The sequence below is a fragment of the Carex rostrata genome, chromosome 6 (assembly GCF_964058835.1).
Source record: "Carex rostrata chromosome 6, lpCarRost1.2, whole genome shotgun sequence".
Lineage (NCBI taxonomy): Eukaryota > Viridiplantae > Streptophyta > Magnoliopsida > Poales > Cyperaceae > Carex > Carex rostrata.
The window spans coordinates 13,691,529-13,754,890 of record NC_135923.1 but is presented as its reverse complement, the minus strand read 5'-3'; the positions used below and the strand labels follow the sequence as shown (position 1 = coordinate 13,754,890).

Here is a 63,362-nt window from a genome sequence, read left to right as displayed (position 1 = left end):
TAACCATTAAACGTTCTAGAAATTCAAGATCAAAAGGTAATCCTACCGATTACAAGTCTAATCCGTTGGATTAAACAAATCAATTCACGATTATGCCCGATTTCAGTTTTGTCACGAAACCCTAGAAATCAAAATCCACAAATCGGAAGGAAATTGAGAAAAAGATTGACAAATAAACAAGCAAGGAGTGTAGATGAACTAGTCCACGAGCAATTCGAACACAAATCTCGGGTTTAAAATGAAAACCCGAGAATTCGAGAAAATTCGAGGTTTCGAAAGAGAGAAGGAGAGAAGGAGAGAAAGGAATACCGAATCAGAGAGTTAGGAGAGATCCACGGTCGCTTGCTCGGTTCCAACTTCGATTTCTCGCAACAATCGGGGCTTGAGCAGGAAAGGAAGCTCTCACGCTCGTTTTCTTCTCTCTTGGGCGAAAATCACATAAAAATGGGGAAAGTGGGCTGTGGGGAGAGAGAGAAGGTTCGATTTGAGTTTTAGGGTTAAAAATATCCTGAGTGCGGACGCACTCAATTCAGTGCGGGTCGGTCACCCGCACTCAGCACTTGGAACATATTTTCAGCAGTTGAAAATATACAGAAATATACACGAGTGCGGACGCACTCATTTTCAGTGCGGGTCGATCACCCGCACTCAATACTTAGCAGAATTTCGGCAGCTTGAAAACACAGAAAAGAATACTCCAGTGCGGACGCACTCAGTACTTAGTCAAATTTTCATGAAAACGGCACTGAACAAGGGAAATGTCTGAGCGTAATGCAGACGCACTCAATTTCAGTGCGGGTCGGTCACCCGCACTCAGTACTTAGACGGATTTTGGAAAGAAATTCAATCAACACAGAAGAATACTCCAGTGAGGACGCACTCAGTAGTTAGTCACATTCTGGAAAATCCAGTCAATACAGAATTTCTCAGTGCGGACGCACTCAACCTCAGTGCGAACGCACTAAGAAGAAATTCAGAAAACAACTCAAGGAAAACAGAATCCAGTGCGGGTCAGTCACCCGCACTCACCACCAATGCGGACGCACTGGACCTATAAAGGTTCAGAACTTTGAAATTCCGACGCGGTTTCGATTCATACTTAATTTACTCATTTAGAGGAACCTTAATTAAGGTTTAAATGTCTATTTTATTAGCACAATTTTTTACTCTTGCTTTTAAGATATTCAGAATTTAATTGTTAAAGTTTCGTAACGTAACACTTATCCTAATTACAAATCCGAATTTAAGGAATTAATTTTAATTTTAATCCTAAATTTAACCCAAATTACATATCAGAATTTTAGAGGGGGGCAAAAAATTTCAGGGAGGGGCAAAGTTGGTACGAGCCTATATTCAAAATCCAGGGTGGGGCTCCACTTGGGTCCGCCCCCAGGCAATGTGCACAAAAAATAACATTTTTTTACTCAAATTTCTAAATGAGGGTTCAAATGCCTCCATTTTTTGTGCCTCCATCATGCCTCCATTTTTAAAAACTTAAATAACTCAAAGTTTAAAACTTAAACGTCAAAATAAAACCGTTAGATGTAATCTATGTTATTTTCTCTATGTGCCCATAAAAAATTATCACATTTTGATTTTGCTTTTATATGAATCAATAAGTTGAAAAATCAACGTCTAGAAATTATCCACATTTATATACATTTTTACAAGGTCAAGATGACAATCAAAACAAAGTTGAAATGCCATAATTTTTTACATGTGCATAGATAAAATGATATAGTTCATATCTAACGGTTTTTTTTTTAATTTTAAGATTTAAATTTTGAGTTATTAAAATTTTTAAAAATTGAGGCATGATGGAGGCACAAAAAATTGGGGCATTTGAACCCTCCTCTTTCTAAATTTACTATTTTACTGGTAAGTAGGTTAGGTTAAATTATATATTTTCTTTTCCATGATTCTGTTCTATCACAAGGAAACAAACACTGCCACTGATGATGTGCATGGTTTGTAGTTCTTTACATATTTGTATGCAAAAGGTTCGATAGTTCCTCTATTATATTTTTCTTTTGTCTGCTTTTTCTCGAACAGTGATGCTTCTTTTTTAGCTGGCCATCAAATTCTTCCCAGCTCCTTTCGTTCAGAATCATGTTCTTCTTTTTATTGGATCTCAGAAAGATATACAGTCAGGAATTTATCCTTTGAATACCATCTCTGTTAAAATTTCTTGGCTCAGAGTCTACCTTCATCCATCGGAATAATGTGGGGCAAAGCCACAAAGAGAGAATAATATCCGGGATGAAGACAAACAATATGGCAGGTCAGATGTTCCATTTATTTGTTATTACTCTCTTTAGCGATTTCTAGATCATAGAGGTGCTAATTACATGTTTGATTTCAGCCTAGTTGGCCTAGGTTCAACTCGTAGGTCTGGATCAGCTTCGGGTTTGATTTGAGCCTTGTTAGCCTAGTCAGGTTTTGGATTGTTTTTTTACTTCTTTGTTTTTAAAATATGTCAGGTTTGAAAAAAAAAAATCAAATGTCGAGTTTGGCTCAGTAATCAGGGAGAATAAGATTCTCTTTTCATCTATTGGGATGTAGGGACCCATTTTCAGTATTTTCCATTTTAAGGGTACAGTGGTTCGCTACACATTTGTCTTGAAATTAACAGGAGAAGGAAAATTAAAAAAAAAACAAAAAGTGCATTGCTTTTTTTTTTTCCATCTTTAGAAACAAGATAGAGCGCAGAACTGGTATTCTCATGCTTTAGTATTCATTTTTTGGATTGAGAGGAATTATGTAATGGAACCCTCTAGATAGAGCTCTTTTATCTGTTTTAGGTAAATGGACACTGAGTTTTAACAGAAAGTACAGTAATTTCAGTATTGCTACCTATACCAACTGGTATATACTTAAACAGTTAAACATCACTCACTCCATGATTAATGGTAACCAAAAAGAACAAAAAGGAGCATGATATAGGGTTATTAAGTGGTATGTAGCTAAGAGTCACTCTTAACTTTCTAATTTTTTATTTGTAAAAGTTTGGAAAATTGAAAATAAAGGTAGGAAAGGGTAGGCTTCAGAATAAGAAAACATGATTCCTTTTTCTTCTCAATGGCAGAATTCATTATTGCAGTTAGTTTAGAGAATGTTTTGATGAGAAAAGATCTATCACTTGAACTCAGCAATTTAGTTTCTGTTTTATGGACACACGGGCATGAGAGAGAGAGAGAGATTCTAAAGTAAACCCTGGTTGAAGATTAGATGCTAGTAGCAAAAGTAAAGGCAAGCCATCTCTTTCATTGCTTCTCTTTAGTATCCATGATTGATAAGAGGATCCATCACCTCTTGTTAAAGTACCACCCCAATGTGACCTTCAGTGGGCTTTGATACTCAGTTAAGCTCATGGTAAACCCTCCAAGCATGATTAGAATGACTAATGTATTCAATTGGAGTTTGGTATCAGTATTATTCTGAGTTCTTGTATGATTAATGTAACAATATTTCTTATGAGTTAAGACATTCAGAAAAATTACATGAAACAAATTTGTCATGTAAAAATGGAAATAGGTTATTAATTGAGGAGAAAGCTACTTGTTGACGAGATAATTTTGCAGGAATAAACTAAATATACTTTGGCCAATTTTGGCCTGGAGCTTAATGAAAGAAAAATTCAATCTGATAATTGACGGTGAAGATTCACTCACTTGAGAAATTATAAAAGGAACTAAAAAGGAGGGCACAAACAAAGGTAACATCGAACTCTCAGTTCTCTTTTATTTTTATTCTCTGGATCATCCTCTTTTAATAATTTGATTCTTTCAAAATCTCCATCTTTGCTGCTAGAGTTTTGTCCTGAAATTCTATCACCTCAGTAAATAAATAAATAAACAAATAAAATAAAATAACATAACATAAAAAATAAAAATAAAAAATTAGAACAAAAGCATAACAGAAGGAGAACAACAGAATGGATCTTGCAACATCTGATTAGATTCAGTTATCCATTAATTTATTTGAACCCTCCAATTCTAACACTAAATTTAAACAAGAAAAAAGGACAATGTTACACAAGTTAATACTCAAATTTGTCAACAGATATTTTAAAGCCAGTGGCTAGTTGCCATTATAGGCTAGTGATAGCATCCATCTCGGGACAAACCACTTTACATTGATAACCTTAATTGACTAATTAATTATCTCAAATCTGAAGGTCTCTCTCATTCTTTTTCATCATTAATACCATGGTACAGTCTCATAACTCTGTGGTCCGACAAAGCACTCTGAGCAAACATCTGATCAACCTCAAGCTCCAAATCTGACCTCTTCGCAAACCGGCCTTTTATTCGGGGCCTTGCCTCAGCAAATGCCTTCCTTGAAGCATATCTTAGGATCTTTTCGAATTTACGTGTCTTTCTCTTTTCCTTATATCTCATGACTCGCGCTTCTCGGTCAACTGCACTGAGATCGAGATTCATCAGATGTGCGTGGCCTGATACAAGGTCGAGGGTTCCACTCGAGGCAAGGAGATGGGAGTTCGAGATGTCAGTGATGGTCGTGTCAGGTACAACACTCGCCTCCAATGAGGAGAAAGATACCTGAGAAATGCTCAGTAAATGGTCACTGAAGAATTTGAGCAGTATGTCTAAATAGAAATTACAATGTACATACATGTGTGTTCTTTTGGTGTGCTTTTAAATTTTGGTGTTTAACAACTGTACCATAATCATGTTCTTTTGATAAAGCGGGGATGCCACCTGTTTCCATTGCTTTTTGGAAACATAACTATGTACTTCATCTCAAAAATATTATACGCTTGCTAATTAAACTAAGTCCTACTACTTGAAAGGTAATATTGGTACCAGTCAGCAAAAGAGAGAGTTCTGAACTAAAACAGTAGAAACATCACTAAATATTATATGGTCAATAAAAATCTGAAAGTTTAAACTTAGTAACATGCCTATAAATGTATTTGATTAATTTCTGATAACTATAGTAGATATGTCAAATTGACAGTTAATGTAGCAGAAAAAAATGCTTCTTTCTGAAATATAGTGGGTAATTGAGATTCTCTGTGGAAATTCCAAATGGGGATATGTTTAAATTGAGGTCTCAATTTTACTTGGAGAAAATTAGAAGGAAGTATCATTTACTGAGAAATTGGACAGGCACTTCACCGGTATGGTATTATACCAATTGAAACAAGACATTGTGTGTGTTTCCTTCTTTATATTTTACAACTTGAATGATCCCTTATAAATTTCTTGAGGGTAAAATACCAAAATCCGAAAGCTAATCCGTGCTTGTCACAAACTATAGTTTGCACATACAAACTTAATTCTCTATTAGCACTAATTGAGTAGAAAATAGTGGCTCACGCTGTGACCCATTGATGTGGTGTAGCTATATCCCACAGTAGATACTTCCCCAGTCGATGATGTTGCGTTTGCCATTACATGCGACGGCATCGCCATCCCCTCATGATTTGCATCCCCAAAATGCTCATAACAAGAATCCAACTCTGCCAGATCGAAGTATTCATCCAGCTTTTTCTCATTGAAGATCTCACTATCCTGCTCGTTGTTCTCCTTTACAACATTTATTATACCTGAAGATAACATTACAAAAAAAAGGGGAAAATTTCAGTCCATTGAACTAATTGAAGTTGCCCAACAATTAATTTCCAGCAAATTAGTGATTGGAGTATGGATGATATATCGATCCTCAGATAATAATTTGCCTATGTGAAGAATTGATTCCTCTAATTCCTTCTAGTTTGAAATACCATTGTTTGTATTTTCGGGGAAGAAAGAAGGGAGGGGGAGGATTGGGATACGTTGGTGGCGTCCAGCTAGTTTGTTGGCCGAGTGCACTGACACATCACAAGCAGCACATAGAGCTGCTGCATCAGCCCGGCAGGCTAGCGCTGCGGGGGCCAGCTCACATGCCTCACACACCGGCACCCGTTCATGGCGGGAAGCCACGCGGTTGGCCGCATGCACTTGTGCATCGCATGTGGTGCAGAGATATGCTGCATCAGCCCGGCAGTATACTGAGCCTGCAGCTGCCCCACATGAGTCGCACGGCTTCACCCAATTTAGCAGATTGGTGTTTCCGGTTCCGGTGGTACCTCCACTGCCACCACCACCGGCATCCCCATATATGGTGGGGTAAGTATTATTGTAGTTCAATAAAGGATTGGTGGTGCGAACTGGGGTTGTGCTACTAGTAAATATGTTAGGTAGCATGTGGTGGTTTTCTTTCTTTTATAACTAAGTTTTCAGTTGCTTGTATACAGAATAGAATAGGGGAAGCTAGCGGAGATGGAGAGTGCACAAAGTGTTTACACAGTCTTTCTATTCTATTTCTATTTCTATTTCTATGTGTATAGGTAGGTACTAGGTAGGGGAAATATAAGTTAGTAATTGAGGAAATGAGACGGTGACACGTGGCAGGATTTGAGTGGTCCGTACAAGAGCTGTTCGAGATGTGTAAAAACTTGTCTGTTCTATTGCGGAGATTTAAATTAAGTCTGAAATCTAATTAAATTAATCCTTGGCCCTTGGGAAATATTAATTAGATCATCAGAGTTGAGTTTAGTCGGAATCGATCTCATTCTCATAGCATGCACATGAAGTACGTATTTATAATGACATGAGAAGACATGCTTAATTAGAAGGGTCCAATCAGGTCGATCGGGTCACTTTCTAATGCCCACTTGTTCGGTTCTGGTCATATCGGCTATATATATATATTGCTCATAACGAATTGTCCTGGCAACATAATATATATAATATATAATATAGTTTAGGACTTAAGGAGGTGATTGGCGCGCTCAGTATACATAGTTTGCGAACAATTAATTTTATGTGGTCAGAATAATAAAGACCGTATTAATTATTTTAGCAGAAATTAATATTTGACAAATGGGAAGACACGATCAGTTCTTTACAAGTTCAAAATTAATTTTTTATCCTGAGAGGGATAATCTGACATTTATTTATTTTCAATTTTTTTTATAATTATAAAAATAAAGATTTAATTTGAAATATAATGCTGTAGGGATAATTCATATGGATTAATTATTTAATATTTGTTCTCAGAATATAAGGTAATTAAAACGTTCTCTCAATCCCCTCCTACCCTTAATTAGATTGTCAGAGATCAAGCAGAAAATATTTCAGATATATATATATATATACTTTCGTATTATTATAGACTCAATACAGAATGATCCTGAAAAGACGATGATGATTTCGACAATTTTTTCCAATAGCTTGTTACACTCACACTCGGAAAATATGACAAAACAGGTAGATCTGAAGAGGGGTTATGATGGATGAACCTGATATATATAACTAAACACTCAATTGGAAATATATACATATATATTTTTGCTATTTGGCGAATGGAGAAGATTAATGAGGTATAAGGAAGTGCCCATGAACTCTCTCCTAAAGCTCTCAAGGGACAAGGCCAAAAATGAGTTAGTTCCAACAAGACAATTGTGAGATATATAATACAAATTCATTTTACTTTTTTAGAAAATCATGCAACTGATAAGACATAACCTCCTGAATTTGATCGAAAGATACTTATTATTTTTGACTGTGGCAAATTCTTTATATATTTGTGATAATTCAAAAAAATTAACATATTACTTGGCATCTTCAATCAAATTAATAACAGCACCCGATACACCTACGGCTTTCTCCTAAAAAAAAATAACAGCACCCGATTTTTCTTATTTAAAAAGAAAAAGAAAAATCCATATAATTAGTTGGAAGAAAGAAAAATGGAAATTGAGACATAAGTTTTCTGACAATACTTATTTAAGAATATTTTTTATTAGATCTATCTATATTTATATTTAGAAAAATGGAAATTGATACGCCGACCTCAAGTTTGAATCAACGAATGGAGTGCCTAGATTAGATTGTATTTGTGAAACAAGTACAAAAGTATTTGTTAAAACACAATAATAAAATAATAATTAATAATTAATAGTAAACACAATAATAAATTAATAATTAATAGTCTTAAGTACAATAGAATAACTAAGGTTATGGATTGAATTGAATTGATCAATTAGAGTAGAGTATATGGTAATAAAAACGATTAAACAGAGGCTATAATTATATACCTACTCTTGTTAAAATTTGTATGAATTATTGGTGTTACCCGGAGCAAAGAACAGCCTGGGCAGTACGGGCAGTACGGGCAATGATCAGGGCAGCGGGCAGCTCTTTCTTCTTCCATAGGTCAGTTATTCCCTCTTTGAACTGATCTAGTTCTCCGAATAAAATGAGAGAAGGTGGTGCGCCAACGAACAAGGGTGTCAAACAGAGCACCAGTCGAGTCAGTGAGTGCAGATTGATCGGACCATGTCAGAGAACACGTACGGATCGGGCCAATCGTGATGCTTGCTGGGTGCGAGTTGCTTGAAACAGAGGAAAATTCCTCCTCTGAAACAGATGAGGCTAGAGTTTCTGATCTGTCTCTGATATACACCAACACCATGTAATGTGAGGAAAACTAGGAAATTGAATTGAGAAATGGGTTTCTCATTCACTGGTACAAGATTTTTATGGGTGTCGTTGGCATGGAGCTCTCTTTTTGGAAACTTTTGTGAGGTGGAAAAGGTAGATTCGCTTGAAAAGCACAAAAGTGCACTGCCACGTCACTAGATAGTTTTTGCAAGATTTGTGTGCCCTGTATTAATTGGACCTCTAATATCTCTACTGATGTACACGTGACAAGCATGTCAAATTGTCAATATCGTGTTATTAATTTGTTGAAACATTTTTAGGTATTAAATTGAAAGAAATTAAGAGATTCGGCGTAGCATTTAGTTAGAATTTTTTTTGTGTAATAAAATTAAGTCAAGGTTACAATTATCTGTGTTAAATTCCACCGGTGATTGGAGGATAAATTCATAGTTAAAATGAAATTCAGGTTAAGGATAGAATTTGTTAATGCCCATGCAGACAATATTATGTCAATAAAAAATTTGTATTGTTAATATCATAACTCATTTTTCTAATATTCATATATATATATATATCCTCTTGCGTTTACCAATGAGGAACATGTTTGGCTATTTAGTATTTTATTGATAAGAACGTCAATAAATTAATGTATTGATAAAAAAAAAAAAAATTGTTTACCCAATTAATGGCTTTAGTTTTATATCTAATTAATTAGAAGTTCATAATAGAATAACTCAGTTTTCTCAAAGCGTGATCATTAATTCATTGACAGATCTCAGATCTCAAGTGTTGTATCATTGATCAAATGATATGCTATTCTGTACATGTTTGTTAGAGAAAAGTTGTATATATGTTCCACTCACGTCACAGGGTGTCAGGGTCCAGATTTTAATTTGCTGCTCAAATTAATTATATAATTTATATTCCAGCGTGCTCTTTCATCTTGTTGTAGGCTTGTAGCATATATGTGCAGCCTTTTTTTTGCCAAATGTTTACAATACTTCTCTACCACCCTCCTCTATCGAAACATTGTGATAAGCCAGGAGTTCCCTTCATAATCTCTATATACGTAAAGTGCATTCCCACGTGATATGATCACGTGTTTCTGTCAAAGCGGCCACGCAAAGGTGATAACGAGAGAAGGAGATATCTGACATGCCATGACGTGATAAACATGCTGTGATTTGTTCAAATTAGTTACGTCAAACTTTTTTATATATTTAAATTTAAATTGTTAAAATTTCAGAAAAAAAAATATATAATATATGAAAAATTCTAAAAAAGTATATAATGTTGCAAAAAAAAAAAAATCTTTTTTAAGGAAATACTATTGGATATCTGATATTACTTTAAAATTTTAAATTTCAAATATTCATTAGACTATACTAGAGAAAATGAATAAAACATGGATATTCTATATGAGTACGACCAGTATCACACTACTACAAAGAAAACCTTTCCCATCGGTTGAAATCGCACATTACCATATGTTTTTGATCCGATGCATATCGCTCCGTTAGGAAATGTATGTACATATACCATCGGTTTCAACCGATGGTATTGGTACTTTTCCCATCGGTTAAAGGTTTTTCAACCGATGGTGTTAATATTTTTCCCATGGTTTTCAGTACCTTTTAACCATTTGTTTTGACAATGAACCGATGGTGTTTGATTATTTTTTTTTCTTTTTTTTAATATATTTTTAGAATGCTTATATTTTTAATATTTCCCTCAAAGATGTTTCTAGCCTCCAATTTTGCTAGCAAATAATATTCAATAATCACAAATAACATTCAACAATCACGATTTCAACAATTAATCAAATTATATCAACCATGTCACTAAACAACAAAAAAGTTGAATACTCTATGTTTCATATCGTGGCATGATGTAATGTGATGTGTAATTTTCGCTCGAATACAATCACGTCACGCAAACGCAAATCATATCACATAATCAACACACGTGACATTTCGTGACATAACTAATCACAGTGTGACTAATTTTCTTCTCTAATGACAAACCAATTGCACCGGAGCTATTTACTAGTTTTATTTATCGAGAGATTTGTTAACTATCGCCGAAAGATTTGGCTCGTTTCGAGGTTTCGCAATAATATCTGTTTCAAATTCTCACCCATTACATTATTCATATTCACTACTTTGTTTAATTTCAGCATTATAATCATTGCTCTTTAAAGAAAGCTTACTTCAGACTAGATAAGTTTACTACAAACTGAAGTTGTTTTGAAGGAATTTTATGTATACTCTTCAAAAATTTCGAAATTATATATTTTTCTTCTAAGATTCATAATATTATTTAACAAATGAGGATTGAGATCCTCATTTTTCATAAAAAAAAAAGATTCATAATATTAATTTATTCTTACAATACAAATGTATCCAATTTATTGCATTTTCTATTATAAGTTGTTTTAAATTTATAAAATATTCATTTTAATTAATTTTATTCTTAATTTAAAATATATATAACTTGTGTAGAATAAATATTTAATTTTCTAATTGATTGGTTTGTGTGAGAAAATAGTCGTACACGAATCGGCATACACTTGAGTGTGCGTTCCAAGTTGAAAAATGAATCGTTTGATCTCACAAACTGGTCAAGTAGAAGACCAAACATCTTGTACATGTGCTTAATATTATTTATTTTTAATAAACGAATAAAATGAGAACTTTATAAATTTAAAATGAGTTTTAAGACAATAATTTAGATAAATTTAAGAGTTTTTAAAATTTAGAAAGATAAATATAATATTATGAATTTTAGAAGAAATAAAATATTATTTAGAGAATTTTGAAGGATATTCAAGATTTTTTTTATTGGAATTATTTTGGGCAATTTTTATTAATACCCAAAAAAAAAAGTTAATTTTAAAAATGCCCCCGTGTTTAATTTTTTTTTTTTTAAAATGTCCTGACCGCTAGGCCCACGGGCGGCCCAAAAAAACCAGCAGACCGCTCCCTGCAGAGGCGGGCCAAACCCCTTCCAGACCGCCCCCTGCAGGGGTGAGCCACACCTCTAGCAGACCACCCGAGCCAGGAGCGGTCCACTAGGTGTTGGGTTATGGGGAACGGTTCAAACCCATTTAATTAGCTTAAGCTGCGGAAAGAGTAAAACAAAAATTTTACATCTAACTTAAGCTACGGATTAAATGAATCAAGAAGATTCGTTTAATCCTATTTACAGATCTACTCCATAATTGATTTCCTAAAGCATTAAATCTATTTACAAATTAAATAGATTAATATAACAATTTATACCTTGATTCCAAATCTCAGTTGGAATGCAGACCGAGCAAGTAGAGCCTCACCAGGGATGGAATCTGATATTGCTATATCTGACCTATTGTTTTGACCAATTTCGGTACCAAAACATGAATCTTGAGCCATTAAATAACATCTATTATAATGATTATGCGTAGAATTGGTACTGCTGTGCTTTCATTCTTATCTTGCAGGAAAATTGATGAAATCAAGCAAATTACTGAAGTTAAGAGACCTTGATGCGACCCTCATCAGGATTGACGCGAGGCGCATCAACCACTCAGAGCCGCACCAGCAGGTCGCAGCACCACTGCATGCGAGGCGCATTCATCACACTCTGATGCGGGTCGCTTCAGTGGTGATGCGGGTCGCATCGCGAGCTTCCAGAGCAGACAGCAAAGGCCCAATAAGGGCCCAGAATTGAAGCAAATGTTTTGAAAAGTCTATAAATAGCCCGCCTCGGTCACCAGAGAGGGGGTTCCGAAATTTGAAGATTCAAAGCCTCAAGAATTGGAGTGTTGATCAAGAAAGAGAGAAAGGAGGGAAGATCCTTGCAAGATTGCTTTAATTGGTTCTATCATGATCCTATCTCTTCTCTCTTCTTTTATGATGTTGTTTGAGTAGATCCTTCTTTGTTTCTAGGGTTGATGTAGTCTAAAGCTTTGATTGTGTGTATTTCACTTGAATTTGAGTTGTTCTTGTGATCAATTGATTGTGTATCTTCCTTTTAAAGCTTGATTGAGATTGTGTGATTGCATTTTGTTGACTATTGTTGAATGAATCTTTCATCTCTTCTAATATCTTGATCTAGATCTTTCTTGCAATTTAATCAAGCACTTGAGGTAGATTAGAAATCTGAAAAGATAGATCAATTGAACCGAAAGGTGAGATTTCCATTTATTGAGAGATAGTGGATACCTTTAGCAAACCGATCAATTGACTTAGATTGAATACAAATAAACGAGAGTTGAAAGTTGTAGATCTAAGAAGGTGAAATTGCAATTCCCTACTAGGTTACTGGTGCTAATAAACGAGAGTTGAGGCTCAGGAATCGTGGGTAGGGTCAGTAGAACCTTGCACAATCGAATAACTCAGAAACAGGTGAAATGCTGCATTCACTCGATGGCCATGCGAGTCGCATGGGAGACCATGCGGGTCGCATCACTAGGGTCGCATCAGAGATGATGCGAGTCGAGTGAAGGTCCAGAGAGGCAAAGCTGAGGATGAAATCTGAAACCCTGGAAACATCCTTTTAAACTTGACTGAAACAAACATTTACTTTCTTTAGCAATCTTTTGTTATTGAATTGAGAAATTGAAACGAATTCAAACCAAACCTTTCACACTTCTAGTACTTAACTCGGATTTGTAGAAATTTAGAATCGAATTAAACCGTCCCTGAGGATCGATACCTTATTATGCTATACGGATAGGGTTGTGCACTTGCAACCTTAGACGAGAGTAGATTCAAGGTTTAAACTGGTACAACTTGTTGTACCTGAGACTTTGTAGCATACCTTTGTAAGCGAACAAGTTTTTGGCGCCGTTGCCGGGGACGGCTATCAATTCCTTTCTAGATTTTTGCTTTTCTTAGTTAATCTAGATTTTAATTTGTATCTTTTCTTTTTCTTTACTTCCTTATCACTAAAAACTGGCTTTCATTCCCCCTCCTGCAGGTAAATACAAGTTGACTTACCAACTGAGGAGCAGAGGACCGCTTTTTGACGACACTCCTCCTGACGACACTGTTCCTGCTCAGTTATCAGCTGACGCGACCAGCATCGAAGTTGACGCGACCCGAGTCACATCCGACGCGACCCGCATCACTTCTGAAGCGACTCGCGTCACAGAAACAATGTCAGAACATCCGAGCAGGGAGGACAGGGATGCAGAAGCCAGAAACAGAGAAAGAGAAGACCTGACCGATCAGTCTGACGACGACATGGATGTCTTCATGCCAAGGACCTTGCGTGAGTTCAACGTACCAAGAGCCGGAGATGTCCGAGGCGCGATCAGACTACTAAGGATTCCCGGTCAACAACCGAACTTCAATCCGGGGGTAGTCAACATGGTGCAACAGAACACCTTCCATGGACTCGACCACGAAGACCCGCACTCCCATCTCCAAACATTCCTCGAGTGCATCACGACCATCAAAACTAACGGTGAGAATGCTGATTACACCAAGCTTGCTCTATTTCCTCTCACTCTCAGGGACAAGGCAAAGAAATGGTTAGGATCTTTACCTAGGGACTCAATTCTGACTTGGAGGGAATTATCCAAACTGTTTCTGACCAGATTTTTCCCTCATAAACGAACTGCCAAGGTAAGACATGACCTGACCAGCTTTAGTCAAATTTTTGATGAACCCCTGAATGAGGCATGGGAAAGGTTTAGAGAACTGCAGTACTCTTGTCCACACCATGGTATACCGGACTGGCTCTTGATCCAAACGTTTTATGACGGCTTGAACGAGAGCACTCGTGCTTACGTCGACGCTGTTGCGGGAGGCGCGCTGATGTCAAGGGAGCCTTTAGAGGCTATGAACTTGATAGACAGCATGGCGCAGAACCAGCAGTGGTCCGGCCGTGACAACTCGCGACGAAGAGGAGGCCAAGGTGGTAGCCAAGGAGGTGGCAAGTACGAGGTGGATCACATCACGGCTCTCACCGCCAAGATGGACGCCATGCAGAGAGCGATGGACAAGCTGAGCGTGAAGGCAGTCGAACAGCAGCCGCAAGCATGTGTCATGTGCGGTGATGAGAGACACGCTTACGAGCAATGTCCATTGGTGCAGGCTGATGATGAGATCGAGCAGGTCAACTCCATCAACAACAAACCTTCCTTCTTCCCAAAACCTCCCTTCAACCGATCCTATTCCAAGGATCCAATGGAACAACAAAATTGGAATAGGAATCAAAACAATCCTGCACCATTCCACAATCCTCCCAGACCACCCTTCAACAACCCTTCATCTAGCAACAACTGGAACAATTCTTCTGGAGGGAGCAACAACAGAAACTTCTACCAAAACGCTTCATTCCCCAATCAGAACAGCCGAGCATCTCAAGCTGGTCCTTCCAAACCTTATGTGCCTCCCTATACGACCAACTTCACACACGAGCAAGGAAAAATGAACCAAATTATGTGGGAACAAATGCAGTCCATGTCGACTCAAATAGCCACTCAGAACAAATTGCTTGAGCAGTTGAGTCACATAGTCGCCTCGAGCCAACCCCAACCTGGGAAGCTACCTGCACAACCAGAACCAAACCCCAGATGAGAGGCGAAGGCAATTACTTTGCGAAGTGGAACCCAGTACAAGGAACCAGTCAACCCAACAGAGCAAACTTCATCTGATGCGACCCGCATCCCAGTCGTGCGACCCGCATCCAGCTCTGAAGACCCTCCTGTTCATGAAGGAGCTAGTCGACCCGCAATGCCAAGTGAAGAGACTTTGGATGCGACCCGCATCCCAGACGCGCGACCCGCATCAGACAAGCCTGAGGCTCAGAACAAAGGAAAAGCCGAGAAGCCACCTCCGTACAGACCACCTGTACCCTTCCCTCGAAGATTGGCTGAGACCAAATTGAATGCACAGTTCGCTAACTTCGTTGAGGTTATCAAAGGATTGCACATCACAATTCCATTCACCGAAGCCCTAACCCAGATGCCCACTTACGCCAAGTTTTTGAAGGATATTCTATCCAACAAACGAAGCTTGGGGGGGGCCGAAACGGTGAAACTGACGGAGCAGTGCAGTGCCATTTTGAACAGCGAGCTTCCTCCCAAACTGGATGACCCAGGTAAGTTCTCTATTCCTTGGATTATAGGGAAAGCGACAATCAAGAGAGCTCTTTGTGATTTGGGAGCGAGTGTGAGCCTCATGCCTCGCACGATCTTTGAGAAATTGGGAGTGGGGGAGCTTAAACCAACTCGGATGTCACTTCAGCTGGCTGACTCCTCAGTAAGACTTCCACTTGGCATAATTGAAGATGTGTCAGTTCAGGTCGGCAAGTACTACGTGCCTGTTGACTTTGTAGTCATGGAAATGGAAGAGGATAAGGAAGTCCCGATCATTCTTGGACGACCTTTCCTTCGAACCGCAGGTGCAATCATTGACGTGTTCCAAGGAACGCTGACCTTGAACTTTGGAGGAGAGAAGGTGCGATTCCAGATTGACCGAGCAATGAAGTACCCGTCCACCGCCGAGTCCTGTTTCCGCATCGATGCGACCGAAGAATGTCTAACGGACTTGGCAGAATGATACTTCATTGAACAAATTCAGGAGGGAATGCAAGCACACGCTGATTTCTTGTCTGAGATACAAGTTGAAACTGCTCAATTGGGAGAGATGTTTGAAGCAGATGTGAAAACAGCTGAACTGAAAGAAGCAGGATGCGACCCGCAAGGACCTCAACGCGAGCCGCAGGGAGATGATGCGACCCGCATCAACACGCAGACAGAAGAAAAGGTCCCTGAGCTTAAGCCTCTTCCAGCCAATCTCAGATATGAATTCTTAGGCTCAGATCGATCCTTTCCAGTCATTGTGAACGCAGAGTTGAACCTTGATCAGACCTCCAAACTCTTGGAGAAACTGAAGCTTCACAAAGGGGCAATCGGGTATTCCATCAATGATCTGAAGGGAATCAGTCCATCCATTTGCTCGCACAGAATTTTCCTCGAAGACGATCACAAACCCTCAATTGAACACCAGAGACGGCTCAACCCAAACCTTCGAGAGGTGGTGAAGAAAGAGATTTTCAAGCTTCCCGACGCAGGTATCATTTACCCAATTTCCGACAGCCAATGGGTGAGTCCTGTCCATGTGGTGCCGAAGAAAGGTGGTACAACAGTGGTGAGGAACGAGAAGAACGAGTTAATCCAAACACGTGTGGTGAACGGTTATCGCATGTGTATTGATTACAGAAAACTCAATGCTGCCACCCGCAAGGATCACTTTCCTTTGCCATTTGTTGATCAACTCTTGGAAAGGCTTGCAAATCATTCATATTTTTGTTATCTGGACGGATACTCCGGGTTCTTCCAGATACCCATTCACCCACAGGACCAAGAAAAGACCACTTTCACTTGTCCCTATGGTATGTACGCGTACCGTAGGATGCCTTTCGGTCTGTGCAATGCGCCTACAACCTTTCAGAGAGAAATGATGGCCATCTTTTCTGATTTCATTGAGCACGAGGTGGAGATTTTCATGGACGACTTCTCCGTGTACGGTTCAAGTTTTGAGTCTTGTTTGACGAACCTTTACAAGATTCTCCAGAGATGCGAGGAGGTCCATTTGATTTTAAACTGGGAGAAATGCCACTTCATGGTCCAAACTGGAGTTGTTCTGGGACATGTAGTGACCTCCAGGGGAATCGAGGTGGATAAGGCGAAGATAGAGGTGATCGAGAAACTGGAGATTCCAACAAATGTCAAGGGCATACGGAGCTTTCTCGGGCATGCAGGATTCTACCGTCGCTTCATCAAGGACTTTTCCAAAATCGCGAAACCTTTGACCAATCTACTCGTTAAGGATTCTGACTTTGTTTTCACGGACGATTGTGTCAAGTCTTTCAGCAGATTGAAAGAAGCCCTTATCTCAGCGCCCATTTTGCAACCTCCTGATTGGTCTCTCCCCTTTGAGATCATGTGTGACGCTAGTGACTACGCCGTCGGAGCAGTTCTGGGGCAGAGGAAAGACAAGAAGCCGTGTGTGATTTACTATGCCAGCAAAGTGCTAGACCCAGCTCAGATGAATTACACGACCACCGAGAAAGAACTCCTGGCGATTGTCTTCGCTCTCGACAAGTTTCGGTCGTATTTGGTGGGATCCAAAATCATCGTCTACACAGATCATGCCGCACTCAGGTATTTGTTGAGCAAACAGGATGCTAAACCGCGCTTGATCAGGTGGATTCTTCTTCTGCAGGAATTTGATATTGAAATCAGGGATAAGAAGGGCATCGAAAACACGGTGGCAGACCATCTCTCTAGACTTCGTTTGGATGGAGGAAGCTCTGCTCATCTACCAATCAGCGATTCTTTCCCTGACGAACAACTTTTGTCCATCTCTGCACTGAACACCATCAATGCGACCAGCATCCAGGGTCATGCGACCCGCTTCACTCCTCATGCGACCCACACAAGCCTTCAATCAGACCCTTGGTATGCAGACATTGCCAACTTCTTAGCTTCTGAGATCACCCCTGCCACCATGACGTACCAGCAACGAAAGAAGCTCAAATCAGATTCAAGGCACTACTTTTGGGATGAGCCTTTTCTTTTTAAGGTAGGAATTGATGGTATACTCAGGCGTTGCGTACCAAATGAAGAGACACGTTCTATCCTTGAGCACTGCCACTCGTCAGCATACGGAGGTCATGCTTCATTCTCCAAGACAGCTGCCAAGGTCCTGCAATCTGGTTTCTATTGGCCTACTCTTTTCAGAGACGCGCGGACCTTAGTTGCAGCTTGTGACAAGTGCCAAAGGACAGGGAACATTTCCAAACGCAACGAGATGCCTCTCAATTCCATCCTAGAGGTAGAGCTCTTCGACGTATGGGGGATTGATTTCATGGGACCGTTTCCACCATCTCACGGTTATGAGTACATTTTGGTTGTGGTGGATTACGTGTCCAAGTGGGTCGAAGCAATTCCATGTCGACATGCTGACTCAAATGCAGTGAAACGCATGTTCACCGACATCATTTTTCCACGCTTTGGAGTCCCACGCGCTGTGATCAGTGATGGTGGCAAGCATTTCGTCAACCGCCAATTCGACAAACTCCTGCGTCGACACGGGGTGACACACAAGGTCACCACTTCCTATCACCCCCAGTCCAACGGTCAAGCTGAAATCTCCAACAGGGAAATCAAGTCTATCCTGGAGAAGACCGTAGCGAGGACACGGAAGGATTGGTCTCTGAAACTGAGTGATGCACTGTGGGCGTACAGAACTGCCTTCAAAACACCGATTGGGATGAGCCCTTTCAAGTTGGTGTACGGCAAGTCATGTCATCTTCCTGTGGAAATTGAACACAAAGCGTTCTGGGCTACAAGGGCCATCAACATGGACATGCTGGAAGCTGGAGAGAAGCGCATTCTTGACTTACACGAGTTGGACGAGATACGCTTACACTCCTACGAGAATGCAAGGATCTACAAGGAAAAGACGAAGCTTCTCCATGACAAGCATATCATGCCTCGCGAATTCCAAGAAGGTGATCTTGTCATTCTTTTTAATTCTCGTTTGCGACTCTTTCCAGGGAAATTGAAGTCTAGATGGTCCGGTCCGTTTGAGGTTAAAAAGGTGTACCAATTTGGTGCAGTTGAGATTGGAAATGATGCGTGTGGAACCTTCAAGGTCAATGGACAACGTCTCAAGCACTACATTGCGAGTCACCCTCGTCCGGGACGATTGGTTCATGATCTCTCCGATCCTATCTCAACCGAAACCTAGCGGACGACGGTCAGGCTCGAGACCTAAAACAAGCGCTCTTGGGAGGCAGCCCAAACATTCTTTTTACTTTTTGCATAACCTTCATTCCTTTTGTATGTTTGTTTCTAGTTATCCTGCATTTAGATAATTTAAGTTTTAGTGTTTCCTGCGACTCGACTCACTCTGATGCGACCCGCATGAGTCATGATGCGACCCGCATCGCAACACCGACAGCATTAATGAGACCAGTAGCCCAAGCGACCCGACTCCTCCCTCTTAACCCTCCCCCTCTTCTTTCTTCCTTCACCGTACCTACAGAGAGCAAGAGAGCGAAAGAGAGAGAGACCGAGCGAAAGGGAGAGAGACACCGTGAGAGGGAGAAAGAAACCGAGAGAGAGATCGAGAGAGACAGAGTGATAGAGAGAGATTGACCGAAAGGGAGAGACAGAGAAAGCGCGAGGGAAGCACAACCGAGAGAGAAGGAGACGAAGGGGCGGTTGCCCTTCCGCCATTGCTGCGCCCGGAGCTTCTCCAGTGCGACCCGCTTCTAGGTAGACGCGACCCGCTTCAACCCCAACGCGACCCGCTTCAACCCTAACGCGACCCGCATCATGGATGATCCAGAACAAGCAATGTGCAGAGAGCTCCGATCCAAGCGCAACCACGCGCGCCATCAAGCAGAGCTCCGCCGTCAGAGAGACCTTCGTCTCCAACAGGGGATACCAGACCCCACTCCTTCTCCTTCTGAGTCTTCGGAGTCGGTTGACTGGTCTCAGCAAGGCTCGGGTTCGTCTGGTAATACGGGTAACCCTTCTCCCTCTTCTTCTCCTCATTCTTCCTATCACCCTTCTCCCTCTTCTCATTATGCAGCAGGGACACCTGTTGACTATGTCTCCGAGGATTCTGATGCCATCTCTGCTCAGACCACTCCTCGTGCTGAGCACTACCCTGACCCTCCCTTCTCTTTCACGGATCGGGGTATGTTTGAGCGGTTCGAGCTCTTGCAGCAGCGCAAGTTCGCGAACACGCGCCGTCCCGATTTTGACGCACTCCGCGCTTTCGGAGTTTCTGACGATTTCCGCCGCCTTACTGAGCGAGTAGGGTTCCTGCCGGCATTCTGGGAGATTGAGAGACCATGCTTCGATGAGCTTACACTTGAGTTCCTCTCCTCGCTCAAGCTCAGGTATGATAACTCTGACTAGCCCTACATCAAATTTCAGATGCGTAGTGAGGTTCGGCGCGTGCGTGTCTCCAGGCTCCGCGAGTGGTTCGGGTTTGCCCCAAACCCCACCACTGACTCTCTCGACTTTCGCGTGGGCTTTGACAAGGATCATTTCTGGCGCCTGATTACTGGTATGCAGACAGCCACAAGCAACCAGTACAGAGGTCTCGCCATCCCACACCCTGTTCTTCGCTGCATTCAGCGTGCCCTAGCCAACACCATCTTCGCACGAGGCGAGACGGTGGCTAGGGCCAATGAGGAGGATCTCCAGTTGCTGGACCACATGCTACGACGCGATGTGGAGTTAGAGCCTACGTCACTCTCATCGCTGACAGGTTAGGTGTCTCGACCGCGGGTTTTACCCAGTCTAGAGGTCGGATTGACATGGATGCCGTAGCCTACCAGTCAGCGACCTTTATCAAGATCGTGCGCGGGCCAGCCGGTCACAGTGACCATTACTTTTGGCGCCTGCAGCATGGTGCTCAGTTTCAGCTGCCGCTTCGAGCACCGATCTCTTTTGAGGATGAGAGTACCTGGCTTTTCACTGGACCTCAGCCTGAGAGAGTCCCATCTCCACCTCCTCATACCTCATTCCATACATCATCTCCACTCGAGCGAGCTTCTTCTCCTATTGCTCCATTTCATCCTTCTTCTCCTAATATCTCATTTCATCCTTCTTCATCCCCTATAGCTCCATTTCCTTCTTCTTATCCCTCCGAGGATGTTGTCATGACTGATGTACCCAGCTCGTCTCACCAGCCCCCCCACCTCTACTCCTACAGCTGTCCCCTCTCACCAGGCTCACGCCTCTACTTCTACAGTTGTTCCATCTCACCCATCTGACCCTACCATCGGAGACCTGTATCGCATTATCATGGACATGCAGGCTACTCAGATCTCTATCCGTACCACTCAGCAGGAGATCCAGTCCACTCTGATTGACCAGGGTGACACTCTTAGCAGCATCCAGATGGATTTATCAGCTCATGATACACGACTCGAGAGGCTTGAGATTCACATGGAGGACTGGCGTTTTTATGAGGACCATGGATATTGGCCAGATCATCCTCCTCCTCACCACTGATCAGGTTCGCTTTCTTTACTCCCCTCTTTACTTTATCTTTCAGTCTTGAAGCATTGAGGACAATGCTCAGACTAAGCTTGGGGGGGTACACTACACCTTTATCTTTTTCGTTTTTAGACCATGTTTACCCTTTTAGATCATGTTTACTTTTCTTGCATGACTTGTTTGATTCGGGAATTTTGTGAACTATTGTGGTAATAACTAGTCTGATCTTGAATTGCTTATGTCTAACCCCATGGTTGACCACTTAACCGACTTGAATGAGATAGTTTTGTGAAATTGAAAAGATGAGATCTTAAATTTTATCGAGAAACGTTTGAAATCTGAATTATGCCTTTTAAAACAAGAAAACGAGATTTAAAAAAAAAAAATAAAGAAAGATTGGGATACTCATTGGTATGAATGAATACCAGTGTTTGTGTGTATTCATGGTATATGCAAAAAAAAAAAAAAAAAAAAAAAAAAAAAAAAAATGGAGAATATAAGAGTACTGGCAATAAGTCCTTCGGGGCGCCTTTGAGCTCGTCTCCCAATTTAAACATAAAAAAAAAGAGTACTGGCACAATCCATTCGGATGCCTTTGAGCTCGATAGAAATAATATACTTTTGCATATATCAACACACTTCGTCCGCAACTTTCTGACTCTAGCTTGCTCCAAGCTTGGGGGAACTTGATTCGTACACCACAAACTAGGGTATAACTTCAGTTTAAGAATGAATATTGATAAATCTGAGTTCTAAGTCTTTCTAATTAACAAAACATCTTGGAAAAAGAAGTTAAGTGGACGATTTGTGGAGTGAATCAAAGTAGTTCGAGGAAAGCCTAACTTGTTATCAAAATGACTCACGAAATTCCTGATAATAACAACTTATGTCGATTCTTGCATTTAGAACCAATCTGGTACCAAAGAATGCTCCTTGCTTGAGGACAAGCAAAAGGTCAGCTTGGGGGAATTTGATATTGCTATATCCGACCTATTGTTTTGACCAATTTCGGTACCAAAATATGAATCTTGAGCCATTAAATAACATCTATTATAATGATTATGCGTAGAATTGGTACTGCTGTGCTTTCATTCTTATCTTGCAGGAAAATTGGTGAAATCAAGCAAATTACTGAAGTTAAGAGACCTTGATGCGACCCTCATCAGGATTGACGCGAGGCGCATCAACCACTCAGAGCCGCACCAGCAGGTCGCAGCACCACTGCATGCGAGGCGCATTCATCACACTCTGATGCGGGTCGCTTCAGTGGTGATGCGGGTCGCATCGCGAGCTTCCAGAGCAGACAGCAAAGGCCCAATAAGGGCCCAGAATTGAAGCAAATGTTTTGAAAAGTCTATAAATAGCCCGCCTCGGTCACCAGAGAGGGGGTTCCGAAATTTGAAGATTCAAAGCCTCAAGAATTGGAGTGTTGATCAAGAAAGAGAGAAAGGAGGGAAGATCCTTGCAAGATTGCTTCAATTGGTTCTATCATGATCCTATCTCTTCTCTCTTCTTTTATGATGTTGTTTGAGTAGATCCTTCTTTGTTTCTAGGGTTGATGTAGTCTAAAGCTTTGATTGTGTGTATTTCACTTGAATTTGAGTTGTTCTTGTGATCAATTGATTGTGTATCTTCCTTTTAAAGCTTGATTGAGATTGTGTGATTGCATTTTGTTGACTATTGTTGAATGAATCTTTCATCTCTTCTAATATCTTGATCTAGATCTTTCTTGCAATTTAATCAAGCACTTGAGGTAGATTAGAAATCTGAAAAGATAGATCAATTGAACCGAAAGGTGAGATTTCCATTTATTGAGAGATAGTGGATACCTTTAGCAAACCGATCAATTGACTTAGATTGAATACAAATAAACGAGAGTTGAAAGTTGTAGATCTAAGAAGGTGAAATTGCAATTCCCTACTAGGTTACTGGTGCTAATAAACGAGAGTTGAGGCTCAGGAATCGTGGGTAGGGTCAGTAGAACCTTGCACAATCGAATAACTCAGAAACAGGTGAAATGCTGCATTCACTCGATGGCCATGAGAGTCGCATGGGAGACCATGCGGGTCGCATCACTAGGGTCGCATCAGAGATGATGCGAGTCGAGTGAAGGTCCAGAGAGGCAAAGCTGAGGATGAAATCTGAAACCCTGGAAACATCCTTTTAAACTTGACTGAAACAAACATTTACTTTCTTTTGCAATCTTTTGTTATTGAATTGAGAAATTGAAACGAATTCAAACCAAACCTTTCACACTTCTAGTACTTAACTCGGATTTGTAGAAATTTAGAATCAAATTAAACCGTCCCTGAGGATCGATACCTTATTATGCTATACGGATAGGGTTGTGCACTTGCAACCTTAGACGAGAGTAGATTCAAGGTTTAAACTGGTACAACTTGTTGTACCTGAGACTTTGTAGCATACCTTTGTAAGCGAACAAGTTTTTGGCGCCGTTGCCGGGGACGGCTATCAATTCCTTTCTAGATTTTTCCTTTTCTTAGTTAACACTAATTAATGACTTGACCTTAATTCTTAATAATTTATTTTATTCAAATATACACAAGGAAATATGGTTAGATTGCCTCAATGATGTCAACTTTTTTTTTAGAGAATAATTGAATTATTTGATTATTATCAACATATACCATTTGCTCGGAGATAGGCAAACAAATACAATAAATAGTAAATGCATTTTAAAATAATAATATGAATAATTCTTGAATAATCTCTTAAGCTTTTACTAAACAAAATACCGATCGTTGTACGTCTACCTTCGAACAAAAACTTAAACTGAGTTTTTGAGGCACTAAACGATATTTTTTTGAAATTCTGATGCTTTAGATGCCCGGGGGTGATCGCCTAGGTGATATTCAGATCCGTGTCATCCCCCCCCCCCCTTTCTAAAAAGTCATCATATGCGGAAATTCGACTTTCTTAGCCAAAGTTATGGTTGTTTAAAGTTTTTTCGAAAGTTAAACTTTGAAAATTTCATAACTAACCGTAGAAAAATCCAAATAAATTAAAATTTATGTCAATTTTGTGTATTTTTTAATGTTCTACATGGTGGTATAATCACTTTTACAATTTGGTCCCTGTATCAGTTCAGATTTACTGATTTATCAGAAGAGGTCAAATTTGATATACATATACATATATTCGGTGTTTTAAAATGTGGCCGCATGCGCCGCATTTGCGTCACCGCATTTGCAGCCGTATGGGCTATGTATATATATGTATAATATATGTATAATATACGTATATGTAATTATGTATATGTATATATAATATAATATAATATAATATAATATAATACATGTATATATATATATATGCATATGTATCTTTTGAATCAAAACCAAGTCCTTAATTAGTGTTATCTTTAGGCTTGTGATATTCAACTGACAAATCAAATCAAAGTTATAAAGAGTTCCGACATCACTTCATAAATATATCAAATGTCTTATTTTTTGGCGTATACTCTAAACAAGAAAAAAAAAATTCTTCACAAAATTATTTAAATCAAATATTAAGATCTCTCTAAAAAAAGAAAAAAAAAAAGAGGACCGCCTGGACCAGGGGTGGTCTGGTCCCTAGTGGACCGCCCCTGGCCCGGGCGGTCTGCTAGAGGTGTGGCCCGCCTCTGCAGGGGGCGGTCTGGTAGGAGTTTGGCCCGTCTCTGCTGAATTTTTTGGGTCGCTCGTGGACCTGGCGGTCAGGGCATTTTTCAAAATAACCAAATACGGGGCATTTTTAAAATTAACTTTTTTTTTGGGGGTATTAATAAAAATGGCCGGAATAATTTTTTGGTGCAACACGCAAAGGTCATGTTTGGTTGTGGAGTAAATTGCTTATTCCAAGTTAAGATATATTGAATTAATTATATTTTGTTGGAGATTGGTGGCGTAATTTGATTTCGAAAGAGAAAATTATAAGTTGGATGTTACTCTTAACTGCGAGATCCACATGAGTAAAGTAAAATATTTGTTTGACTCAAATGTGATTTCTTAAAGGTGACTTCATCTTAATCCTTCAAATTTAATGTTTGTTTGACTTCTTAAAGGTAAAGTAAAATATTTACACCACCACTTATTCCACAATCAAATATGACTATACTGCCCAGTGCAATCTTTTTTTTTTTTTTAACTTGGAAGCGAATTTTCAAAGATTATGTATTAAAATAAAGGGGCAATTTCATGTATATCCCTCAATTGTTTCAATATTACGTATCTATCCCTTCAAAATCAGTAATTACATATTTATCTTTGAAAATTGTACAAACTCACATAATTGTCCAATCTAACTCTATAACCTATTAAATATCACCAAAAATAATTCAATAATATTTTTTAAAACTTTAAAACTTATATTACAATATTAATTAATATTATGTTGATCATTATGCCATTCGTTTCTTTCTCTTTAGTCCGACTAAGTTCGCTTCTTTGTAAGGCACCAAATCTCCCCCGCCTCTCTCTTCAAACGCATCAAATAACATATTTCTCTCTACCTTCCCTCATCGCCTCCCCTCTTACAGATTTTTTCTCTCCTTGCTGCTTTAATTTTCCATCTTCGTTTGGAGAGAGGGGCGGGAGGTTTGGCATCTTGGAGAGAAGAAAACTTAGGCGGACTAAAGAGACAAAAACAAAGGACGTAATGATTAACATATTATTAATTAATATTTAAATTTTTTTTAGGTTTAAAAAAATATTATTTAATTATTTTGGAGATATTTGATACGTTATAGAGTTATATTGGACGAATATGTTAGTTTGTATGATTTTCAAGAATAAATATGTAATTACTGATTTTAGAGGGATATATACGTAATATTGACACTTCTGAGGGATATACATGAAGTTGCCCCTAAAATTAAAAGTCTTTACATCTATTCTCCTTAGCCTCCCCCCTGCCGAGTGCAACTTACTTGGTTCAGATTACCGATTACGCCTGGTTTTCTTTGTTAAAATCCAACTGGATTTGGGCCCAAAATTTCCTCAGCCCAAAAAATAAGAAAAGAAGTTTCAAAGAATAGTGAGACTGTAAGAGTATTGGTAGCTGTGAATTAAAGCTGCAAATTAGGGCTTTCCCTCGAAAAATAAAATAAAATAAATATGGTGAAGTCAAGCTTAATTAAAACTGAGAATGAAACAGTAAACAAGCACGCACCTTAGAATAAAAGGGTACTTTTTATTGAGGTCAAAAGACTATCTAATTAGGTCTTTAACTTTAGCAAAGAACGGGATAGAAAAATCTACCAAATTCATTTTCTGTACAAAATTCGCTCAAGTTTTCCTCGACTGGTAAACCACAAAGCACCAAACACGTGTTTCCCGTACTGCTTGTCGGATATTGGATCCTATAAACCATACCCGAACGATAACTTCAAATATTTATATCCGCATTTGGTATGGAATCATACTTCAAATATTTATATCTTTGGGTTTTCGATCGAGACTGTCCGATTCGAATCCATCGCTCGAGATGGCTTTGCGATTCGAATTCATCTCTCGAGATGTGTGCGCTCCACTTCGGATAGATTATCACGGATTCGAATCGAACGGTCCTGATCAAAAACCCAAAGATTGGATTACTTCACTGGATCTGAGCTCATGAAACCATGGGAGACAAAAATATTGGGTTATCGGATCACGAGTTATAATACCCACTAGTTGACCTGGTTCTGAATGACTCTATTGTTTATTTTCAGGTTGCTAACCTTACCTACCTTACGCATGGTTCTGTCTCTCTCTCTCGGTTTAAATTTGAACTCCCAGATATGTTAGTTCATCTCCTCTTGACTAAGATCATGTCTTCACTCAATCAGCAATCACATCCCATAAAACCCCATCCAATTGATCATGTCTTCACTCTCATCACCTTCCAAAGAAAAGGAAGAAAAGGATATATAACAAAAATGGCATCCTCCAAATTCATATTCATATTCATATTTGTGTGTTTTGTTGTCGGCAGTTTGATGCCATCGACGAAGGCTCAAGACCCTTCAAAGCTGACCCTGGAGTACTACTCCAAGACATGTCCCCATGCACAAGAAATTGTGCGCACCGAAATGGAGTGCTTTGTGCGTGCCGACCCACGCAATGCCGCCCTTTTACTCCGCCTCCACTTCCATGATTGCTTTGTTCAGGTCTCCTTTTTAAGCATTATTCTCTTTTTATTTGAGAGTAATTCTACGTGACATCTAGTTTTTTATAGTACATCCAACTTTTACAGTACATATATTTGCTAAATATTATTCAAATTGTAGATGTGTTCTTAATTAGTAATTACTTAGATAGGAATTGTATCAAATTTGAATAAATTTGGAATTTAAATGGTTATTCATCGTAAATTCATTTAAATTTTACCGTAAAATTAAAATTGTTTGATGGATGGTTACAAAAACGTTTGTTAAATTGACCCAAAAAATCATAATTTTTTAATTTGGATATATTTTTTAAATATATTATACCAAATAAAAATTGAACGCACAATAAAATTACGCTCCATGAAACTGTTTCTATTATATGTAAGATAGATGCTTAACTTGTATTATAGCCATGGAAATAGATCATTATATGTGCAAAAAGATATAGTAAGAAGGGAAAAAAAAAACAGAGATTTTAATGTTAAGACGTCTAAGTAAACCTTTTGTTAAAAAAAAATGAACATGAGAGCTTTATGCATTTGGACAAACCAAGAAAATAACACATGAACAAAAATACATCGCTTGATTGTTGCAGGGTTGTGATGGATCTGTGCTGCTAGACGACACGGAAACATTGATCGGTGAGAAACAAGCAGAGCAGAACGTGAATTCGCTTAAAGGTTTTGATTTGGTTGACAAGATAAAGGAGAAACTCGAGGCCGAGTGCCCCGGTGTAGTCACATGTGCTGATTTACTTGCCATTGCTGCTAGAGACGCAGTTGTCTTGGTAAGAATGAACAATTTGTACTTGTTTTACAGCAGCTTGATCAACAAATTACAAAAATGTGACAGATTGATAAACAAGTTTACAATTTGGGCAGGTTGGAGGGCCGTACTGGGATGTGCCGGTGGGTCGGTTGGATGCAAAGAAAGGGAGCCTAGATTTAGCCAACGATGACATTCCGACTGCCCAACAAGGCCTTCTAACTCTCATCTCCAAGTTCTGGGCTAAAGGCCTCTCTGCAACCGACATGGTTGCCCTTGTTGGTACGCTCTTTTCTTTTTTTCCAGAATTCGTACACAGTTAATTGCACACAACACAAGAAAGAAAGGTAATTGTAAGAAATACAACTTTCTATGTCAAAAAACTTTTAAAAAATAATTCTATTTGCAGGGTCCCACACTATTGGTTTTGCACGGTGTGCCAATTACCGCGACCGCATATATGGTGACTTCGAGCAGACCTCCAAGTACAACCCTTCATCCGAGATCTATCTGAACAAGGTAAAGGAAACATGCCCAGTGGATGGTGGGGATGACAACATCAGCGCAATGGATTATGCATCTCCAGCTGCATTTGATAATGCATTCTATGAGCAGCTGATCAAAGGAGAAGGCTTGTTGAACTCCGATCAGGAAATGTGGTCAAGCATGGTGGGTTCACAAACCGCTGATTTGGTAAACAAGTACTGGGCTGACCCGGGGCTGTTTTTCAAGCAGTTCTCGGATTCCATCGTCAAGATGGGGAATATCACAAACCCGGATGGCGGCGAGGTTAGGAAGAATTGCAGATTCGTTAACATATAAGCTTGGGCTGTTTGATGTTTAGTAGATATTGAATTAATGTGTTACGTTTTGTTTTTAATTAGTACTTTGCTTATACTGTCAAATAATATGTTTATTTTGCGTTTGATGAGATCAGATTGTTGATGGCATTGTAAAAATGAAGCATTTGAATACAGGTATACGTTTGCATTTTGTTTTTACTTAAAAAACACTCAACCTGTAATTTAAAAATATTTTCATAAGAACGTGCAAGTTGTGCATATATTGCTCGGTAGATTGGAATGATACCGATTTTAACTTCAACAGGCCATACAATAAATATAAAAAAACAAGTAATATGGAAGTAATACAAAAAGATAAATTTCCCAATGCTTGAAGTAAAAAATACATCCATATAAAATACAGCTAGTTACAACTTTCAAATCTTCAAACAATGCATCTTTTACAACTCTATCCTCTTATTAGGTTTTCTGAACTTGGTTTCAGACCAACAACTGCTCTCTTTTGTACAAAGGTAAGAGACATTAGAACCGGTACTCGGTTTCAACGCGCCAAGAGCAATTAACGAAATACACTGAATATGGGTTGCGCCTATTCATACTATACAGAATTAGTTACAATAGAGCCACCAAAATTTTATCATTTTTGCACCAGACCACTAATCAGAAGAGCCAAACATTCAAATTAAACTCCAAACATTGAAACCTTGTGCTCAATCTGCTTTGGACCATCATTTCCCTAAATGTTTATCAATTACTAAGCTAAACATAGGATTTAGCCATAATTGACAAGGTAAAATGATGCAGTGGACATTTTAAGGTTCAAGTTTCCCTCTTTTGACTGACTGTAAAATTCTAGGGTAAAAATCAATGTGCAAAAACAGAAAAATTTTAGTGGCTCTTCTAAATTTTACTCCTTACAAAAATATTGCAATGATATCACCTCGGCCCAGAGAGCTCAACTGCCTGAACTAACAAAGATGAGTCATCAGTTAGGTCTGAGTAACACCTGTTGAAGGAGAAATCAGGCACCTTGAACTTGTGCGACTCAACTCGCTGAGATGCTTCCCACCTTTCAGCAAGCCCATCTCCTTCTAGCATTCGTACCACCTCTGACATTTTGGGCCTCTGACCTGGTAGAAATTGAGTGCACAAAAGTGCCACTTGCACCATCTCTTCAAGTTCAATTCGGTCGTAGTTGTTTTTCAGACCCTTGTCAACTAGCACATCGAGTTTCTTCTCTTGGTGCATCTTCTTCACCTAAAACCAAGGATATAGATATTTATATGTATTCTTCTTCATAGTTTTGAATTTTCAATAAGTTTAGTTTTCATGGAGCTTTTCAAGCTTTATTGCACGAATTCAGGGTGAATTGAGGGATATTTGGAATAATTTGAGGACACTTGAGCCTAGCACAGGTGATAGGTTAGGTGGCAAGAACTGATATGAGGTTTACCAATCTTGTCAAGGACTGAATTAAGATAAGGGGTTAATTAACAAGAGGCTCAATCTGGCCTAAGACACAGAACTAACAACAAAATACAGTAGAACTTTATAAAAATATGCTTATTATAGCTTTGTACCCAATCAAGCATCGCTCCCTTCTGATTCGACGATTTACCAAACTCCAGCGCAGTCTGGCCTGTGATCAACTCCAACAGAAGAATCCCAAAACCAAACACATCAGTCTTTTCTGACGATTGACCGGTCGACAGATACTCAGGTGCAATGTGGCCAACCGTGCCACGAACTGCGGTGGTGACATGCGAGTCTCGGTGGTCTAACAGTTTTGCCAGCCCGAAGTCACCAACTATGGCTTCACAGTAGTCGTCTAAGAGAATGTTTGCAGCTTTCACATCTCGGTGTATTATTTTGGGGTCACATTGCTCATGGAGGTAGAGGAGCCCTCGAGCAGTACCAAGTGAAATTCGCTTCCGCGTCATCCAATCTAAAGATGGCTTCCCTAAAATAGAGATTCGACAAACAAATTTCAAATTGGTATAAACATTGTTGAGATATTCCAACACCGCATACTATACCAAGAGTAGAACTAGGGTGCTCTTAAGCTCGCCAAGGTGTTTGGTGAGCTTAACTCCAAAATCCATTGTATTGGTTTCAAATGATGAATCTGAACCATTGAAACCCATCTACTTCACAAGTGATGAATTTACATGCAAAGTTTTGAAAATTTCTAATTATTTTAGTATAGAGTCAAGTGGTCAAACTTAGAAGGTTTATAAATTAATTTTAGTACATTCATTTTTTTAACATTTTTTGACCACTTTGACTTTATACTAAATTACTTCAAAATTAATTTTGGTGGATTCATTTTTTTAACATTTTTTTACCACTTGACTTTGTACTAAATTAATTCAAAATTTTAAAACTTTGCATGTAAATTCATCACTCGTGAAGTAGATCGGTTTCAACGGGTTTGGATTCATCGTTTGAAGCCCATCTAATAGGTTTTGGATTTAAGCTCACCAAACACCTTGGTGAGCTTAAGAACATCCTAGTTCTACTCGTTAATCCAATACATGCCTGTAATATTAAGCGTATTATATTCAACTAAATATCGGGCTACTGGCCAACCCCTCAAAATGTGGAAAACTCAAGTTGGCATTTAAAACACAAGTATAAACACAGAAAAAATAAATCACACTCAAGTATCACCTTTAAGCCGAGAAGCAACACTCCCATTGGACATGTAAGGATAGACAAGCAGCCTCTCAGTGGCAGTCATGCAAAAACCGTAGAGCTTGAGCAAATTTCTATGTACAGCCAAGCTGATCATTTCCACCTCAGTCTGGAACTGGATCTCACCACCGGCTGCATTGCCATCCTTGAGCCGCTTGACGGCAACCAACGTGCCATCGGGCAGCTGCCCGCGGTAGACATTGCCAAACCCGCCCTTGCCCAAGATGTGCTTCCCGCTGAAGTTGTCAGTTGCAACTTGCAGCTCCCTGAAGCTGAACCGTTTCACGTTTCCCAAGCTTACTTGTGGTGCATTGTGCTCTGAAATTTTTTTTTTTCAAATATAATGAATTTGAAAGTTAAAAAAAAGATTGAAAATAGTAGCAGCTTAAAAAAAGAAATGTGAACCCTTGATTAATTATTGTTTAATTTGTAAAAAAACCCAAAAAAGCACTGGAAAATGTGAGGGGAAAAGACAATTGCCAAAAAATTGAACCTGGCAAGTTTAAATTGTTAAGTTTACATACCATCGATGTCAAATAGGATCTGTCTATTATGCCTATGCCTCCACCAGAAGAGTAATCCCACAGTTAGAAAAAGGAAGCTGATGCAACCAATACTCGAACCAAATGCAACCGCCACCTTGTGATTTCTTACTTTCCCTGGAAGGGGAACACCTTCAAACGAACAGAGTTTTAAATTAACTTCCATTCCCTTAGTAAAACGTATTATGTGTAGATATGTTATTTTTGTGTCCAACAGAAAGGTTATGTGATTATTAAATTTTTAAAAAAAATCACAGTGATCAAATTAAAGGCTAAAAAGAGAGGAAAGAATTATAATTTTGAATTTATCATTACTTTGTGTATTTGTGAGGTTCGCCATGGGCATTGGCTGTATACCAAAACAATCTTTCTGTTGACCAGCCCCACATATCAGGGGATTGCCTACAATACTGCGCCAAAGTTGTATGCGTAAGTGTTCAGAAATCTTTAAATTGCAAAATTATATCAGCAAGCTTGTATATATTAATGGGATTTGTGGAGTCTAGTGCTGACATGGTCAATTGATTGGTCAAGGAAACCTCTAGTTTTGCTCAGTTGAACATTTCAAATTTTGTTGGGGTGATTGATTTGCTATGTACTTCATGGAAATTTGAGTGGTCTTGTAACAAAATTCTTTCTTTTGCATGTACGTTATTCTGCATGAAAATAAATAATTCAAAAAACTTTTTAAGGAAATTGCAGTTTTGCTTCAATCTTATTGTGTAGATCAAAGGCTCAAATGCTTGAACAAAATAAACAGCACAAAAGGAACCCTTACTTGTATGTCCTTGCTAAAACCCCAGGAGGGAGAGGACCGCTTAAATTATTATAAGACAAATCCCTGTTAAAACCAAATGAGATTAAAAAAAACGGGCTAGTAAGGAAACTGGTTACGATTACAAGAGGCTTTCAATAAAACTTACAGGAAAACAAGGTGTGACAGATTCAAGGCTGGCACAGGAAATGCTCCAGAAATGTTATTATTGCTGAGCTTCCTAGTGAATTTCAAAATTAAAGAAAAATCAAGATATAACATAATGCGGGATCAAGGATTTTAATGGAGGTCTATAAGAGATTTCTCACAAAATCAGCAATCTTTGGATTTTATCCATTTTACAAGGACATTTTCTGGCATAAAAAGTTTTTGACATTTTGCAGGGTTATTATGAAAAATTCTCCTATAGAAAATAATGAAAGATTTCAGAGATGTATACTGACAAATATTGAAGACTTTGTAGGTGACCAAAGGAGGCAGGGATATCCCCATAGAAATGGTTGTTCGAGAGATCAAGGGTTTTGAGACTGGAGAGCTTGCCAATATCTGGTGGAATAGTCCCTGACATGTTATTGCTCTGTAACAACCTAGATAAAACAAAAGAAGGAATGCCCCTTAATAATCATACCATGCAGTACATTTTTATCATACAGATACCCCACAAAGTCTTTTGATGGGGTACAGTTTCAGGTGAAATGGTATAAACTCATTTTGAGTTTAATATCAAATGGCACACAAATTTGATCTAGTAACCACCGAAATTCCAGAACGCAAAAAATCCAACTAAGAATAATTTAATGATACTGATAAGTGATAACCAATTTTATTTTACTTTACATTTTCTGTTCTGATGAAATTAAGAATTATAACTTTTCCTTGGTAGTCATTTTATAGACTCAAATATGATATTCAATTTTTTCAGGGTTAGAGATGAGAATTTCGCCAAACAGTACTAGCAAACAATTGAATAAGCAAACTTACACCGTGACAAGATTCGTCAAATTCCCTATGCTGGGAGACAGTGGCCCGGACAAATTCTGACTTGGAGCTTCTCTGTAAATAAAGTAAAAAAAGAAAAAACCATGTTTAAAATACCATACAACTTTTTTTATATTTCAAAGTTTAAGTGAAACTAAACTTGATGAAATACTTACAAAGATATAACTAAATTTTCAGAAGAGCATGTCACCATGGTCCAGCTACAAGGATCGACAGCATCTTTGTCCCAGTTTTTTAAAGCTCCATGCGGGTCCTTTAGCAAGGCCTTTATACTCATCAATGCTTGCACTGTTTTATACCAAACCAACAAAGGAAAGAAAAACAGAGGAATACACTATAAGAGAAAATTAGTTTAAGTTCATTTTTCTTGTTTGCATGTTTTGAGAATAAAAGAGCAATAAAGACACGAGTTAAAGTTCAATTTGAGGTCAGTTTAGATCAAACTGAAGCATCATGTGAAAAAAGAAAATGCTTTTTACTTGTTTTGGGATGAAAAGAGCAAAAGAGCCATCAGTTAAATTTCATATTAAATTGACTGAGAGAGAAAAAACAATTCGGTTGTTACTTGTTTTACGGTGAAAAGAGTAAAGTCCCATCAGTTAAATTTGAATTTCAAAAGAGAAAATCACCTTCTATGTTGACACCTTTGGAAGTTAGAAGGCCAGAAGCAGAGATGCTCCAAGCACAGAGAAGAAACATGGCGAATAACCCATTAAACCTTGGTGCCACCATTAAACCAGCAATAATATCCAGCCAGGAGTTTAGCATTGATGGGAGAAAAGGGAAGAAATCAATGCTCAGGCGATTTTATTCTTAGACGAAAACCCATCAATGGGTTTTTTTTTTTTTTTCTGGATAGGTTTTGGTTTCCTCTCTCTCTCTCTCTCTCTCTCTAGCTCTCTCTCTGTGGTTTTTATCCTTCACAGTTTGTCCTTGGCGCTTGGTGTTGGTACTGAGACTCTGATAGACTGAGAGAACAAAAGCATGCAGCCTTACTTTCTAACTTTGTTTTGGCGCTGTGAGACGTCAGTAGAAATTGACATAAAAGAAGATGCTTGTGTGTTTGGGGTAGCAAGTAAAGTAGAGAGAAGAGAGAGAGAGAGAGAGAAATAAAAGGAAGAGGGAACAAACATGCCTGCCACCTGAAGTCTGCTCGAATTAGGAAAATACTTAATTAACAAAAGAATGCTTTTCATATACATCCGTAAAATTTTGAGAAAATGCTACTGCGAATAATTGCCAGACTAATGCAAATATAGTCATCCTTTTGGCTTCTTTTGCTCTTTAGTACACCAGTTAAGGCAGTAACAAACTCATCCAATATGCAATATGTACTTTCTTTTTTTTTCTACTTGATTTGCTTCTTCACAATATATTTTGGCAGTTTTTTTGTGACGGTAATCATCCAGTATCAACCTTTAAAATTTTACTTTTACTATAGGATGCTGAACTTCTGTTAAAGACATGTCCCTCTAATTGTTGTAGCAATAATAAGTTTTTTTTTTTTTTTTTTTTTTTTTTGTAGATAGAAATTCTAACACAAGATGCTAATAATTTGCTTAAAGGGGGTTTTGGGTTTTTATCTTGTGCACTAACCATTAGACGATGCGATACATGACTATACCCTATCTAATATTTATAATTTGTGCTATCGAAACTATTAAAATTAAATCAAACGGTTCAAAACTCCTTATTCTTTCTATTATCAAATATAAGAGAGAGCTATCCAATGAAAATGCGGAGCAGATTGTTGAGGGTGTGAGGCATGATCACATTCACATCATCACATTAATAAATTTTATCAAATCATGACAACATCACATCATCACATTAATAAATTTTATCAAATATTATGGACCGTATGGTTAGAAAGAAATAGAATTATTTTTAATGATAATACTACTCCCATTTCTGTTAAATCATTAGGGTTTAAGATAATCTCTTTAGCTACTTTTTAGTGTAAGTCTAACTCTGATAATTCGTACTTAAAATTAAGTCTAATGCTTCCATGTGATGTTAAGGACCTTCCAGATCAGATACTGAAGGAGGAAGAGGTATCCATTCAAGCTCTTGGAGCTAGCAACCCCCCAGATCATATGTCTGGAGACGAGATGTCGGATGAGGATCTCTTGAATTACTAGTCTCCTATGATGTGACTACTTTTTGAGACTTTTATTTTGCTTAGTATTCATTTTGTTTCCAGTTTAGCTTTTGATGTAGTACTATCTCTCCTTGTATGCTTTTATGTTTGTTAATGATGACTTGATGTATGACTTTTCATATTTGATTTTGGTACCTATTTTAGGTACCATATCAGGTATGCTTTGATTTCTATGAAATCGGTGGTAATACCACTATTTTTCAAAAAAAATAATAACATATGCAGACTCTTTTTCTCCTGCATTAGGTATAATCATTCTAATTAATACGATTAATCTAACCCTAGTAATTGCATTTATAACTAATATTCAGATTAAAACTATATATATGATCAAGAATTAATGTAGCACTGCACTACTAATCTGTGCAACAAAACTATGTGATTAAGAATTAATCCGTGGTAAAATCTTTTTTAGTGGTTTTTTTTTCTTTTTAGTTTACTAATTTGGAGGGTTATATGTGAGAATTTATCTAACCCTTAAAAAACGATAAATTTTAACGCATTGGGTGGGGAAAGACGGAAGCTTGGGATCAGTCGTTTAAAAAAATGAAAAGAAATAATAGGCCAATTGTGGGGGCAGTTGGAGCACTCGCTGGGGAAATGTGTTAGAGGGAATTTTTGTGTACAATTTTTAAATCAAAGTAAAGTATCTTTAAGAGGGAGAAAGAGAATAGAGAAAGACAGTGATTTTGACAGGGTACAAATGCTTCTGCCAAGATGGCTTGTTGCATATGTAATCTCTTGGAAATGTACAAAAACAAAAATTTACCCATGTTTATCGGTAAAACTTAAATTTGACGTGACCGTAGAGTAAATAACCAGACTAAAAATGTAACCTTTTAAATAATAAAAGGCCCGTTAACTCGTTAATTTTTTGTATGATTTAAATACCCATTAATTCGTTAATCTTTTATTTCGTTTTTCAAAAGGTCCAAAGATTGAACTTACAATTAGAATCATCAATTCAGATGGTTTAAGTTTATTTCAAGTGTAGACCCTTTATCAGTGACAAAAAAAAAAAAATCTCTCTCTCTCTTCTCTTAACTCTTTCTTTCATTTCATGTAGGGATGTCAATGGGTACGGCAAGGGTCGGGTGGAGCCATTTTCATTTCCATACCTTACTCATATTCATTAAAATTTTACTTTACTCTATCCTACTCTTACCCGTTAATATTATCGGATAATGAAATAGTAGCGGATGATAACGGATAATACTAATATAATAATTAATTTTAGAGGAGGGTTCAAATGCCTCCATCTTTTAAAACTTTAACAACTCAAAATTTAAAACTTAAAAGTCAAAATAAAACTGTTAGATGTGATCTATGTTATTTTCTCTATGTGCTCATAAAAAATTATCACATTTCAATTTTGTTTTTATGTGAATCATTAAGTTCAAAAATCAACGTCTAGAAATCATCCAAATTAGTGTGTTTTTTACAAGTTCTTGATGACAATAAAAATAAAATTGAAATGTCATAATTTTTTACACGTGCATAGATAAAATGGCGTAGATCATATCCAAGGGTTTTATTTTGACTTTTAAGTTTTAAATTTTGAATTATTAAAATTTTAAAAAATGGAGGCATGATGGAGGCACAAAAAATGGAGGCATTTGAACCCTCCTCTTAATTTTAGTATATTTTACAAATTAAATATCAAAAACTCATTCATTTAATAATATGTAATTGCATTTCTAATAAAAAATAAAAATAAATGAGCAATCAGTTCAACTAAATTGTTTTTTTATAAAAGAAAAAAATTCAAAAACACGAATATATATATTTAAGTGGGGTTGGAAATTGAATTGTATATATATGTAGATTTTATAGTTATCCTATAAGGTAACGGGTACGAAATAATCATTACCCATATCCTTACCTATTTGGTTAACGGAATTTTTTTTTATCCATACCTATACCCAATAAGCTAACGAAATTTTTGTTTTTTACCCATATCCACCTTATCGAATACGATACAGATCGGGTAAACGGCTAAAAAGGTACCATTGACACCCCTAATTTCATGCACCTGCTAGCCTGAGAAGCGATCTGCGCCGCACACATTGCTCCACCCCGCGCATCCTAACCCATTTATGCAATCGCTCACACCATGCACCCGTCTTGTAGTCACCCACGCTTTACTCGGACAGAGGAGAGATCTGATTACACCATTTTTTGGTGACACCGAATTACACTCTCAATTTTCAAAGTTTTCAAAGTCCAAACAGTCGATCCAAACCGTTCAACTTGTTAGATATGTTAAAATGTGCTTGTAGATCAAATTTTATATTTTTTTGAAATTTTTTTATTATTTATTAAGTATTTAACAAAATTGCTATATTCAAACAATTGAATTTTTGTACCCATCTTAATAAATAGTAAAAAAATTCCAAAAAATATAAAATTTGATCTACAAGCACATTTTAACATATCAAACAAGTTGAACGGTTTGGATCGACTGTTTGGACTTTGTAAACATAGGGTGTAATCCGGAGTCACCAAAAAAGAATGTAATCCGATCCCTCATCTTAATACTAATCACTGATTATGATCAATATAATTGTATATATCAGATTCTAAAAAAAAAATTAAATTGAGTGTTGCTAGTTTAATTATGCTTTGTTTAATTTTTTTTGTACTTTTAAATTCTGTTTTGTTTAATTATTTTTAGTTTCGTAATTATTCAATTATTACAGTACTATTGAAATGCATTTAATTTTTATTTTTGTACTTGATTGTTAATTTTAAAAGAGTTCAAATTAGTCTTGAATTTTAGTCTTTTATTTAAGTATGCTGAGCGACTCAAGTATTTTAGTTGCTCAATTTTTTCTTATGTTAATACAAAATTTTGAGAATTGAGATAGCAGCTCCAGCTTTTGGGAAAAAAACCAGAACTTTGAGTCTTTTTTTTTTCCATGAGTGAGAAGGCAAAAGTTAGGAAAATATTCTATCAGGAATTGCAAAAGGGAATTAATACAACATCGCCGAACATGTTACTTCAAAAAATTTCTACACGGAAACAAGTGCTTCCGAACAGGCCCTAAAAGATTTTCTTTTATGGGATTGAAATCTACTATTTTTCTTGGACCCGTTCGACAAACTATTAGAATAGAGGAATAGTGAGGAAAAGTGAAATTTGGAATAGACTTGAATTTTTCACTATTCTGATCGTGTTCGGTTAATGATAGAAGAATGGAATAGTGAAAGAGTTGAATAACATTTGATAAATGAGATAAATCTATCTCTTGAGAAAAACTAATTCCTCTATTCCACCTTCCCATGAAATAGGGAATTGGCTCATAAAGGAATAGAGGGACCAAAATGCAAAAAACAGGGGTTTGACTTCAAAAGTTCAAACCCAATTCCACTATTCTTAACTTTCCAATTCCACTCACTTCTTTTCTTGTTCGACGGAAATAGAACTTTTCTTACACTCTATTCCTCTATTTCACTCTTGCCGAACAGACCCCTTGAGAAAAGGAGCACCCTATCTATTTCTTTTCTTGAGAAAAGAAGCACCATTCTATTCTTCTATCAAAGTCGTTCAAAATTTATCACACGACTGCAATTACATCTGATTTATTTTAATAGATTATATTGATATAAAATAAAAGAAAGTAATTGAAGCCGTATGATCGATTTTGAACGGCTCGGATGAAAGAACAGGAGGATGCTCTTTTTCTCAAGAAAATGAACAGATTTGAATCCCCTTTTATGGTTATAGAGGAGGATATGAATTTCGTCTTCCTCTCCCCCTACTCGCTCCTGTCCTCCTCCGCTCCAGTTTTGGTTTTTGATTAAAATTTAAACCGACATAAATCAAGTTAGACTTTTGACTAAACATGAATAGTTTAAATCGGCTTAACTAAAATTAAATAACTTAAATCTATCTAAAGAGTATGACTAATATAGCATTAGTGTCATTTCAGTCTATATAACACTAACTCCAAAACCTATCAAATCGAGTTCAAATGGTGAATCCAAACCGTTCAAACCGATCTACTTCATTAGTTGTGCATTTACATGTAAAATTTATAAGTTTTTGAGTTTATTTGATATCAAGTCAAGCGGTCAAATGTTTGAGTTTTTAAGTTAATTTTAATACATTCATTTTTCAATTTTTTTGCCGCTTGATTTGATACTAAAATAACTTGAAAATATAAAAAGTTTGTATGTAAACGCATCACTCATAAAGTAAATTGGTTTGAACGGTTTGAATTCACCATTTGAACTCGATTTAATAAATTTTGGAATTGGTGCTATATAGACTAAAATGACACTGATATTATATTAGTCATACTCCTATCTAAACCTATTCCACCACCAAACACTTTTTTATAGGAGTGAGATTGTCAGGATGTGTTCGGATGGTCAATTTTTTGAGAAAATTTGTGAGAGTTTTGATGAGATGGGAGTTATATCCCGAAGATTGTTCGGCGGTCATTCGATAATAAAAAAAAATTGATCCACTGAAAAATAAATGGAAATAAATTTGTACACAAATATAACAAAGTAGTTTACAGAAATGACATTTCAAATATCTTACGTTTCCAAATATGTACTTAATAAATTATATCAAATTTTATAACAACTTTATTGTATTAACCATCAATATATATAAAAAGTAAAATGTTGATTTTTTTTTAATCAATGATTGAATGTATATATAACGTATCATTCAAATTTCATCATTTTCGTATCATGACGTTTACATCCAAACAATTATATATTTTTTTTTGTTGATGTTCAAACAATCAAACACAACTTATTTTAGACGTCTTGCTCGTCATGTTTAAATCCATTTCAATACATGCAACTTAAGCGCACCAACAAAAATGTTACTGTGGTTAAATAAATCATTACGACATAAAACATACTAAATTCAGCTGATACTTCTGTGGTAATCTAATAGAATGACTTTTAAAAAAAATTAAATTTAAGTCTCAATAATTATAAATACAAAATATATAACTAGTATCGTGCCCGTGCATTGCAACGGAAACATATTATAAGATTTAATAGAATATGAAAAGATTTTTTTGGTTTGACATTCACAAAAAATAAAAAATATATATTTAAATAAAAATAAAAGACAAATAAAAGAAGAAAATACAAATAATAAATAATAATAATAAAAGAAACAACAAGAAATAAAAAAAAGAATAAAATATTACATAAAAAAATTATTAAGGTATCATTGCGATTTAATATATAATTTTTTCTACAAGGAAGATAGGTCATTAAACGATTTAGAGGTGAAATGATTTGTAAAGAAACAAAATTAGAAAATATATAATTAAATGATTCAAATAAGAAAATATGATTCAAATTAGAAAAGATGTATTCTTGATGGAATTTATTTTAACAATAAAAATTTATCTACATAAAAGTTCTAGATATTCTTCATTTTCTCTTCAAATCAGAAAGATATGATTGTTTCTATCAACAAAAGATATATTATTCATCTATTTACAAAGATACATTTGCCCTAAATAAAATCCGAAAAGATATGTGTGTTTTTATTTTCATTGTCAAAACTATAGAGGAAGAGGAGAAATGAAATAGAGGAAATTGAGAAATAAGAAAATAATTTAATTACAAGAATGGAAGATAACTGTAAGGAGAAATAAGGAAACGGATCGCCAAAGGATTTATTCAATTTTAATGTGATAAACTATGTAGCAGTCTGTGTGACGAGTATATTTTTAACTAAATTTAAACTTATACATATAAGATAGATGTATTTAATTAAAAGAAGACAAATTATGTGATTGAATGGTTGATATTCAATTCGAAAATTCATCTTTTAATATCAGTCGTTAACGGATCAGAACAACTACGTACATAATATAAGAATAGAGAGACTTTCAAGCTTTCTCTATCATAAAAAAGTAAATAATAACTCGCGGTTGATGCATTTTTTATTTGATATATAATCACCAATATCTAGATTGAATATATCTGAACAGACCCATGAACCGTGAATGTTAACATAGTATAACTTGGAGCAAAATTAGCATGTGTTCTGCTTATCAAGTGAACACAATTTTAAAAATCTATCGGATATTTGAATTGACTTTATATAACGAATTCAAACTGTTAAAATTCAACTATTTTACGAGTGATGCGGGTACATGCTAAATTTTGAAAATTTTAAATTTATTTAGTACAAAGTCAAGCTGTAAAATATATATATATATATATATATATATATATAGTAAGGCTTGGGTGCTATGGATAGCATGGAGGACTACAGTGCTACGGCTCAATATTCAAGTTTTTAAAATTCTAACGGTCGATCCGAACCGTTCATCTTGTTCTCCATATTAATATGTGTTTGGAGACCAAATTTTACATTTTTTTGGAAATTTTTTACTATTTTTTAGATAGGTCGAAAATCAAATATCTGAATGGTGCAGAATTTTTTAGATCAAGTGATTTTCTACCTAGCTAAAAAATAGTAAAAAATTTCCAAAAAATATAAAATTTGGTCTCCAAACACATATTAATATGGAGAACAAGATGAATGGTTCGGATCGACCGTTAGAATTTTGAAAACTCGAATATTGAGCCGTAGCCCTCTATGCTATCCATAGCACCCAAGCCTCACTCTCTCTCTCTCTCTCTCTCTATATATATATATAGTTATTTTAATGCATTTATTTTTCTTTTTTTTCACTGCTTAACTTTATACTAAATAAATTCAAAAAATTTAAAATTTTGCATACACACGCATTACTCGTGAAGTAGTTGAGTTTCAACAATTTGAATTCGTAATTTGAAACCAATCTGATAGATTTCTAAAGTTATACTTATGAATTTTTTTTTTTTTTTTTGAAAGCTTGGTAGAGACTTATTAAATTTTCTTGATGAACACAATGCACGTTAGCTTTGCTCCAATAACTTGAATATTATAAAATTATCATTGGTTGCATGATCCGTTTACAAATCACCTACTTTTGTATAAATTGATGCTCCAATAACAGCATCCGACGCTCCAAAATTGGTTCCATAGAGCATCATTTCATGGGTTAACAGATCAGTTTTAATTTTATGCAGCGCCCTGAATATGCAATCGAAACAGCTCCGCAGTTAGCATTGCGGCTAATGGATCGAATTAAACGGTTTTCCTACCCTATCGGTGAATTAATGCATCGAAACTTACTATTTTTGATCTTTTGACTTGGTAGTTGGTACTGTCATGCGCATTTTCCTTTAAACCACTAGCGGTGCAATGCGCCAATGCCAATAACATTAATTCTAGGTAAAGGGCACTTAGTTAAAATCTCGCGGATATATATATATAGACAAAAAGAAAAATTAATGTTATTCATTCGATGGGTCCATCATTCCATGATAAAATTTCATTAGGGGTCAGAAAAGTAGTCAAGCGGTGAGAACACACATTATAATTAGTCTAAAAGGTGTCATGCTCATGCATGTCAATTCTCGAATCATTAACCACACCATCTTTTGAGAATTGAGATGATTGCATGATAAAAACAAATTATAGCCACCAGAAGCTATATATATTTGTTTTCTTACTGCAAGGGGATAACGGTCTTTGTACAATTAATTAAATTTGCTCCAATAAATTAGGTTTAGAGTAATAATTAATAGAGATACTCGTTTACATAGTTCTATTTCATTTTGGTAAATTATTGGAACATTTACTTTCTATGACAGATATTTTTGGTGCACTGAGACGGTACACATACATACATGCATCATCACATTTTAGGCGTTATAGGTTCACGTGAAATTGATCAAATAAAGCCTATACAATGGAAATGATGCCCGATGTTGATTTCTATTTAAAAATTATTTTGCTCGACGTACGTGTGGAGTAGAGAAACTATATTGGAAATAATTTTATTAGTCACTCTAAATTATTCTTACCACTATATATACCTCTATTTAGGAATATAAACGGTCGGATACGGATTGGATAATGATCTTATTGTATCCGTATCTGTTATATTTTTTTGAATACAAATACGGATACAAATCGGATATCGGATGGATACGGATATTTTCCATAATTAATTTGTTGATTACAAAACATCTATTATATTATTAAAATATTAGTTACTAATTATGTTATAGTGTTCATCAAAATATATATCTATATACAATTTAATAAATTATTGATACAATATGTAATATAATAAATCAACTCAAGAATATATAGCATATTTGTTGTGGTTTAAAAGTGTAAACGGTCGGATACGGATAATTAAATGTCTTATCGTATTTTTATCCGTTATAATTTTTCGGATACAGATACGGATACGGATCGGATAATTTAGATGATTTTCCGGATTCGAATCCGGACAAAATCGGATAATATCCAATCTATTTACACCCCTACCTCTACTACTCAATACTTCCTACATCTCCAATCTACTATCACTCTTAGAGCTAGAAGATGAATTGCTTGATTTGCTTGATACAAAATGGAGACTAATGTTTCATATTTATATTAGCTAATGGAGTACTCTAGAGATTAAATAATTTCTTTATTTCTATTTTTTTTATTCAACGACATATGCAAAGTCGGTTTTCAAATTTTTGGAAATTGCTCCGCATTTCTAGTTCTTTGTCAAATATTTGGGCTAGGCTAAGGTGCTGACTTCAACAGTACATTTACTTGTTATTTCTGAGCAGAGATGGAATTATACTTTCAAGCTATTGTGTTCAATTATATAAATTTTTTATACTATGAATGGGGATCGATTTTATAGTACCTATAATATTTTGCTCTAAATTATATAAAAAATCATATATAAGTATGAAAACTTTTTAAATGAATGGGATCAATTGACTCTTATTCACTGAGAATGAATTTTAAAAATTATTATTACGCAATTAATATTAATAGCATGTAATGAAGCGAGATCATTATTCAAAAATAATAAAGTAAATAGTCAATCTAAAAAAGATGTAAAATATAATGAATCATAAAAGACGTAAGATATTTGAATCCACCTATTTAAATGTAGCACTGATAGTTTTTGCGAACCAAAAAATTGATTCACAAACAAAATTTGCGAAGTTTTTTATAAACAGGTTAAAGTCTGAATTTCTCAAATCCCAGTTTGGGCTCGTCAATTGAAAAAAAAAAATGGTTTACTTGTACACTACGAATACAATACAGAGGGTTGTACAAATCGGATGGTCCATTGCACGTCAAGATTCGTGCCTTTTCGTTATGAGTTATGACTGGATTCAATCATCTCGAAGACTTGAACCTGTTCTGCTCTGTTCTTTTTCTCATTTTTGTAAGAGATGCTTTTGTTGTGTTGAACAGTTGAAGTAAACTGGGAGCTTGCCCATGCTGTAAGTGGTACGATCCATATGACTTGGTCTATGCAACAACTCTGTACCGGAGACTTGGTATTGGAAGAATCAAAAAAGCAAAGCATAAAGCTAGTGCAGAGCATGTGGACCAATTATTCTATTTCTCTCTCTCTCTCTCTCTCTGCTGTAGTGCTGTTTAAATCTGTAAAAGGAGAAGAAAAAAGATATGCACGCACAAATTCTCGTGTTTTGAACCCGCCACCTTTCTCTCTCCCCACGCCCAATCAAACAAAAGAGGGAATTTGGGACACAAATGCCTGGCCAAGCTTGACGAATTATGAAATTCTCTTGGGATAATCATGTCGCCAAATTTCTGGAATAACTCATAAACGATACACAAAATTATGTTAAGGTTTGTTTAAACATTCTTTCGTTTGTACAAGGATTTATTTGTAGGGTTCTATTTGGTATTAAGGGGATTATGGGGGTAGCTAAGCACACATGGCCTTTTTAAAAAAAATTATCCTCCAAATGAGTCTTTGAAAACTTTTCAATTGTTCCATATTCCTTTTCAAAACAATTATATCGATGAGAATATTATGCCTCTTGTCGATTTTACTTCCATTCAATTTTAGAAAGAGAGGTTCTAGATAGGATGTCAACGGGTACAAAACGGATCGGATGAAAATATTTTCATATCCTTGTCCGTCCGTTGTGTCAACAGAAAAATAACTTTATTCTTACTCATACTCTATAAGCTAATAGAAAAAATCTTAACCATACCATCTTATCAAATATGATATGGATCGGATAAACGGATAAAATATGTCATTGAATAAATATACATAGTCTATGAATAAAAAAATTAAAAATATATCATATCATGTATCTTTGCCGTATAAATATATATCAACACATATATAATTTTATAGAAAAGTTAACGGCACAAAATAATTTTTAGCTATATCCTTACTTGTTTAGTTGTATATGTTAACAATTTTTTTTAATCTTATCCGTATCCAATAATTAACGAAAATAAAACTTTATTCATATTAGTTTTATCGAATATGATACAAGTCAAGTAAACGGAGAAAATTAAGGGTAACATTGACAGCACTAGTTCTAGATAATAAAAAAAAGATACAAGGCTCCTGATCTGACATGCAGCTACCAGCTTAGCAAAAAAGTGAATACAATTTTTTTTTGTTATTTAAGAGTTAAAAACTTAAAATATTAAGTTTAAGTCAGACAAAAATAAATCAACATACTACACAGGGATATATTTGTATGCTATTTAAACTTAAAGGTCATTTGTAGCCAAGGGGCTATACAAAATCGCTCAAATTTATAACTCACTTGCTAATTGTTCATTTTAATTCGCTTATTTACAACTCGAGTTTGCTGACTCGTTTAATAAATGAGTTGAGTTTGAGAATACCCAAACTCACTCATTAACAACTCGAGTTACACAAAATTTGTCATAATAAATCCTATGCTATTGTTTGAATTGTATGTTTTGTTAGTTGTATTGTTAGTTATGTTTGAATTATTTATGTTTATATAAACTCCTACTAAACCATTTGAATTGTTTGTATTTAGATAAATTGTTACTAGTATCTAACTATAACTAAGGAAAATGACTGGTCAAATGAGTTGTGAGCCAACTCGAATTGGTAATGAGCTGAATTTGAATTGGCTTTATAGCTCGTCATTGCCATTCCAATTCGAGTTAACTCGCTCATTAACTAAATGAGCTGTGCATGAGTTGGAGGTAACTCGCTCAAACTCGATTCATTTACAGCCCTACCAAAGTGCATATATAGCTGCAGTAGGTATAAATCTAAGAACAAGAAAAGGAATTTTTTGTCTTTGGAAAAAAAAAATCAAATTTGGAATTTGACAAACTAATTAAATTAAAAAATTAAAACAAAAGCAACAGGGTCCCCTTGCCCCTGATTTTCTTTTCATCGGGTACTCACTTTGAAATTGTATTTGTGGTCTTACTTTGCTGAAAAAATCACGGTCGGATCCTCCTAATTGTTTTCAATTCTAACATGTTAATTGCTTTTTGTTAAAAATACAAAAAAAATCAATAAGAAATAGGTTGGAAATTTTTTATTCTATACATATATATATATATATATATATTTTTAAGCAAAAAATTTACCCAATAAGTAAAGAGTTGCTCAAATTAGAAGAAGATAGCTACAAAAATAATTACATATAGGAAGCAAGGCATGGGACAGGTCCCGTTAGCAAACGCTCATATCATATGTTTAGAGAACGCCAATAATTTTTTAAAAAAATATGAAGAGAAGGATAATTATGAATTGATGATCCAGCCTAATTTGGAGTCTATATCTTTTTGAAAGGATATATAACACAGAAGCATCTGAACAGTCTGATTAACCGCTTGGACAAATTTTTAGAGAGTTAATTAGCTTTGAATTCATAATCAATGGTACATAACTGTTCTGTGCCCTATAGTAAATAATTAAAGAATGTGAATTCATCTACTTCAACCATCATTTGCATAGCCAAATTTAAGAAAAACCAACTAAATTTTAAGATTTTTGGATCCTCATGCCTCTGGAAATATTAGGTTCTTTACTAAAATGCTGAGGTTTTTACTCTTTCAATTGCTATAGTTGAACGATTAGTAATTTACTGGATTTCATCATTTTTCATGTGCTGCACATTGCATTGATTTGATGTCATAGAAGATAGTATTAATTTTAGGGGTGTAAACGGTCGGATACGGATTGGATATATAGTGGTCTTACTGTATCCGTATCCGTTATAATTTTTCGGATACAGATACGGATACGGATAGTCTCAGATACGGATACGGATCGGATATTAAATGTTACGGATACGGATCGGATGTCGGACGGATACGGATATTTTTCATAATTAACTTGTTAGTTACAAAATATCTATTATATTATTAAAATATTAATCACTAATTATGTCATAGTGTTATATTGTTATATTGTTCATCAAAATATATATATCTATATGTAATTTAATAAATTATTAGTACAATATGCAATTTAGTAAATTAATTTGGGAACATATAACACATTAGTTGTAGTTTAAAAGTGTAAACGGTCGGATATGAATAGTTAAAAGTCTTATCGTATCCGTATCTGTTATAATTTTTTGGATACGAATACGGATACGGATAGTTTCGAATACGGATACGGATTGGATAATTTAGATAATTTTCCGGATTCAGATCCAGACAAAATCGGATAATATATGATCCGTTTACACCCCTAATTAATTTGTTCCATCTATCCATTCAAATATTCAATGAATAAAACACCCCCTCTAGAACTCTAGGCGGAGCTCCAATTTGAACCGATTCATTTTTTTTTATTCTACTTGAAAAAGAGGATGTTCTGTGGCATCTTTTCATTACTTCTTCTGAACGGTTTTGTATTTTACTCAAAGCGAGTTACTAAAGAGAGTAATGGAGGATAAATATTGTGAAGAACCACAGGACAACCCCAGAAATAAAAAAAATAAAAAAAAGCCTTTCCATCGGTGGAATTTTTATTGGTCCAAAATTTGAATTGGAAAAAAAAAATATACAAATCTTCCTATACATGGAAAAACTAAGATACTATTTTTCTCTCTCTCTTATTTTATAATATTTTCTATAAATAAAAAATTCTCTTAAATTTGAAAATCAATCTTGATTCATTTGCAAAGACAATGTTCTTCGTATGGAAGGTTGTTGGTTCAAAATTTGAATTAAGAGATTTCTCATAAATATTAAATAATTAGTAACTTGACCTTCAATTTTTGCTCAAATTTTTTTTTTGTTAATTTTTTCGATATTGATCTCATCAGACACCATGTTTCTTTGCTAATTAAATTGATTCCATAAACCCAATAATAAAGTGACAAGCGAATAATCTTTATGGAAAGGCACATATTCTAGTGCGTTATTTTCATGCGAATCAAGTAAACCGGCCGCCCTTTTAACCAAGACTATTTAGACAGCGTAAAATTAATAGTTCATGAAGATCCTGGCCGTTGGATCTTTTAGGGAAGACTTTGGTATGATACAACTGCGTATAAAACTTATTTTGTGTTGTCACTACTTGTCAGGTTGTTGGCCTCGCACAAGTATCCTCTTGTTGAGAATGAGAGAGAAATAACAAAGTTGTACCACACAAATATTTCTAAGAATAATTTTTTCAAATATCTTGTATGCATACACCAATACTCAAATAAATAAATAAATAGAGAGTCACACAAAAAATCAAGACAACAAGTAAGCAAGCACAAGAAATAAGAGAAGATACAAGATTTTACGTGAAAATTCTTTCGGAAAAAAAATCACGGGACCACACGGCACAAATTCATTAGATCAAAGGAGTCTTACAAGTACAAGTATAACTCACAATAGCATTCTCTCACACACTCTCTTACAATATCAAGAAGAAGAGAGCAAAATCCTAGAAAGATTTGGTGAAGAGGCAACTTGGAGAAGAGACAACCCTAGCAGCTCAAACAGACTTAACTCAGTTTTGGGAAAGATACGGCTCACACTTTCTCTCTTTGTTTTGTCTTCTTATTTTCTATACAGAAATGTTCCGCCTAAATGCCTTATTTGTCTTCAATTCAACAATCTCCACCTTGAAGACAATACTCTTCTTTGATCGCCTAAATGCCTTAATTGGGTCGAAGCCCATTTGTCTTCAATTCAGCAATCTCTACCTTGAAGACAATACTCTTCTTTGATCTCATAAACACCATGTCATGCTCCAACCTACCATTTTAGGTAAAGCCCTTAACCAGACCCGTCTTGTCACGACAAGCTTCAAACTTCAAAGACGGTAAAAACTTTGTGAACATGTCAGGCCCATTCTTACTTGTATGGACCTTCTCCAACAATAATTCTTTCTTCTCAAGCACATCAAGTATCCAATGATTGCACTTTGACTATCACAAAATAACACGTACCTTTCTTGCTGAATGCCCAACTCATGGAAGAACTTCTTCATCCACAATAGTTCTTTGCATGCTTCTGTAATTGCAATGTATTCAGCTTCGGTTGTGGAGAGTGCAACACACTTTTGTAGCCTCGATTGCCAAGAGACAACACCATTTGCAAAATTAATCAAATAACCGGATGTTAACTTCCTCAAGTTAACATCTCCGGCCCAATCAGCATCAGTGTATGCTTCCAAAACATGTGCTCTAACCCCGTAACAGAGACAATAACCAACGGTACCACGAATGTACCTACGAATCCATTTCATAGAATTCAAACGAGTTTTACCAGGATTAGAAAGAAAACAACTTACAACTCCAACGGCATGAGCAATATCGGGTCTTGTACACACCATTGCATACATTAAAGAACCGACCACAAATGCATACGACACCTTCATTTCTTCTTTCTCTTTTCATCCTTTAGACAGTCATCAAGTGTCAACTTGAGATGACTTCCAAGTGGAGTAGAAATCGATTTGCACTTGCTCATATTGAACCGTTCAAGCACATTCTCCAAATACCTTTCTTGTGACAACCAAAGTTTGCATCTTTTGCGATCTCTATTGATTTTCATACCAAGAATTTGCTTTACGGAACCTAAGTCCTTCATTGCAAATTCATTTCCAAGCTTCTCTTTCAAAGCTCCAATTTCATTTATATCATTCCCTACAACCAACATGTCATCAACATAAAGTAAAAGAATGATAAAATTACTACTATAGTACATTTTCATAAAGACACAATTATCGGAGGTGATCTTGTTGAAATTGTTGTCACACATAAAAGATTCAAATCTTTTATACCAGTTTCGTGGTGCTTGCTTTAAGACATAAATGCCCCTCCTCAATTTGCATACCATGTCCTCTTTACCTTTTTCAACAAGCCCCTCGAGTTGCTCCATGTAGAGCTCCTCCTCCAAATCACCATGGAGAAATGCCATTTTCACATCAAGTTGTTCAATCCAAATTCAAACTAAGCTGTTCAATCTCCAAATTCAAACTAACAGCCAATCCGAGTACAACCTAGATAGAGGACATCTTGACCACAGGTGAGAATATATCCTCAAAGTCAATCCCTTTCTTTTGATCAAAACCCTTGACAACTAACTGAACATTGTATCTCGGCTTTGAACTTGCGCCTTCAAATTTCACCTAAAAAATCCACTTGTTTTTAAGTACCTTTTTACCCTTTGGTAATTCTACCAAATCAAAAGTGGAGTTCTCATGCAAGGATTTCATCTCATCTTGCATAGCCTCAATCCACTCACTTTTGTGCTCATGACACAAGGCTTCTTCATAGTCTTCGAATTCATCACTATCTGTAAGCAAGACATACTCATTTGAAGAGTATCTTGAATTAGACCTTCGTTCATGGTTTGATCTTCTCAACTCTTGTTGAGGTGGGACTTGATTTGGGTATGAGATATCATTATCAATAGTATTTTCGGATTGCTCACCTTGGTTTTTGATTTGAGGGTTTTTGTTGGTCTCAACTTCTTGGTAACTTGAGATTGGTGTAAGGTCAACATGGGAACTAGAAGAAGTTTTCGCATTGTCAAGGTTGCTCAAATTATTAATAGTTTTTTTTCTTCAAAGACACTACATTTCGACTTCTAACCAACTTCTTCTCAATCGGATTCTACAATTTATAACATAACTCACCGGTTTTGTAACTCAAGGAAATACACTCCTTTGACTTGCTATCAAGTTTAGCCCTTTCATCTCTAGAAATGTGCATAAATGCTCTACAACCAAATACCAGCAAGTGTCCATAAGACACATCTTTGCCGATCCAAACCCGCTATAGAACATCACCATCCAACGCATGTGAAGGTGACAAATTGTTCAAATAGACAACTGTATTCAATGCTTCGCCCCAAAACGCCTTTGAAAGCTTAAAATGAGAGAGCATACACCGTATTCTCTCACAAATTGTGCGATTCATTCTCTTAGCTACTACATTTTGTTGCGGAGTTTTTAGAACTATTCTTTCAAGCTTAATGTCATTATCTTTGCAAAAAGTCTCAAATTGCCCACGCTATTCACCATTATTGTTGGATCAAATGCATTTCAATTTTCAACCCGTTTATTTTTCAACTTCAGTAATGAAGTGTTTGAACACCTCCAAAACCTAATCCTTTATCTTCAAGGAATATGTTCACAACTTTCTAGAATGATCATCTACGAAAGTAACAAAGTAAAGAGTTCCTCCGAGTGTCCTATTACCCATAGAACACATATCGGTATGAACCAAATCCAAAACATTCGATTTCTTAGTGGTACAACTTCTTTTGAAAGCATTCTATGTTGTTTACCCGCCAAACAATGTATACAGGATGTCAGAGATATACCATCACTCGGCACACAATCTTTTATAGCCAAAATTTGAAGCATCTTTTCACTCATATGACCCAAACACAAATGCCACAAATCGGTTGAGTTGCCTTCAACCGCATTTATCTCTCCACACAATTTAATCTGCATTGTATAAAGCGAGCTTGTCTTCTTACCCTGAGCAACAATAAGAGAGCCTTTAGACAACTTCCACTTATCCGTTGGTTTTGTACCGGTTACTGGTTCATAGGAATATTTACAAAATAACATGTCCTCCATTATGGACTTCCAAATGGAGTAGTTTGTAGAGGTCAGTTTGATCATGGTACCACTACTACTACCTTCCTCCATTTCAGAAATTTACCTCAAACTGCAGCGGAGCAAATAAAAGAGCAACCTTCGTCCTTGAACTACCGATCAAATTTGACGGTAGTGTAGATCAACTCTGATACCATTTGTTGGGGATGAGAGGTAAATAACAAGGTTGTACTACACAATGTTTCTAAGATTAATTTCTTCCAACACCTTGTGTACACCAATACTCAAATAAATGGAGAAATAGTGACTCAAACAAGAAATCAAGACAACAAGCAAGCAAGTACAAGAAATAGGAGAAGACACAAAATTTTACATGGAAACTCTTTTGGGAAAAACCACGGGAGCACAGCACAAATCCTCTCAGGTGTTGATCGATGGGGCTCACTACTTTACGGTTTTATATTAACTTAAAAATTGTGTCCATTGAGGATGGCACAAGAAGCCAGTATTACTTGTGCTTTGAGATTCGTGCAAAGTTAAAAGAACGGTCTGGATCCACTGTGAAAGATTCCCTTTTACGGTACTGGAGAGGTACCGGAGAGGATCCTAATTGGTTGGCCTCACGGTTGTGCTTCATACATAGTTGTATGAGAGAAACAAAGATGACATATGGCATGGATTTTAGTTGTCTTCTAATCTATCATTTTAATTTTTGTGGGCACATATGCTGATATGCACAGCAGTAGAAATGTCATTCAGTAATAACGACTGAGATTAATCATATATATATAATTATGCCCAGTGTGTGTGTCTGTGTGTATTTTTATAATAAAAATCATAGATATATGCTTTCTGTCCTAATTTTCACTTGAATATATTATGTATTTCAGATCAATCAAGGATGACTTAGGTAAAAAATAAGAAATTAACTATCAGTCCTCCCAATTATATATATAGCGCAAGTTACTGAAATGTCAACAGGGCTGCATGTGTTCTGGTAAATTAGGAATATTAGTTTCTGATTAAAGGATCCTGTAATCTTGCAAGTAGGATTTGTGATGTTCTCACCTGGCAGAGATAAATTTTGAAGATGTACAAAATTACCCCATGTTGGTATTGAAGTTGAAGAGGTTTATATTTAAATTGAGTTCACTATCCACTGGGTACTGATCGATAAATTAAGTAGTTCTAATATGCAAATCTATATTTTCATACTCAAAATGAGTATAGCAGTCAGCAGATACGAGAAAATGATGTGTATGCAGCAGATATATACAAAAGTTAAGAGCTTATCAACGAAGAACAGAAAAAGACAAAGAACTAATAGAAAGTAACAAACAAATGCTCCAAATGCCACTTGTAAATACTTTTTTTTTTATCAATACATTACTCCTTTGTTAGAAAAGAAAACTAGAACATATCTCAACATACACATTCCCTGCATGTGTCACCAGAAATCAGATAGAAAAGAAACACCATCCTTTGAAAAAGCCATGTCTTTGTCATAATTTAGTAAGAATATTTAAAGCCCCAGATTTCATTAGAATATGTATCAATCACATCCACAAGCACAGTACCTGACCCCTACAATTAAAACCCCGAATAAAACTAGAACATATCTCAACATCATGACATAGCACCACCATGAAAAAGCACATCATGCAGAAAACATGGTTATGGGTTGGCATATTATATCTCTCAGAGTACAAATTTTAGGTACATGTTATCAGTACATGCCTGATGTAACTCATGTAAGGTCAACAACTTGTGATGTTATCTGGTCATAGTCTGATTGCAATTTCTCTTTCACCTCCGCCTCAAGCTCGCCTTTGGTTGGCTTTGTCATGAATCATGATCAGAACACAACACGTTGCTCTCTTTGTTCCCCCGGCACTGGCCAGATCCTGTCAATTAAAAAACACACAAGAAATGCGCGATTAAATTTTAAGGTACTTTTGCACAAACTCCACATATCATGTACAGCCCTGAAAAATACAATAACACCAGTCACCAGGAGCTACATGATATCTGGTATACAAACAGGAGCTTGTACGGTATTTCTAAATTTGCAAGATATTGATGATATATATCAAGGTTTCACAGGGGCACTTGTGAAAATGCCCCTTTCATTCAGGCTATAGAACTTTAGTTTATCACTCAAAGAAGCAGAAAATATACAGCTTGGTCATAAAAGCACCTATAAAATTATGAGAACCAATTTACTGACATCAACTGGTAGTAATATATCTTTTTACTTAATTCTGTGGAATTGTTCCGCAGTTCTGCTATTAAAGAAGCACAGTATGCAATAAAGTTAACATTTTATGATTCATAATGAACACGACGCTAATATAACCAAGCTTATTACCTGTGAAAACTTTGGATAATTAATTAAATTTAATTAAAGTTGATAGATTTTCTCAGTCAAAAATGAAACTTCCATGGCTATGCATAGCCTACTCTGCTACAGTTAGAAAAAGGAAGCTGATGCAACCAATACTTGAACCAAGTGCAACCGCCACCTTGTGGTTTCTTACATTCCCTGAAAGGAGAACACCTACAAATGAATAGTGTTATGATTTAACTTTCATTCCCTTAGTAACAGACGTCGATATTTTATTTTTCTGTCCAATAGAGAGGTTGTGTGATTATTAATATTAAAAAAAAGTGATCAAATTAAAAGGTTAAAAGAGAGGAAAGAATTAAATTTTTTGTATCGGTCAGTACTCTGTGTATCAATGAGGTTTGCAATTGGCTGTATACCAAAACAATCTTTCTGTTGACCGGCCCCACATATCACTGGATTGCCTACAATACTGCACCAAAGTTGTATGTGTAAGTTTAAAAATAAAAATATTGCAAAAATACATCTGCAAGCTTGTATATATTAATGGGGTTTGTGGAGTCTGGTGCTGATGGGTCAAGGAAAGGAAACCTCTAAATTTGTTCAACTGAACATTTTGGTTTTGTTGGGTGATTGATTTTGTATGTACTTGATGAAAATTTGAGTGGTTCGTAACAAAATTCCTTTTTGTTTAATGCACACCTTTCTGCATGCATATAAATAATTCAAAGAATATTCAAGGAAATTGCAGTTTTTTATTCAATAATCTTATTGTATAGATCAAAAGCTCGAATGCTTGAACATAAGAAAACAGCACAAAAAGAATCCTTACTTGTATGTCCCCAAAAACACAGGTGGAACAGGGCCACTTAAATTATTATAAGACAAATCCCTGTAAAAGCCGAATGATTTTTTTTTTTAATAAAAAAAGAAAACTGGGCTATAAAAAAAGTAAACTGGGCAATAAGGAAACCAGTTATAATTACAAGAGGCTTTCAATAAAACATGCAGGAAAATAAGCTGTAAAAGATTTAAGGCCGAAACAGGAAATGCTCCAGAAATGCTATTATTGCTAAGCTTCCTAGCAAACTTCAAAATTAAAAGAAAAATAAAATCAAGAGAGAACACAATGCAGGGCTCAAGAAATTTTATTTACCTTACTTTAGGACAGAGAACGGAGGCCTATATAAGAAATTTCTCACATAATCTATACAGGAACTATTGGATTTTATTCTTTTTACAAAGGCATGCATTTGTCAGCATATGGAAACTTCTGACATCTTACAGGGTTATAACTTATATATGAAAAATTCTCCTATAAAAGAGAATATATAAAAATATTTTAGAGATGTATACTTACAGATATTGAAGGCTTTGTAGGTGACCCAATGAGGCTGGGATATCCCCATAGAAATGGTTGTTTGAGAGATCAAGTCTTTTGAGGCTGGAGAGCTTGCCTATTTCTGGTGGAATAGTCCCTGACATGTTATTGTTCGGTTACCACCTAGACAAAACAAAAGAAGGAATTTTCCTCGATAAAAGATGGATATCAAACATAGAGGCATACCATGCAGTACATTTATATCATATACAATAACCCACAAGGCCACAAAGCCTTTTGTTGGGGTATAATTTGATTAATTTCAGGGGAATGGAATAAACTATAAACTCATTAATTTCTCTTTTTTTATATATTTTATATATTTTGATGAAGTAAACATCCCAAAACCTAAAAAATCCCAACTAAAAATAATTTGATGACACTGATAATTAATTCTCCTAGTTCTTACCCTTTTATTTTACTTTTCTTTTTCTGTTTTGATGAAAGGAAGAATTATGTTTCTTCCATGGTCGTCATTTTCTAATCCTTGTTTAGTTGAAGGTGAACACCAAGAGACCGTTTCGACAAACTAAGGTATTCAAAAGACCTAGAAAAGAACACAATTTCTCTCTATTTACCAAATTGATATTTGGTAGAGATATATCCAAATCTTATTTAGTAAATAGATTTGTAATTGATGAATGAGTAAATAATTATTCGTACATATATGAACTACTTGAATAAAATTAGCATAATAAAGTAGGTTCATAGATGTATGTAAAATAATTAAAAAATTTAATCTTACCACCTTAAGGCATCATGAAATCCTTCAAGAACTATATCTTATGACTATGAAAACTTGAGTTCGAATTTTAGTCATTACACATTATGTGACGACCCTCAACCTTAATCAAGATTTCAAAGCTCAATTTGACAAGAAAACGACTAGTTTTATTGAACTGGTAAAAGAATTACAATGGAACAGTAAAGAAGAAAACCAAGAAAATTGTAAATGACAAGTTATGAATCACATAATCCAATTCCACTGCCTAATTCTATATATATAGGTGATCAGATTCTCTTTTGGAGTTAATCTGATCCGTTGCTTATATATCTCAATTGAACGTCGTGCTGACAACTAAGCTCCATCGTGTTACTAGCTTGTTGAGGTGGCAGTTGAGACGTCTCTTGTTCTGGTGTTCCGGGACCCCTCGCGCAGTCTCTGCGTATAGTAGTGATCTCTTCAATGGTCTCCTTCCCGTTCTGACTTGCGGGACCCCTTGTTAGCGTTCCCTTCGTTTTACATGTTCTGACCGTATTCCCTTCCGCGCTGCCCCTATTACCCGAACTCATCTCTTCCCTCAAATATGCGTTAACTGAATCAAAATTGAGCTGATTTATCCCCAATTCAGCTTCCGCTCGTGATAATCTCCCCTCCTTCAAAGTGTTCTCGACCTCGAGAACAAAATTGGGAAACTTTTGTGCAATTGAACGATAACTCTCCCAGGTGGCATCCTCAATTTCTTGATTGGACCATTGAATTAGAACCTGAGCTTCTGTCGCATTACGCACCTTAACCATTCGTCGTGCCAAAATAGCAACTGGAATTGAAGGTGTAGCACCAGTAGGACCAAGTAATGGTAGATCGGGAGAGATTGCTTGAGTAGTGCCTATCTTTTTTTTTAATTGAGATACATGAAACACAGGATGTATAGCAGAACCAACTGGTAAATTGAGACGATACGCGCAAGTTCCAATATTTTTTATTACTTCGAATGGTCCAAAGAACTTAGGACTGAGCTTCTGATTCTGCAGTCCTGCTACAGTCACTTGACGATATGGTTGGAGTTTCAAGTAAACCCAATCGCCAATTGCAAAGTGCCTCTCACTGCGATTTGCGTCAGCTTGCTGTTTCATTCGGTTTCGCACTACAGCCAGATTAGCTTTTAATTGTTGAAGAGTAACATGCCGGTCCTTCAAGATTGTATCAATAGCAGCCACTTGACTCTTAGGAGCATTACCAAGGCCCAATTGGGGTGGTGCATACTCGAATAAGGCTTCGAAGGGCGTCATTTTGATCGTGCTGTGATAAGATGTGTTATACCACCATTCAGCCATCGTCAGGTATTTACCCCAACTCTTCTGTTTATCAAAGGTCATGCTTCTTAAGTAGTTCTCCAAGCACTGATTGACTCGTTCTGTTTGACCATCCGATTGAGGGTGGTAGGCTGTGCTAAGGTTGAGCCTCACATCCATTTTCGCCATCAGTTCTTTCCAGAAACGACTGGTAAAAATAGGATCTCTATCGGAAATGATATTCTCTGGCATGCCATGGTGTTTGTATACATTATCAAGGTATGCTTGAGCCACGTCAGAGGCTTTATAGGGATGTGATAGAGCAATGAAGTGCGCATACTTGGTTAGCCGATCTACTACAACCATGATGACCTCTTTTCCATTGGACTTAGGTAAACCGGTAATAAAATCTAAACCAACACTTGTCCAAGCACCATTTGGTATGGGTAGAGGTTGCAGGAGACCTGGGGTATGGATGTGCTCAGTTTTGGTCATTTGGCAAACGTCACATGCTTTGATGTATTGGTGTACATCATTCTTCAAACCTGGCCAATAAAAGGTTCTTTTAATCCTATGATAAGTAGATGTGATGCCAGAATGCCCCCCTAAATTTGAAGAATGCATTTCCCTTAATATGGTGTCTCTCCAGTTGCCAGAATTACCAACACAGATCTTGCCCTTGTATCTGTACAGCTGATGGTGTTGTGTGAATAACTGGGCATTGTCTCCATCTTGTTGTTGCTCCATCCTCTCCTTAATGCTTTCAATCCAGGTGTCGCCTATGTAACTCTCTTGCATCTCCATTACCCATTAAGGAATTATTTCACTCAAGACCCTAACATCTGCACAAGAAACAAAATTCCCCACTTCTTTTCTAGAAAGGGCATCAGCAATAACATTTTCATTTCCCTTCTTGTATTCAATGGTGTAGTCCAAACCTAAAAGTTTACTCAACCCTTTGTGTTGGCTAGCTGTGTTAATTCTTTGCTCCAATAAATACTTTAAACTAATGTGATCTGTCTTAATGACAAATTTACCCCCCATCAAATAGTGTCTCCACTTAGTGATGGCTGTGAGTAAAGCAAGGAACTCCTTTTTCATATGTAGATAGCAATTGATTCTTAGGTCCTAACTGTTTACTCAAATAAGCAATGGGTCTTTTATTTTGGAGCAACACAGCACCAATACCAATATTACTGGCATCTTTCTCAACAACAAACGGTTGACTAAAATCAGGAAGGGTAAGTATAGGAGCTTGAGTCATGGCAATTTTGAGTGATTCAAAAGCTTTTTGTGCCTCATTATTCCATTTAAAGGCATCTTTTTTTAACAAGTCAGTCAAGGGTTTAGCAATTACTCCATACCCTTGTATGAATTTCCTATAATAACCTGTTAATCCAAGAAAGCCTCTTAATGACTTAACATTCTTAGGAACTTGCCATTCACTCATAGCTTCTATCTTCTTAGGGTCTGTAGACACACCATCCTTTGAAATAATGTGACCAAGGTACTCAATTTGTTCCACAGCAATATCACATTTACTTCTCTTCAAAAATAGCTGATGATGTCTAAGTAACTCAAATGCAATTCTGACATGATTTACATGCTCCTCTAAAGTAGCACTATATATCAGTATATCATAAAAAAAAACTAGAATGAATTTTCTTAAATAAGGCTTGAATATAGAGTTCATAAGGGCTTGAAATGATGCAGGAGCATTGGTAAGCCCAAGGGGCATAACTCTAAATTCATAAAGTCCATCATGTATATGAAAAGCTGTCTTGTAAATATCCTCTTCATTCATTCTAATTTGGTGATATCCTGATCTCAAATCCAATTTGGTAAATACTGATGCATGCTTCAACTCATCAAGTAGGTCATCTATGATAGGTATGGGGTACTTATTCTTGACAGTATTTTCATTCAATTTTCTATAATCAACACACATTCTCCATGAATTGTCCTTCTTTTTAACTAAAAGTATTGGAGATGAGTAAGGGCTACAAGATGGCTGAATAAAGGAATTCTTAAGTAACTCCTCAACAATTTTGTCAATCTCTAATTTCTGGTAATGAGAAAACCTGTAGGGCCTCAAATTGACTGGTTTTGAATCAGGTTTCAGTGGAATTCTGTGATCTATATCTCTTTTAGGAGGTAAGACATTAGGTTCTATGAACAGTTCAGAAAATTCACTTAAAACTGGTACTAAGGAAGGATGTACCTGCTGCTCTACCTTTTCTTCCATGTTGAGAATCTGTGCCATCAACACTTGACCTTCTTCATGTTTCTGGTTGAGTATGCCTTGACCATATTCAATGATAGTGAGCAATTTCAGCTTAGCTTCCACATCCTCATCTTCCAATTTAATGAACTTACCATCTTTCTTTAACTTCATAGTGCCTTTATTCCAATCAACTAATGTGAGACCCAATTTGGTCAACCAATTCATTCCTAGCAAAAGATCATGCCCTTGTACATCCAAAACTCTTAAATCTGTGTTAAACTCATTATTTTGCAAGGAAAATTTGAGGTTTTTGCATACCTCATCAGTTTGCATTTTGTGACCATTTGCAACTCTAACTGTTAATGGATTAGATTTGGTTATTTCTAAGTTCAAATTATGCACTATGTTAGGATGGATGAATGAATGGGTGCTACCACTATCCATGAGTGCACAGATAGGAATTGTACCAATTTTTCCTTTAAAGGTCATTGAAGAATTATATTCCCCATTACACAAGTTAACAACTGCTTGTTCTCTCTCCTCATATTCAATAAAATCATCAAATTCACCTGTAAATTGTTCTTCATGTTGTTCAGTTGGAATCAAGTCATTGTTCCCTTTTTCATCTTCTTCTATGGTATTTAAGGCCTTAACGTGACATTTATGACCCTGGTACCATTTTTCATCACATTTGAAACATAATCCTAGTGACCTTTTTTGATCCAAACTTAAGCTGGTACTTGGTTTAGTCAAGGTTTTAGGCATCTCAAGTCTAGGGTTTGGTCTGGATGACATTTGCCCTTTATTTCCCCATCTAGTGTCACTATTTGTCAACTGAAACTGAGGTCTGGTCTGATACTGATTTGGTCGAATCACTGTACTAACCTTCTTAACAGTACTATCTATGGACAATTCAATTTGCCTAGCAAACCTAATGGCCTCATTTATAGTACTAGGACCAAACAGCTCTATTGTGTGTCTAAGCTCATCTTTTAAACCACTAATAAAACCTTCTACATAGAAGTCCTCACTAGTAATTCTTCGTTTGTAAGTAAGCCTAGCTCTTGCTTGTAAAAATCTTGCTATGTAGTCTTCTAAAGTTCCAGATTGATGCACCTTTTAAAATTCATCTACTGCATTACCAGTATTATGGGCAAAATAGTTCAGCACTTCTTCAACAAGAATTGGCCATGGGGGTTGAGGGTTAGAAATTTTGAAGCTTCTGTACCAATCATCAGCCGGGCCAGTGAAATGCATGACAGCCATTCTTGACTTGTATTCTTCAGGGACCTGATACATGTCAAAATAGAAATTGCAACAATCTACCCAAGAATTTGGCTTAATACCTGCAAAAGTAGGGAAGTCAACTCGAGGAAGATTGAATTTAGTTGGGGTTTGTTCAATTTGTCTCCTCTCCTGTCGAATTTCTTCCCTCCTTGGTGGGTCTTGCTCAAAGATGGCATCTTGAATTATATTTTCATCTCCTCTCAGGTTAGCTGAACCTCCTGGTTGAACCACACTGTGAGAGTTCATTTGATTGCCTCCTCGTGTATCATATGCAGGAATTGAACTTCGGTTTGCTTGAATTGCTGTCATTAAATCTCTGAACTGGTGGGAGATCGCTTGGTTCATATCATCCAACTTCTTATCCACTGTCAACTCCAATTTGGCAATGTCATGTGAGTTGTTGCTAGCAGATTGCGTGCATGCATTGAGCTGTTGCCGTTGTGCTTCCAACTGATTTTCAATTTGAGATAAGCGATCATGTTGCACTGTCTCTGATTGGAATCAGGACTATTCAGACTGTAGAAATCTTGTTGCCAAAGTCGCCAGATCCATGGTCGTCTCGTCACTGGTTGTGCTACTGCGAGTCGTTATCGGCATTGTTGGTCGTCACTTTCTCTAATCAGATGCGCTCGGCAACTTCCCAGATGCAATCTTTAAGGCTCTGATACCACGTTGTGCGACCCTCAACCTTAATCAAGATTTCAAAGCTCAATTTGACAAGAAAACGACTAGTTTTATTGAACTGGTAAAAGAATTACAATGGAACAGTAAAGAAGAAAACCAAGAAAATTGTAAATGACAAGTTACGAATCACATAATCCAATTCCACTGCCTAATTCTATATATAT

The 63,362-nt window shown here is 36.4% G+C and overlaps 4 protein-coding genes across 7 annotated transcripts; 1 reads left to right on the top strand and 3 right to left on the bottom strand.

Annotated features, from left to right (window-relative positions):
• Nucleotides 1-3,954: 3,954 nt before the first annotated feature.
• Nucleotides 3,955-6,313, bottom strand: LOC144555219 (zinc finger protein HD1-like). 2 transcript variants are annotated; one of them, XM_078303474.1, is made up of 3 exons: nucleotides 5,750-6,313; nucleotides 5,343-5,572; nucleotides 3,955-4,562 (listed from the first exon to the last, which is right to left on the bottom strand). In XM_078303474.1, the coding sequence occupies exons 1-3, from the start codon at nucleotides 6,210-6,212 to the stop codon at nucleotides 4,185-4,187; spliced, it is 1,071 nt and encodes a 356-aa protein (XP_078159600.1). In that variant the 5' UTR covers nucleotides 6,213-6,313; the 3' UTR covers nucleotides 3,955-4,184. The 2 variants fall into 2 exon arrangements, with proteins under 2 accessions (XP_078159600.1, XP_078159601.1); XM_078303475.1 differs by having other exon boundaries at nucleotides 5,801-6,313.
• Nucleotides 6,314-27,348: 21,035 nt separating this feature from the next.
• Nucleotides 27,349-29,396, top strand: LOC144555218 (Peroxidase superfamily protein). The gene is made up of 4 exons (XM_078303473.1): nucleotides 27,349-27,619; nucleotides 28,215-28,406; nucleotides 28,501-28,666; nucleotides 28,794-29,396. The coding sequence occupies exons 1-4, from the start codon at nucleotides 27,389-27,391 to the stop codon at nucleotides 29,204-29,206; spliced, it is 1,002 nt and encodes a 333-aa protein (XP_078159599.1). The 5' UTR covers nucleotides 27,349-27,388; the 3' UTR covers nucleotides 29,207-29,396.
• A 139-nt stretch (nucleotides 29,397-29,535) lies between these two features.
• LOC144555217 (LRR receptor kinase SERL2-like) lies at nucleotides 29,536-57,131 on the bottom strand. 3 transcript variants are annotated; one of them, XM_078303469.1, is made up of 11 exons: nucleotides 34,827-35,348; nucleotides 34,353-34,485; nucleotides 34,180-34,251; nucleotides 33,642-33,785; nucleotides 33,347-33,418; nucleotides 33,202-33,264; nucleotides 32,739-32,833; nucleotides 32,406-32,555; nucleotides 31,858-32,199; nucleotides 30,768-31,147; nucleotides 29,536-30,444 (listed from the first exon to the last, which is right to left on the bottom strand). In XM_078303469.1, the coding sequence occupies exons 1-11, from the start codon at nucleotides 34,963-34,965 to the stop codon at nucleotides 30,124-30,126; spliced, it is 1,911 nt and encodes a 636-aa protein (XP_078159595.1). In that variant the 5' UTR covers nucleotides 34,966-35,348; the 3' UTR covers nucleotides 29,536-30,123. The 3 variants fall into 3 exon arrangements, with proteins under 3 accessions (XP_078159595.1, XP_078159596.1, XP_078159597.1); XM_078303470.1 differs by lacking the exon at nucleotides 33,347-33,418; XM_078303471.1 differs by lacking the exons at nucleotides 33,642-33,785; nucleotides 34,180-34,251; nucleotides 34,353-34,485; nucleotides 34,827-35,348 and adding an exon at nucleotides 56,967-57,131.
• Nucleotides 57,132-60,063: 2,932 nt separating this feature from the next.
• Nucleotides 60,064-63,111, bottom strand: LOC144555649 (uncharacterized). Its single transcript, XM_078304049.1, has 4 exons — nucleotides 63,049-63,111; nucleotides 62,370-62,964; nucleotides 62,113-62,240; nucleotides 60,064-61,896 (listed from the first exon to the last, which is right to left on the bottom strand). The coding sequence occupies exons 1-4, from the start codon at nucleotides 63,109-63,111 to the stop codon at nucleotides 60,064-60,066; spliced, it is 2,619 nt and encodes an 872-aa protein (XP_078160175.1).
• Nucleotides 63,112-63,362: the final 251 nt, after the last annotated feature.

Coding starts and splice junctions, on each gene's coding strand:
- LOC144555649 (XM_078304049.1), bottom strand. CDS start 63,111: ATGCCGATAACGACTCGCAGTAGCACAACCAGTGACGAGACGACCATG. Junction 62,965..63,048: donor CCATGGATCTGGCGACTTTG/GCAACAAGATTT, acceptor ATTGAAAATCAG/TTGGAAGCACAACGGCAACA. Junction 62,241..62,369: donor CTATTTTGCCCATAATACTG/GTAATGCAGTAG, acceptor ACTTCTATGTAG/AAGGTTTTATTAGTGGTTTA.
- LOC144555218 (XM_078303473.1), top strand. CDS start 27,389: ATGGCATCCTCCAAATTCATATTCATATTCATATTTGTGTGTTTTGTT. Junction 27,620..28,214: donor TCCATGATTGCTTTGTTCAG/GTCTCCTTTTTA, acceptor TGATTGTTGCAG/GGTTGTGATGGATCTGTGCT. Junction 28,667..28,793: donor CGACATGGTTGCCCTTGTTG/GTACGCTCTTTT, acceptor TTCTATTTGCAG/GGTCCCACACTATTGGTTTT.
- LOC144555219 (XM_078303474.1), bottom strand. CDS start 6,212: ATGCTACCTAACATATTTACTAGTAGCACAACCCCAGTTCGCACCACC. Junction 5,573..5,749: donor CCCCGAAAATACAAACAATG/GTATTTCAAACT, acceptor TGTTATCTTCAG/GTATAATAAATGTTGTAAAG. Junction 4,563..5,342: donor CCACATCAATGGGTCACAGC/GTGAGCCACTAT, acceptor AGCATTTCTCAG/GTATCTTTCTCCTCATTGGA.
- LOC144555217 (XM_078303469.1), bottom strand. CDS start 34,965: ATGCTAAACTCCTGGCTGGATATTATTGCTGGTTTAATGGTGGCACCA. Junction 34,486..34,826: donor CAAAGGTGTCAACATAGAAG/GTGATTTTCTCT, acceptor GGTATAAAACAG/TGCAAGCATTGATGAGTATA. Junction 33,786..34,179: donor TTGACGAATCTTGTCACGGT/GTAAGTTTGCTT, acceptor TGTTTTATCTAG/GTTGTTACAGAGCAATAACA.